The sequence below is a fragment of the Physcomitrium patens genome, chromosome 2 (assembly GCF_059467195.1).
Source record: "Physcomitrium patens ecotype Gransden chromosome 2, ASM5946719v1, whole genome shotgun sequence".
Classification (NCBI taxonomy): Eukaryota; Viridiplantae; Streptophyta; class Bryopsida; order Funariales; family Funariaceae; genus Physcomitrium; species Physcomitrium patens.
The window spans coordinates 3,184,735-3,255,122 of NC_143411.1; the positions used below are offsets into that span (position 1 = coordinate 3,184,735).

At 34.7% G+C, this 70,388-nt stretch overlaps 7 protein-coding genes and 1 long non-coding RNA gene across 13 annotated transcripts; 5 read left to right on the top strand and 3 right to left on the bottom strand.

Moving 5' to 3' along the window:
* Positions 1-1,787: 1,787 nt before the first annotated feature.
* Positions 1,788-4,227, top strand: LOC112295161 (uncharacterized). Its single transcript, XM_024546391.3, has 4 exons — positions 1,788-2,192; positions 2,628-3,298; positions 3,523-3,735; positions 3,856-4,227. Exons 1-4 carry the CDS (start codon positions 1,961-1,963, stop codon positions 3,967-3,969), a joined length of 1,230 nt encoding a protein of 409 aa, XP_024402159.1. The 5' UTR covers positions 1,788-1,960; the 3' UTR covers positions 3,970-4,227.
* Positions 4,228-10,311: 6,084 nt separating this feature from the next.
* LOC112274128 (uncharacterized) lies at positions 10,312-13,806 on the bottom strand. The gene is made up of 9 exons (XM_024503327.3): positions 13,204-13,806; positions 12,810-12,937; positions 12,620-12,693; positions 12,330-12,468; positions 12,053-12,179; positions 11,667-11,727; positions 11,341-11,480; positions 11,097-11,182; positions 10,312-10,985 (listed from the first exon to the last, which is right to left on the bottom strand). Exons 1-9 carry the CDS (start codon positions 13,433-13,435, stop codon positions 10,809-10,811), a joined length of 1,164 nt encoding a protein of 387 aa, XP_024359095.1. The 5' UTR covers positions 13,436-13,806; the 3' UTR covers positions 10,312-10,808.
* A 27,653-nt stretch (positions 13,807-41,459) lies between these two features.
* On the top strand, positions 41,460-45,384 carry LOC112277738 (uncharacterized). 2 transcript variants are annotated; one of them, XM_024510422.3, is made up of 3 exons: positions 41,460-42,284; positions 42,824-43,853; positions 43,971-45,384. In XM_024510422.3, exons 1-3 carry the CDS (start codon positions 42,153-42,155, stop codon positions 45,191-45,193), a joined length of 2,385 nt encoding a protein of 794 aa, XP_024366190.1. In that variant the 5' UTR covers positions 41,460-42,152; the 3' UTR covers positions 45,194-45,384. The 2 variants fall into 2 exon arrangements, with proteins under 2 accessions (XP_024366190.1, XP_024366199.1); XM_024510431.3 differs by having other exon boundaries at positions 41,461-42,284; positions 42,795-43,853.
* A 361-nt stretch (positions 45,385-45,745) lies between these two features.
* LOC112273635 (protein ASYMMETRIC LEAVES 2) lies at positions 45,746-48,545 on the top strand. The gene is made up of 3 exons (XM_024502618.3): positions 45,746-46,427; positions 47,171-47,323; positions 48,027-48,545. Exons 1-3 carry the CDS (start codon positions 46,269-46,271, stop codon positions 48,354-48,356), a joined length of 642 nt encoding a protein of 213 aa, XP_024358386.1. The 5' UTR covers positions 45,746-46,268; the 3' UTR covers positions 48,357-48,545.
* A 561-nt stretch (positions 48,546-49,106) lies between these two features.
* Positions 49,107-53,340, bottom strand: LOC112277767 (putative 26S proteasome non-ATPase regulatory subunit 3). Of its 2 annotated transcripts, none has more exons than XM_024510471.3 (9): positions 53,014-53,340; positions 52,373-52,563; positions 51,641-51,793; positions 51,274-51,410; positions 51,114-51,168; positions 50,741-50,851; positions 50,414-50,653; positions 49,890-50,213; positions 49,107-49,610 (listed from the first exon to the last, which is right to left on the bottom strand). In XM_024510471.3, exons 1-9 carry the CDS (start codon positions 53,069-53,071, stop codon positions 49,419-49,421), a joined length of 1,461 nt encoding a protein of 486 aa, XP_024366239.1. In that variant the 5' UTR covers positions 53,072-53,340; the 3' UTR covers positions 49,107-49,418. The 2 variants fall into 2 exon arrangements, with proteins under 2 accessions (XP_024366239.1, XP_024366248.1); XM_024510480.3 differs by lacking the exon at positions 53,014-53,340 and adding an exon at positions 51,954-51,989 and having other exon boundaries at positions 52,373-52,470.
* Positions 53,195-53,863, top strand: LOC149989693 (uncharacterized). The gene is made up of 2 exons (XR_016497934.1): positions 53,195-53,336; positions 53,736-53,863. It is a non-coding gene; the product is annotated as an uncharacterized LOC149989693 (long non-coding RNA).
* On the top strand, positions 53,849-56,743 carry LOC112277779 (uncharacterized). Of its 2 annotated transcripts, none has more exons than XM_024510493.3 (9): positions 53,849-53,919; positions 54,038-54,137; positions 54,582-54,673; positions 54,909-54,975; positions 55,292-55,322; positions 55,461-55,601; positions 55,732-55,757; positions 55,950-56,044; positions 56,475-56,743. In XM_024510493.3, exons 2-9 carry the CDS (start codon positions 54,096-54,098, stop codon positions 56,656-56,658), a joined length of 678 nt encoding a protein of 225 aa, XP_024366261.1. In that variant the 5' UTR covers positions 53,849-53,919; positions 54,038-54,095; the 3' UTR covers positions 56,659-56,743. The 2 variants fall into 2 exon arrangements, with proteins under 2 accessions (XP_024366261.1, XP_024366270.1); XM_024510502.3 differs by having other exon boundaries at positions 54,582-54,656.
* Positions 56,744-56,942: 199 nt separating this feature from the next.
* Positions 56,943-59,109, bottom strand: LOC112277750 (3-ketoacyl-CoA synthase 4). Of its 3 annotated transcripts, none has more exons than XM_024510451.3 (2): positions 58,967-59,109; positions 56,943-58,761 (listed from the first exon to the last, which is right to left on the bottom strand). In XM_024510451.3, the coding sequence occupies exon 2, from the start codon at positions 58,730-58,732 to the stop codon at positions 57,173-57,175; it is 1,560 nt and encodes a 519-aa protein (XP_024366219.1). In that variant the 5' UTR covers positions 58,733-58,761; positions 58,967-59,109; the 3' UTR covers positions 56,943-57,172. The 3 variants fall into 3 exon arrangements, with proteins under 3 accessions (XP_024366219.1, XP_024366210.1, XP_024366227.1); XM_024510442.3 differs by having other exon boundaries at positions 56,943-58,764; XM_024510459.3 differs by having other exon boundaries at positions 56,943-58,764; positions 58,937-59,075.
* Between the last annotated feature and the right edge of the window lie 11,279 nt (positions 59,110-70,388).

The following is a 70,388-nucleotide window of genomic DNA, read 5'->3' on the forward strand; positions in this document are numbered from 1 at the left end:
TATTATCAAATTTCTATATTTTTACTTATTTCTACCTAACTCCTCTTATCTTAGTAATTACTAGTGTTTAAATGTATGTATATGATATGAATCAATATGATTTGATATAACAATCTTTTATTTTTTAACATATTTTTTTACAATATAACTATAATTCTTGACAATAGTGGTTATTTTATTTTTTTAGAATTAACCATCTTAATTGAATTTTATCAATTTTTATAGATTGTGATTTTGATGAATAAATTTTTAAACTCTTAGAAGTTGTTGTCAATACTTAATTTGTTTCTTTCTAAACAAATCTTAACTATTGACTCTATTTAAGCACTCAATTATTGCATGAAGTTGCTTGAGTGATTGATTGATTCAATGAATCTACTTCTGGCATTGTCAATGATAGATCATTAATATTATCTTTCAAGTTATACTAAAATTAATTGATAAGACTTTTATTGTTCTAATCTACATTCCAAATAAGTTTTTGAGATTTTGTATTGTAGGTAGTAGCTATATTTGAACCATGTTGCAAAAAGTAGAGTTTTATTTTTGATATTTTTCTCAGTTGCTTCGTCTAGATGTAGTCATAAATGCATAAAAATAACTTCAAATCATATAAAAGTCATGAAGCTTTTTATAATCAAGATGCAAACAAAGGCAATGAAGTATTAATTAAAAAAATACTATCAAATCTCATATGAAAAAAAAAAATTAAGATATTTAAAAGAATGCAAGTATAAAAATAATTTTACTTGCTAAAAGGATCTTTAAAATTTTGTTTTTATGTAAGCAATTCTATCCAACATTATAGCCTTTGGATCTTTTATTTTTAATTAGCAACATATGAATATTTATAACTTTTAATTTTTAAACAATTGTTGTAATAATCTTTAATGATTTGTACTCTAATAAGACTAAATCAGACTTTTTATATTTCTTTAATTATTATTGATAAGTTGTCAAACAATCATGGAAATTCATTCAGGTATATTTCTCATACTGAACTAAAGGTGACTTTATATAAAGGAAAATTTTAGTTGAAAATAACAACTCAGACAAGATTAATCTACTTCTTTTAAAATACTAAAATATTTTGAAAGATAGGTGATCTACTAATATTAAAAACTAAATCCTACAATGGTGTTTTTTTCAACAAATAATCTACAATTTTTCAAGACCACATACACACACATATATATATATATATATATATGTGTGTGTGTGTGGTTTTTAATATATATATATATATATATTAAAAAATAGAAAATAATTTATTATTTACTTAAATTGTTTCAAAAATTATATTAGCAAAATTAAGATGTCCCTTGTCTTATTATCTTTATTTATATTATAGAAATTAAGTTCTATTAAATCTTCTAAAAAAAATTTTAAGATATATAAAATATTCTTTTGAAAACCCTAAACCCTAAACCTGGTTGCACTTCACAAACCACAATTTTAAACAAATTTTAATAAATTTTAATATTTTTTTTTATAGACTTTTCAATATCTTTGGAATAATCTAAAAGATTTGTCAATATTCTCTCTCTCTCTCTCTCTCTCTGTATATATATATATATATATATATATATATTTTTTCAAAAACTATCTAGAGTTTTCTGAATGCTCCCATAGTTTTTATTTGGAATCTTTTATATTACATAGTTGTGAATGTGTAAAAAAAAGAGAAAACCAAACAACACCTCAATCTTTCCATCATTTTGCACCGAACTAAATCCTAAACTTAAAATTTCAAACCGCCAAAGACAGCAGGATGCCACAAGTCAACCTCGGCGTCGGTAGACGGGCCCCCCACGACGCAGATTTCGACACACTCACGATGCGACGCTGAACATTCTTCGGAGTCGGCGTCACGAGCTGCTCGGTTTGTGATCCACGCTTCCGGAGTTGAATTCATCGCCGCAAGAGTCGAATCCTTGGGTTCAGGGCGTAGGAAAACACCATGCCCATCTGCTTGCTTCCACCCTTCGCATCCCGCGCCGCGTCGCCCGCGTGCCATGTTAGGCACAGCGCATGGAGGATCGACACCCGAAACGACGTAGCTCCAGTTCCTCTCGAGGTTCGCGGAAGGATTGCGATTGCGAGGAGTCCGAGATATGTCTGGAGACGGTTCGTAGTGCCCGTGGCAGGCGGGGATCGCAGCGACAGGTCGGTGGTAGCGGACAAGCTTCAAAGTACTGTGCCCTTCTCTGATTCTTTCAGTCGGTTTTTGTTCTATCGTGTAGAGGTGTAGTCGCAGTGTGAGTAATTTGCACGGCTTCGTTCTGTCGCGAGGAGAGATTCTCCGTGTTACGAGATTGCGAGGATTTTGCTATTAAGTGGCCACTGGGGATGAATTTAGGGTTCGGACTGGGAATTGATGTTGTAGACGTGTCCTTGAGAATCACGAACTAGGTTTGGAAATTGGTAAGATTGGATAAGAGGATTTGGGGACAAGAATTCGGCTTCGATTCACAATAATGTGGCATTGCTTTGCTTCTTTTCAGGTGAAGGTTGCTTATTTGTGAGAAGCAATTCACCGAGTTGATTATTTTGGGAGCAGTATCTGCGCTGTTGTGTTTCGAACGAGCAACATGGTGTTGACTGGTGGAGGTCTGGGGTTTACGCAGGACCTGCGGATTGGGAGGAATTTGGTGCCCATGTGAGTGGAGAATGGGACGGGTACATGGCAGAGTTCAATTTCATGGGGGAGCCTCTTCAGCTGCCAAGTAACGTGGTACCTGATGCCTTTCACGATTGGGGTAGAGAGGTTCACGATTGGCAAACGCAGTGCTCGACTCTGGCCCATCCTGAGAAAGGCCATTTTGCGTACAAGGACATAAAGCTGGTCCCTACTGTGGGCTGTGAAGAAGATGCTGTCACTGTCTATGGCGTCGAGAAATGTGATGTACAACGAGACGCTTCCATGCTTGCGTACCATGGTAGTGGGTCGTACACAATTACATGGCGTGGCAACCGCGTCGAAAACGAAAGCTCACACGGCCCAGGTAAGGAGGTGATCCGTGAGGGTGACGACCTGGAAGTGGAGCAATGCCTTGTGCACGAGCAGAGCCGGACGCGAATTCGAGTCTGCCAACATCTACGAATGCGTAGGCACATTAGGGTGTTCCGTGAAGCTTGGGAAGGCCCTTTCCGTAATGGTGAATCGCTCGGTGGTTGTGCGGTTGGTACCGCAGGTTTTGCGACTGAAAAGCCTTTGCACGTCTCCTCCTTGTCAGGATTTTGGCATGCAATGCTGTACTCTTCGAACAGTCTACAAAATCAACTAGTCAAGCAACAGGTTAAGAAATATTAGCCGTGGAATGTTGATCGATTTCAAGGTTTTTAGGAGTTTTGTAGGCTTGTAGCTATATATGTACATTGAATCAATGTTGGTTACCGTGTGGGGATTCGTTTTTGATGGTTTCGAAGCCGTGCATAATGACGCTTCTGAGCAATTATTCTGCATTTCTATTTTTGGTTTGATTTGTAGCAAACTAATTATTGAGATGCTGGTCATTGCAGATGTGTAAAACCGGTGGATTAAGTTTTTCAGGCGAAGAAATTTTTGAAAGGACTTTAGCCGATTCCTTCCTTTTCCTTTGTCTTCCCAAAGATATGTGGACCTTGTTGACAAGAACCGATTCTGGGGGTACTCTTGTCGAAACTGGCTGGCTTGTAAATCCTGATCAATGTATAGTTTCTAGATGCGAGTTCGAAGAGTCCGGAATTCTTAAGGTAAGTTACTAAAATGGGATGATTTTCTCTTTTAAGCGAAGCCGAAAATTATTTGATATCTTGTCTCCCAAATATGGCAGCTCATTAGCATTGACGCTTGATTGCTTGTTATGTTCGCAGGGAGTTTGTCTGAGACATGAGAAGCGGCTCTCTGCTGAAGAAGCAACCCGCAGAGGTGGGAGCTTACGTACTAGCGACTGGCAGGACATTGAGGAATGTATTGATGAAGAGTGACACGTTTGTTGACATTTCATTACCGACACGCATAGTCATGTTAATATTAGTAAATTGATCTCTAACCGACTGAGAGGTTTGGCTCAATGTCGATGTGATATAATATGATACGTAGCTTCTAAGGATTTTGAGTTTTGTTCTGAAAATGAACTTTGCAATTCATTTCCAGAACACAACTTACGAGACAATCAAGTTGATGTTAAGCCAGTCTCAAGCTTTTCGAAAATTGTCAGCAAAAACTTCTTTGAGCTTCAGAAATTTGAATGACGTACTGTGTAAAGAGCAGGGTTATTCTTACTAATCTAGCTACTTCTGACACTTTCAGGTACTCATTCCTAATCCTGCAAAATCCGTTGGCATAATTAAATTGAATTACAAGTCGTACCCATAAGTCACGATATTGTTGTGAAGTATGTCACACATGGAGAGCGCAATTCGCAAGAGGTCTGTTCTGCATGATTCGTTTCTTCGTGTGTAGCTTTTCAAGTGATGCAGTATTAATTTCCCACTCGAGTTATCTCTAATCATTTGCTGGAATGTTATCGACCCCTGATGGAGAAACGAGCGACATTCGATACAAGGTTAACATTAAACATGTGTCCCAAATAAGTCAAGCTCAATTGGGCCACGTCACTGTCTACGCGGTGCAAATCGTTTGTGTGCAAATCGTTTGTGTGCAAATGAATCACCGCGTCAGACCAAATTCTTTGACTTTCCAACTGATCATCTAGAATCTGGATTTGTGAGGACAAGCCACTACCTCTAAGTGATCCTTTAGAATTCATGTCCTCAATTTACCCTCAGTTTTAAGGTTCTCAGGAAGCTCTGCGACTGGCATTCCAGTGAGAGCTGCACAACTCACAGATGCTGATCTGGCATTCTGCGCTTTTGTCCTTCGATCACCTAGGCGAATCTGCTGCTGAGAAAATGACACAGCTTATATCAACAAGATCATGGATGAAACAGAACAATCTCATATAAAATTGCTAAGGGGGGACAAATACACGGGATAAACAGCTGAGACAAAACGGCGATCTCATTGACTGCATGCAAAATTCTTTGTTTTCATCAACCGGAGAAATGCTGGAGTTCACAGAACATCAATGTGATGAACAATGTGTTCGCTGCATGCATCTCTCTGTGAAACGTTTAAATATGTGTAGATTTCATACTGATTCCATACTTGCAATTACAAACATTGTTACTTTGTTTGCCTTACCAGCTTGGAGCGTTCACATTCAGCCTGGTACAAAGTCAGCTTCGGAACCTAGCACAATATTTCCCTTGATCACTTGCGATTACTTGCGATTTGTATTTTCCGCTGTGTTTTTGATTGATTGTACCTTGATAAAATTCCATGCTATTCAATTGATAAAATAATAACTTGCGATACAATAACTTGCGGTACTTCAAATGATTTTGTTTTTGACTTTCAAAGATGTTTGCTGATCTGGACTTTTGCGGTGTACTACCAAGGATGTATAACTATTGCGGTTGCGTTGATTTTCAAGCGTGTTGCGTGTTGCGTGTTGCGGATACAGTGGATTTTCAGAGGTCGGCAGGATGTAGTCACCACGATGTTTTCACTTTGTCAATCTGTGAATTTTAGTCGATCTGTGATTTTGTTTTTGACATTCAAAGATGTGTGATGCTATGGACTTTTGCGGTGTTTTATCCGGGTCCTCCGACGCTAAGAAGGGGTAGACGTATGCGAACATAAATTTTGCTCGACTCAACGGTTATCAACCTCCGGTCCACCGAGACATACTTGGATGCATATAAGATACTTGCTCCATTAATCCCTATTGTGAAGTATCTTTTGATTTACCAAACACTCTTCATCACGTCCTGGCAGCTATGTCAATCTCCAGAGTGCTTAGTCCCCTCAAATCAACATGAGTTCACAAATTAACATGAGTGCAACATAATTAATATGGCAATCGGCGTCAAGAGGTGATTAAGTTTTGTTGTTGTACATAATCGATATATGTATAGTCAACCTCCCCAACTTTGATACACCTCTCAGTACATATTTTTCCGCTATTTTTAAACATATGTTAGAAGTTGATTTTTGTGCCTTTGATTTTGTAGTCAATGATGGCTGAAAGAGAGTCTGAATGCATGATTTATAGTAGAATAAGCCTTCACGTTTGTGACCGCTGATCATGTAGGGAACAGCTTCATTATTAGCAGAATAAAAAGTGAAAAATAAAAACTTTTAAAACAGAATAAAAACAAATTGGTAGAGTTATGTTGTTTTTGTGCACCGGAATAGGTCTTGGCAAATACTTCCTTTCCAGCTGATCTCAGTCCTGATTTTGTATGAGTTTTGTTGAACTTTTATTTTACTTGATCAATCCTAGGTACAAGGTGAGGTTCTTACAAGACGTGTGCCTTAGAGTCATTATGCTATTGAGCTATATGAGCTGATTATAAGATCGTTCTTATGCCATGCTTAGAAATTTTAAGCACCTGATGAATATTTCAATGGCAGATTTGTGGCAATACGCCTGAGTTAATTCAGTTTGTTAAAGTGCCTCTAATTCGACTGAAATTGTGATGTTTTGGATTATTATTATTATTATTATATATAAATAATGAATCAAGTATCAAATATATGAAGTATCAAATACCAATTATAAATATCAAATATAATATTATCAAACATCAATTATCAAATATAATATTATTAAGTACCAATTATCAAATATAGATGTAACACAATCAAATATTAATATGAAGTATCAAATATCAAGTATCAAAGTATTGATTATCAAATATCAAGTATCAAATATCAAATGTCAAATATTAAGTATCAAATATTAATCATTATACAATCAAATATATTTATATATAAAATATAAAATATATCAAGTATCAAATTTATCAATTCTTATTTTGGTTGAAAATACTTTTAAAATTCTAAAATAAAAACCTAATTTTAAGAATTTTATTTCTTGCTTTCATGTAAAATTTTCTATGTTCAACTTTATATGCGTAAACATGTTTTTTAGAAAAATATCATATGTGTAAACAAGATTTTTTCTAAAAATTGAGTTTTTTTTGTTGTAGTAAGTCGTTGTGAAAACATGTTTAAACATGATTAATAGGGATATATAGATGTAAGATCATTATTTTTGTTAAAATGTTGTGGCATTGTAATTTGATTAATTAAGCTACATGAACTCATTTTTAATTTTCAGGTACTATATGATGTTGCTGAAATACTTCAGCAATGTAGTTTTATTGGAATTTTATTGAGGTATAAGTTTGTACAAGTTTGCACCATTTATTTGGTTGAATCCATGTCATTATCAATGGTCTGGCTTTAATAATAAATGAAATTAATTGAAGAGCAATTGCTCAACCATAGCATAGAGAACATGAAAGACTACAAAAAGAAACTAAAACAATTACAAACAAGGAAAAAAGTATTTATTATAAAGCACTTGTCCAACAAAGTTTAAGAAATTAGAAGAAAGATCAAAAAAGAAGGTGTATCTATTGTAAATGAAAATGTTACTATTGATTCAAGAGCAATCGGTCAACAACTTTGAAGAGATTGTCAAAGAGATGAAGAAGAATAAGATGATATTGATCATCAAAATTGCCAAAGGATGCAGCTGTAACAAAAGAAAAATTATGAATAACTTGTACAAACAAGGATTGAAGTCATACTTAATCTAGACAAGATGAATGTTTTGTATCTTCATTATAATGCATTGCATTGGTTTGACAAACATTTAGCTTGGTTATCAAGAAAAGATTTTTCTATCATCTCTATCTTCTTCACTTAGAAGCAAATTTGGAGCACTATATTCTATAATTGAATCATGAACAAAAGAAAGTATATGATGATATTATAGCTTTCATATTAGAAGAATATAGGCACATGTTTTTTTCTAAATAGACTTATAAGAATTAATAAGACGTTTGTTTACAATACTTTGGCATCTAAAATTTGATTGTTATAGAAGATTGTTATATGTGTTGCATCATCTGGAATTGCCGCATTGCTATTTGAGAAAGGAAAGACCGTCAATTCTACTTTTAAGATTTGACTAGATTATAATAAAGATTCTTTTTATTTAATTAATAAGAAATCCAACCATATTGAGTTTATTTGCTTATTATTTAGAATGAACTTCTAATGCAACATCATCATTTTTTCAAGGCAATTGATTGTTCTTTTAGAGACATTTGGAATATTGATTGCTCATTTGGAAGAGCTATAGTAGTCTTTGGTAGAGATTTTTGCCAAATATTGCTAGTGATTGTGAAAACAACTTAAGAAAAAATTGTAGTAGCATCTTTTTGACATTCAACTCTTTGGAATCATATGTATTCTTTATGGTTAAATTATGATTGATTAATATTTCTATTTACCACTTGTTAGATTAAAAATGGTCTAAGCTTATTGCCTAATAATGAATTATACTTCATTATCACATGATTGTTGATGAATAAATAATGTCACTAATTGATGTTGTTTATCCAAGGCTTACAAAAGATGGTGTAGCAAATGATGGCTTTTTAAGAAATAAAATCATTTTATTCGCATGAAATAATGATTTAGAGGACATCAATAAAAACATTTTGGCTATCTTTTTTATTTAAGAATATCTATGTGCTAATGAAGTTGTTATTGAAGATGGTATTGATAATAATAATATTCATCTATCCAAATTTATCAAGTAGCTTAATCCCTCTAGAATGGCTAAATCAAGACTTTGTCTCAAGATTGGATTTTTAATATGCTACTAAGAAATATTGTCCTTCACCAAAGACTTTGTAATAGAACCTGATTGATAATTACATAACTAATAGATCAAATTCTTGAAGCAAGAATTCTTTAAGACCAATTTACTAAAAATTTGGTATTCATTTAATAGATTACATTAATTTTTTTAACAAAAGAGCTTCCATTCATTTTGAAGATAAAACAATTTTCAATACATCTTGCATTTGCAATAATAATAAACAAGTTCTAAGGGCAATTGGTGAAGCACATTAGCTTGGATCTACAACAAGTTGTTTTTTTCTATGGTCAACTTTATATAGCACTTTCTTAATGCACTTCTTTCTCTTCTATTAAGATTTCTTTTTCTTCCAAATAAGAATTTAAATTCTACACTAAATATTATTTTTTCAAAAGTTTTGATTAGTTAGTTATTAGTATTTTTTTTATACTTTATTTTTTAATTATTTATCTATAGTTTCAAAATTTGACTTTAGTACATCTTTAAATGTCTTAACACAATTTTATGTTTTTTTTATGGTTATGCCTTAAGAAGTAGTTCCTTGAACAAAAGTAATTGATTTTTTTGCATATTATTTGTGACAATGGCATGGGTTCAACTAGCCCACTTTGTGGCTGAAAGTTCCATTGTATATTTTATTTCTTTGTTTCCTAAAAAAATTGTAAAAAATATTTTTTGGCTTATAAACATATCTTCAAAAAAAATACTTCTTTAAAAACACAATTTTTGAGACAACAACACAAGTTCAACTAGTAGAATTTAAATATTGATCAATTTAAAACAAAATAACTAAACAATCTATTGACATGTAAGCCATTAGTATGTGAAAATAGAATAATCATTTGAAACAAGATATGATCTTGAAAAGTTTCCTAGACTACAATAAGTGCTCTTTACAAGGAAAGCAAACAAAATAAAAATAAAAATGGCTTGTCTTGAAATTTTCTAATATGCTAGAAGAAAATTTTGTCCTTTAAAAGGTCATAACAAATGTGATATTATGTGTTATCATGAACTGTCATAAACTGTGTGACAAATCATTAAGTGATGTACTCAGTGTTACAACTTCACCAATGATTACCTCCACTTAATGGTCAGATGGTGAAATAATGGTCTTCACATAAAAATATTGAACCGATATTTGTTACAACTGTGTCAAATTAAGACGAAATTTAATTATTTGTGTTTATAAAAATTACAATATCAACAACTACATAATTTCATGAAACCTTACTTGCTTGATGGGCAAAGGACTAGATTTGCCATTTCCAAGGGGCAAAGCATAAGTTTAAAGAGATCAAAGGGCACGGCTCACACTTTGGAATTTATTTTAGAAGTAGAGTTATTATAACGCTGATGAAGCCACTGAACAAAGGTTTCCAGATTCAGTATCGTCAAAATGGCTTCTATCGATTCAACCTCCAGGAAATGGGATGATGTGAATTTCCACGTCAAGCCAAAGAACACATCGCTCGGAAGGTCAAGCCAATGGGTATTGTCATCATTCGAGGAACGATTGCGAAGAAAACAGTACAATTACTTGGCATGCGTTCTGAATATTTGAGAGCTGACAAATCTGCCATTATAATGGATCGATGCCTTCCAAACTAGAGTCTATTTCTTCAGAAATTTTATAAGTACATCCTCGGATCTGCTAAGGTGTGAAGTAATAGTCATGAACGATGCCTGCAACTTAATTACGAGTGTGTGCTAAATTTTCAATAACTCCGGGACTGATTACGAAAATACCTTTTCGCATTCACGGTTGTTTATCCTGACTGGTGATGCATCTTTGCAATGCAACTTGTTTTTGCCTTATGTTTCAGTGGATAGCTTTTCAGCTTCTGCCGCATTTAATTCTAGGCTCTTACAACACCTAAGTTGATCCTGTAATGCTACTGACCTCTTCCTCGTCGCCTTTCTATTGCTGCAGTCAGTCTCTGAGGATAACTTCCCTATCATTCCTCGTTTCTTGTCGCTCTTTGTCAATCGACATGGGTGTTTCACCCATATCTAGCCGTGCTTGAACTGGAACGATTTCTTGACTGGTACCCAATGCTTTTGAGATGAGACAATTCCTTAAGTCTCGTGTCTTGCCTGAAGATTCTCCTTCGACTTATTTATCATTACATTTCCTCCCTCGGTGGTGAATACTTCTTTCTTCTTGGTCTCTTCATTCGAGTCAATATTCTTCTGAGAATCATCACTAATCCCCTGTGTTTCTGGAATGTTCTGCTTTGGCTCGTCGATCATCACCTGTCAAAAGAGAGGGAATTTTCATACGGTACTTACATCCATTAACGGAAGAAGAAAACTACGCAAGGAGAATAATGAGCTGGTATTTTAAAGTGTCCTTCGAGTCCTGACCTCGAACCATGAATGCTGTAATGCCTTCTTTGCTGTTAATCTCTTCTCTGGCACGATGATCAGAAGTCTTCGCATCAAGTCTTTGCCTGTCCATTACCAATCCGTTATTAGTTATGCGGGCTTGGATACCAATCCCCTCAATTAAACCACACGGGTTGTACAGTGCAGATGCTTCCCAGATGCAGTACTTGTTGGTCGAGAATTTTAGCAGTTTTGAATAATCTCGTACGGAGAGATAACTCACCCTCCAAGGAAATGGTTTCCCACACAGGTTGTTTCATACTGAATAACCCATTCTTGATTTTCTGAAATAATACAGCCTCGTTTGTATCATCAAATGGAGTGTTCCCCGATAGAAGTATGTACATGATCACACCCAAACTCCTGCATATGATGTATTGGATTGTGTATGAATTTAAAAATCTTCTAGTTCGACTAATCTGCTTTGGACACTTAACCCAAGATGCGAGCTACTTTGTTTTAAAAATGACTTGCGGAGGCCTTCCAGTAACGGAGGAAGAAAAATCGAAGGATAGCTTTGGTTGTATGCATAATCAGAGCACATCGTACCATAGGTCAGCGGCTGGAGTATAACATAATGGCTTCTGACCAACCTCCAACACCTCTGGAGCTGTAAAATGTAATGAAGAGAAGACCGTTACAGGTATCAGTGTATTCAAAACATTTCATTTCTCGAACCTGACACAATCCTCCACCGAGGTTCACAGCAAGCCTGGAATACGAATGCGACAATCTTATTGCTTCATTTCCGCGAGCAGGAATGCTGAATATTTAACGACCGCATAAGCTTACTCGGAGGTTATTTCTCCCTTAAAAGAATATAGAAAAATATCAAGGAATAGAAAATATGATACAATCTGTAGCCAAATAGTTTCAAATGAACTCTTCGCAAAACAGTGAAGAACTTGACATCAGGATGGGCGTGTGGAACCAACCAACATATTGGGGTGAACCGCAGATAGTTGTCAAAGTGGATGCTCCTTCGAATATTTTAGGTAGACCGAAATCCGCAATTATAATCTGTGAGTCTTCGTCAGGCGACTTGAGGAGAATATTTTCGAGCTGCATACGACAAACTTCCATCTCTCAACTCTTGTCACCATTCTGCATATTTCCACATTCATCATTATACTCTGCCGATGCCAAGACAACTCTTACCTCATCAGCATTACTTTGGTCCAGATGTAGAAAGACGAGTAAAGGACGACTCACTTTGAGATCTCGATGGACTATGCCTTGCGAGTGCAGATAGGCTACTGCTTCGAGAAGCTGCTTCATGATTCGGCAAGCTTTCTTTTCAGAAAATTTACCATTATTTAGCACCCGCTCCAGAAGTTCGCCTCCTGTTACACTGTCCTTCTTTCTATTAGTTTCTCTCAGAGGTGCTATTATCCTCAAGATCCGCATAATTCATAAGCACTTTCATTGTGAACAAGATGATGGAAACCCGACTGCACATTTAAGCTTCAGACGCTAAGGGCGAGATGGTCTTGTAAACATACACTTCCGTGATCACATACACGTGCTTTCTCGTGAAGAAGCACTCTTTGAAATCGATGCAATATGGGTGATGCACCTAACCACAGCGTCAAAATTAAAGCTAAGGATCATGGTCGGTCACGCAGTACGTGTTTTTTCCAACGAATTAGGATTCTTATAAAACTCATGCAACCAGGTAGAAATGCAAGTTACCTTATCCAGCACTACAATCTCTCTTTCCAAACTCCCATCGTTCGGAACATACTTAGATCGATCAATAACCTTCACTGCGACGTCTTCTCCTGTAGGTATGTGTTTCCCATTCCGTACTATTGAAAACCCTGGAATCAAGCAGGCCAACAGCAACGTGAACAATATCTACCCCTGTAAATTCGACGACGTAGTTTCTTTACAATGCCACTATTCGCAAACAGTTATTTGATATACCACGTTCGAAATCTTCATTGTGTGCAATTTCTTACTTTTACTATTTTTTTGCTGCCTTGACCTAAAGTGGGGGCAGTTTCATAAACAGAAACGGCGAACACTATACTACGGATCATCAACATCTTGAAATACATTGAAGATTTTTGAGAAGAGGGTTCACCTCCAGAACCTATGGTTTTCCCCACTTTGTACAGCTTCTGGAACTCATCTTCAGAGACTGTCCGAAAACGAGGGTTTCGTTTAAGTTCATCTGAGAGAACTGCACCCGAACTGACAGACTTTGACCGCTTGCACGCCTTCAACAGAGCCCCAAAACAGTTGCCATAGTCCGTTGACCCAGGACCTTCAGACGCAGGCGCGGACGCTGATGACGAAAAGCAAGAGACTGGCATGGCTACGGGTTTCCTCCCTCCCTCACACAACAGCACGTCACTCTTTCACTTCATTCCAGATTCGCCTGAGAGCTTTCAATCGCCCTGTCTGTGCGAGAGACATAACCTGTCACTCTTCCATGGCAGTTACGATCATCAGCAAACTCATCTGCGCAGCACTTTCGACCCTTTCGCAGCATTTAACCATGTACACACTATCCCTGATCTCCAATCGTTCTCAGAGGCTGTAAGAACAGTGGATTCTGCAACACTGAGTGGCCAGAGTGTACCGGATTTCCTCCTCGCATTAAGACTAGGGCTCATGGATTCCTCGGCATCGAAATTGAAATTAGAACCGTTTGAAGACTGCAACAAGCTTCTGTGGACGGTAGAATACTCGGGCGACGGCGGCGGCGGGGGACTTCTGGGATTCTATCATCCATGCTTCATCCCTGTTCCATCCATATTTGATAAAATTCATTCGTCGAGGGAATGGGGTCAGGTGTGAGATATTTACCCTTAACTTTACTTTAAGACAATTTTACGTGTAAGTTAGATTCTAGATTTTATACAGATTAAGGTGGTGAATCTCAAACAATATTAAATTGTGGGGAATGTTAAATAGACCCAAGTTTTTATTAAGTTGATTTACCTTCGATGAACAAATAGTAACCATGATGAATGTGGTTGGTTTTCATTGATTTTGGATTTAGTAGTGAAGAAATAAATTTAGAAGTTATGAATTTTTTTCATGATGGTTGAAATGGGTTGATTAATTTAGTAAAATCCTGGATCTATTTAGCATTCCCCTAAATTATAATGTATGGAGTCTTGTATATTTTTTATAGGATTGAATGTAGTTAAGTATATTTTGCATAGAAAAAACTGATGTCTAGTTAACAATCTAATATATCTGAAATTTCTTTTATTGATTGAAGAGGAATGAAATGATCAATAGAGTAGAGAACTTACTTAAACCACTTTAACAAAGTATGGTTGCATGATATAAAAAATCACTTGAAAGAAGATGGAAAAACAATCCAATAGCTACAAAATTTTCTTTTGTAGACAGAATAGATCAAGGATCATTAGAAGGGTATTAAGAATAGACATGAAAAGTTGTTAGAACTTTAAGATTCTACAAAACTCACCGATGAATTAAACCAAAATCAGTAGGATTATAGTAGGTAGGCCAAAGTATCTCAAAACCTACCTTGGTTGTCGAGTGATAGGATCGTAAATGCTTTCTTGTTACAACTTTTTCTATTAGATACATTAGATATATCTTGCTAGTATTATGTATGTATATATATATATATATATATATATGTATGTATATTTATATTTATTATCTAATTTTTAATTAAATATACTTTGTTGATTTTTGAAAGTTGTTTTTTTTTTTTTTTTTAAACAAGTTTTAATAAAAACAATAAAGAATAAGTAAAAAGAAAATTGTTTGATATATAAAAAAGTCAATTATAAGTTTTGTTATATATAACATTATAGATAGCATGAACCTCAAAAAAACATTAAATTTTAAACTTTATAACTTTAAAAAATATAAGAAATATAAAATATTATACTAAAATACTAATTTTGATGATTATTTTTTGGCTTATTCTTTTTGATTTAGATAAAATATGCATTTATTATTTTAATTAATTTATTTATTTTGTAATTTTATTTAGAAGCACTTAGTTCAAACTACAAGTCTTTCTAATAGAGATTAAAATTGGCATGTAGTTTTTCTTTAATTTGGAAATATACAAAGAAAGTACATAATTTATAAAAAAATCATCTAATTCTAAAAATAAATGGTATTAAGTTTTAATAAAAAATTATAAAAAACATTAAGATTCAAATAAAAAATATTAATTATTCTATAAAATATTTTAAAATCTACTTCAATCTTAGTATTTTTTTCATTAATGAAATAACTAATTTATTTATTTTATCTAATCTAAAAAAACTTAAAAAATTCATGTGTAAGTGATAGGCCATCTTTAATAATATTTTTCATTGAAAAGCCATTTTTTGGTTTCTACATTCTACTTCTAATTGGAAATTAAAGCTAAAATAAAATCCAACCACCACTTTTTATTAATTTTTTTATATAAAATTACTAAATTGACCCATCGTCCAATATTCTATATATTCTTCTCAATTGTGAGGAAACTAATTCTTTTATATTTAGTTTCACTGAAAATGCTCACCATCCAAATTGATAAAGTTGAATTCATGCTATGGCAATAAAGTCCACAAGGATCTTTGCAAAGATATATAATATCTAAAATATTGGAGTTGAATTGATTTAGTAATCCTCTTTTTATATTTCTTAAGCACTTAAGTCTATAATGTAAGTTTTTCTAAAATTTGCAAAAATATTTGATACTATTTTAAATTTATGTATAGCTTTCCTAATGTCTTATAAAAATGCATATATTATAATTTTTTTTTCTAATATTTTTTTCTAAAAAAATTTATATATAAAATTAAAAAAATATAGAATATAGTAAGATATTATTTAAGATAATAGCCCTTCCAACCACATTGATTTTGCAGCATGTCATTGGTCTACTTCATGTTTTGACCTATTTGCTAAAAATTGGCTAATTTTGTAAATTTAGAAGAACAGATCAAAAATAACCTCTTAAAACTATGAATGATTATTATTGTTGGCCAGGGTTTATTCAAATCTATTTTTAAATTTTAGTATTGGAAATACTTTAGGTTCTTATTAAATTAAATATTTGGACTATTTAATTTTTAAGAATAAATTCAAACTAAATTTACATAGTAGCTCAAGCACTTTAATTGAAATCGTCTATTTTTTTAAAATGGTTAAAATAAGATTTTTTGTATATTATTTTATTTATCTTTATTAATAATATTTGGTCTAATTTTTAATTTTTAATCATTTTTTATAAGCCTCTATATTAAAAAAGATTGAAATATAAGAAATATTTATAAATAATAATAAACCTTGTTCTATTTTTTTATTAAGTATAAATCTTTATATATATATATATATATATATATATATACATACATAGATATATACATACATAGATATATTATAATTTTTTTATTGTCTTAATATATAAAGATAATCACTTATATAAATAAAATAAAATAACTATCTAATTTTTTAAAAATTTAAATCTATAAGATTTTTGTGACAACTTTAAAATAAATTATTTTTGACAAAATTGAGATTTATTTAGAATTCATTGCTTAATTAATGCTTCTTGAGTATAAAAAATATTTCCCAACTTAACTTTAGTAGAAGAAAGGAAATTAGGTCCAACTTTTTTATTACTATTCAAAATATTTGCTATATTTGAAAGACACTTAGCATAAAATTTGTATGATGTGTTGAAAAACGTAATTAGCATTAAATTGTTTAAGGCTTTTTAAGTTATACTTTTTAAGAGAAGTAAAGCTTTTTTTTATTAAATAAATTTGATTTTTTCTAATTAAAGCTTTATTGCTATATTAAAGAAATTTCTAGGATTTTTTTTCCAATATTCCTTCTATAGTTTATTGCCTCTAAAATTCTAGGTTCTTCTAATTAGTCCAAATTTTGGCTACTTAGCAGAAGAAGCTCATGATGCTTATATAATTGGCCTTTGTATCTAATAAGATTTTGTAGAAGTTTAAACTATTTTAGATACTTCATATATTATGTGTTGTGTAAATTTTGTAGTTTGATTCAAAATAACTGATTTAATCTTTGCTTCTAATAAGAAATATGTCTTTCTCTAGCTTATATAGTTTTTAAGTTCATTTTTTAAAAATTAAATATCTTATATGGGAGAATAAGTAATTTACTTAGCTTTGTTTTTTCTGATGTCTAGAAGTTTGTTTTATCATAAAATTGGTCTTCAAGCACAAACCACATTGTATTAAAAAGTTGTTGTCAGTAATACTATGTTTCATTTTTTTTCTTTTTGCAACCAACTTATTTATTAGAACCTATAGTTTTCAAACTTCACTAGAATTTAATATTAAAAGTAAATGAAATTAGATAAATCTAACAACTTATAATTTTTGTAACATTCACCTAAAATTTTTCCTGGAAATATCACTACTAGTACAGCCATTCTTATAAAATCACTTAATAATACTTTCATTGTTATTAGAGTTAGTGAATCCATGTCCTCCACATCCCTACTGCATTTTTATAAGATTGTAATTTTTACAAAATCTTGTAAAAATGCATTAGTGCAATTGTAATAGAATTCTCATAATTCTTTCTTCATAATTAAATAGAAATGAAAAAAAAAATGCTTTTTCCTTGTGATTAATTTACTATTCTTTTGAATGAATCTATTGTTGAATGAATCAATATATACAAATAAAATTGGTTGTGTAGAGGGTCCTTTTTGCTTATAAAACAAGTTATTTCAAAATGTCCAACCATCTCTCTTATTGCAAAGAATCCTGACTGAAATTCAGACTGTGTGAATTACCTTCAAACTAAATTCTAATTGCACAATCTAACAAAACATTAAATTTCAAAACTACTTAACTTGCAGTGAAGATGCATAATCAACTCACTATTATGCAGTTCATTAAGCAACGTGCTTGCAACAATTAGAATTCTTAATTAGAATTCTTAAGCTTGTCTTGAGACCACAATATTATTTTTGTTCTTAAAAGAGCATTTTTGTAATATTCAGCCACCATCACCTCAAACTATCTTTGGGATGATATTCAATCCCACTATTGAGACTATGTTCTATTGGAGCCGGTTGTGTCTCTAAGGTACTATTCATGAGCCTTGCTGTTTTGCATGAATATCCTTTGACCATAATTTTCTTAATTAAAAAAAAAACAAAACAAAACAAAACAGTAATAAACAAACAAACAAAAAAAACTCATGTTAGTTCTATTGGAGATATGACAAAATAGGCAGGAGAAGAAAGTTCTGGAATTTCTCAGGGAAAGTGATGCCTTTGAAGCTTTTAACCCCTTCTCAGCCTGTCTGCTCCAGTTAAAGTCATGCTCAAGACTCCAACATGTTTCAGTATAAAGTTATAATGTTTCTTCATAAATATATGTATATATATTCTTCACAAAAAAATATTCATAAAATGTTCTATAAAGTTTAGAAAAACATCTTGCAAATCTTCTTCATTTTTTTTTTTTTTTTAAATTCAAGCTTTAAGATGAAAATACACATTCATCCACTAAACAAGTGCATCAAAAGAAAAAGGGGGAATATAAATGTATATATATACAGTGACTCAAAAACTATTTCAATGTTGATATATTTCGGAAAGTATGGTGTATTACAGATGAATTGTACTGAATAATGATACATGGTTTATATAGTAAATAAAGTATAGTTTTACAATTATCAAATGAGCCAGGGCTGAAAAGAATCCATCAAGTAATTGTAGAGCTATGATCAATCCAATTTGGAATGGTATTGAAACATTTTTTTTGAATATGGTATCTAATTACATATCACTACTTGGTAGAACCTCTTTTGGCCTTGATAACTACTTCCAACCTCCAAGGCATACTTTCTATTAACTTTTGGTACAAAACTTCTTCAATATTATTCTATTCCACAGAAATTATTTTCTATAATTCCTAAAATTCCTTTGATTTTATCTTCCAAGTGTTGAACTAACATTTGAGGTGCTCCCAAAGATGTTCAATGGGATTAAGATGAAGAGACTGAGCAAGCCAACCTATTTATTTAATTCCATGATGATCAAATCACTTCCATGCTAGTTTTGAGTTAGGCTTGAGATCGTTATCTTGCTAAAAAATCACCTCTTCCTTAGAAATATCAGATTCTTCAATGCTAAGAAGCAAGTTTTTTTCAAGAATTTCCACAAATTGCTTAGCATCCATCCTCCCTTCAATCTTTGCCATCCTTTCAACTTCATTCCATACCATATAATCCTATATGATTATATTTCCATCTCCATGCTTAACTATTTCTTGGATTTTCTTATCAAGTGAGAATTGATCCTTTTATTTCTATACCTACTTATTGCCATCTAATCTAAATCTATTGATTTTTACTTCATTAGACCAAATAACCCTCTTCCAATCTTCCACAATTTTATTCCTTGTACTTCAAAGCAAAATCCAAGTGTTATTTTTGATGGTGGGTAGAAAGTAGTGGTTTTTTCTTCTTCACCACGGCTTTTATATTTTATTTCTTCAGAACATTTCAAATGGTTTGGGTTGACATAGGATTACTAATAATATTGTTAAGGTTTTTAGCAACCTCAACAATATTTTCAGCCTTCCCGGTATTGATTTGGCAAATGATTGCCCTTTCATCTACTATAGTGAGCTTGTTTGATTTATCTAATTTAAGATTTTCTTTATTAAAAGTGATCTTTTTTACTAGCTTAGAGATAGTAGCTTTATTGTAGCTAAGTTCAGAAGTAATTTGGCCATAAGTTTTTTAAAAATAAAGAAGAATAAAGGTGAGGTTGTCTTGAAGAGAGCAAGGAATAGGTTTCATAGTTGTTCAAAGAATTGTCAAGGATACAAAAATTTCTCAAAGAAATATGTCAAGCTTAAAGATAAGGAATGAGGTTTATAGCAAAAGTGGTTCTAAAGGCTCCTATTTATACCATAATGAAGGTTACAAAAGTCTATGGTGCTTTCTATGGGAGTTTTTAGAAGTCTAAAGAGGCTTCTAGAACTTTCTAAAAGTTTGTGGAAGATTCTGTAAGTATCTAAAAGGTTCTAAAAATTTACAAAATATTCTAGAAGGTCCTAGAATGTAGTAATTTGAAATATATCCATGGTAGGAATTGTGATTAAGAATGGTACTTTTATAGCTCCTAATAAGTATTAATGATGTCATTAAATTAATAATAATATTATCATGGTAAATTTGATGACAATAGAATGTTGTAATGCCAAGTAATTGATAGAATCCAAAAATTAAACACTACACTTAAAAAACTATTTCAATACTATTCCAAATTAGATTGATCATAGCTCTGGAATTATCTAATGAATTCTTTTCAACCTAGGTTCATTTGGTAGCTGTAAAGGAATATTTTATTTGATATACAAACCACATATCATTATTCACTATAATTCATCTATAATATATCATTCTTTCTAAACTATATCAACATTGAAATATTTTTTTAAGTCACTACACATATATATAGAAAAAAAAAGAAATATAATGTGATATGACTCCTTGACATCAATTTTGGAGAGCAAAAAAATAAATAAAATAGTTGAATTTTTAATTATATTCATGATTTTAGAATAATGCCAATAATTGAGGTTGTTCTCTTGAATAATCTTTAATATGATTGTAGCTTCAAAGATTATTTTTATCATAGATGTCCTACAAAACATAAGATTAAAATCATACATTTAGACATCTCTTCAATGAAGATGAAGCTCAGATAAGCTCCTTTTTAATATGCAAGAATCACTATGAGCAAGTGTAGCTTTCAAACATTAAGCCTTTGATTTTATCGTAGATCCAATTTATATTCACCTTGCATATTTTGCAATCCATTAGAAACCTCTCCTTATGCATAAAGGCACATAAAGATTTCCAACATATGGTGGGATAGATTAGGATTTTAGAAGTATTAAAGACTTAGTACAAAATATGATTATAAGTAGTGTACATTAATCATAAGTGACTACACAAGGAGAATAAGAATCTCTTATGTAGGAGTATGCAAAGATGATGTCAAACGCAACTTATGCCACAATTCTAAAGACAAAGTTGGAGCATTCACCAATATTATCCATAGCATCAAAAAAAAAGAGACATGTGGCCAACGAAGATAGAATAGAACCAAAAATTATTGGTGCAACTGCATATATGGAAAAACATACAGATATTTATTCTACATAAGCAATCTTAGTGAGATCCTTCTTTACAATTTATTTTGAAGTAATAAAGGTTTTTTTTTTCTAACTAAGAGAATTATATGTGTAACCTTAAATGAAACCTAGATGTAGTAAGAAATGGATTACTTTCAAAAAAAAAGGTTGTAAAAGCATATTTTGAAAGGAGCAAATGATTATCTATGTCTTAAGAAGAGTGGATGGCTAGCATGATAAAGAAAATTAGAAAAGAATTTAAATTATGTTGAAAGCTTGAGATTAGTTTCTTGCAAGTAGTTAAGAATGAAGAAGCTACCATTCAAAAGCAACTAATATATATGTCTCACATTTCTTGACATTTATATATTTCAATCTTAGATTTTCAAATTCAATCTAATTAAATTTTTTGGGATAAAGATGCCAATATAGATAAGTTTAACACTAATACTAAATAAGTTTTAGAATAATATAAAAGATTTGCCATAAAATTTGGAATTTATTTTGGATAAGCATAGAAGAAACTTACATAATTTAGATCAATTTTTTTGCATAGTCTTTGAAATAGAAGTATTATTTGATCTTATATTAGGTATTGTAAATCTTCTTATTAAAGATATGATTCTAATCAATATTAATTACAATAATTTATCAATCAAATGCTGCTATCATCTATTAATAATACATCTTATGAAAGAATATTTAGCTTTATAAGAATCAAGAGTCAAAAAATCACCTACTATGGTTCCTACAGAATTTCAAAAAAAACAAAAATAATCCATGCTTCTTATTATTACAATATCCAAAAGAGTAAAAAATCAAATTCTACCTCACTAATATTTCTATAAGTCTATTCCAATTAAAGATATTCTTTATTTAATATAGTTCATCCAATAGACTTATTCATAATTTCTTCTAATTCAATCAATTTTGGATGCGACTAACATAATGTGGATTGAGAAACTTATTTAAATATTGTTCTATTCTTTGACAAACCAAAAAAATTAAATAAAGCATAATGGAGAAATCAAGAGATGTTGCAAAGAAGTAAATTCTTGTCCAACATAAGTGAATTTTTAATCATCAATGAATTCTTAAGAGTTTACAATGAATGGCACAAAAAGAGAATATTGTGCATTTCAATGCATGGCACATGCTCTACTTAGGGATAATATGTACTTAAACTAAGAAAAGAGAATAAAATTGGAAAATAGACATGTCACATAATTTATATGAGATACAACAAAATTAATCAAAATAAGAGATCTTCTTTGAAAAAAAAACCTTATTATATTTATCAAAAAATATTTAGTTCCATACCAATTTAATAGCATTAAGAGATCTTCTACCTAAAAGACATGGAAATACTCTTGAGGAAATGATGGATGGAGGTTTATAGATGGACTGATCTACAAACATACAAAAAAACAAAGAGACTACTTATATTAAAATAACAAATAAAAGTTATATAATAAGAATTCATAAGAGCAAAATTATTATTGGATAAGAAGTCACCATTCTTTCATATAAGGAAGTATTATCAACAAAAAATTGTCCATATATAAATCTCAATAAAGACTTTTATATCAGCATATACAATATAATGGTAATTACAAATGTAATTTGCATGGTACAACTTGCAATAGAAATATACTTAAAGGTGATTCTTCACTCATTCGTTTTCCTACCTTGGACTTTCACAAGGACAAATCAAGATAGGTTCTCTCAACTTATTCCTCTATTTCATAAGTGATTACACAATCATGGATTAGAGAATAAATTTTTAGGCTAATTTAAACCACATTGTTTAAATAATCAAATCATTGCACGACTTAATAAATAAATGACATCTTTGAAATATAACTAAATATTTTGTCTTTGTCATCACCAAATTATTGGTCATTATATAATATTATAAATTATTTAAGTACAAATTGAATCTTTTTTTCTTCCATCTACATTAATATAAAAATAAGTCTCTTTTATTAAAATATTTAAGTATTTAATGTATCTTATAAGATTTTCTAAGTTCATAATTAATTACAGAATCCTACTTTTATACTTGATATATTATACATATAATAATACAAGCTTGAAAGAGCTAAACTTCTTGCATTAAAGTATACCTCATAACTTGGTACAAGCTTCTATGAATAAGACGTCGTATTACATGTTGTTTTGCTCAAGAATGCACAATGCACTTAGCTAAAGAAGGTGAGATTACATTTCATAAGTAGCCAAAAAATCCTAATAGGTTTCTCCCATGCGAGAAGAATATAATAGATTGTGAAAAAACCTCCAAAAATTGCACCAATGTTACTCGGCTGCCAACTTGAAAAGTGAAGCAAAAATCCCAGCAATGATTTCTCCTCCTCCAACTATTAACTTTGTTTCAAAATTTGGTATGTAGCTTAATCTTTAAGTCTTCCAATACCATACCAATTTTCACCTTAATCCGACTGATAGGTCTTCAGATATCATAGAAACCCTACCCAACCTCAAACTGCCACCTTCTGAAATCCTCTTGTGCTAAAAACTAGATATCTCTAAACCACACTGTTAGATTCTCACAAATTTTTTTATACACTTAGCACACCCAATAATCCAAATAATATCATATTTTCAACTATAGATGACATGCAAATTACACGAACTAGTCAAAATTGCTAGTCCTAATTATATTATATAAAATCCAAATCACTGATATAAATCCTAACTTTGAAGAACAATTGCCTAATCCTCCAAAATCTTTCAAAATAATTCTTATATCTTTGGAATGAACTTCAAACTAGCTCTCAAATCCTAACCTCCGATCTTCCAATGAATCTTTATTTTGCCCTAGGCCATCATTTTAGTAGCTAGAGGTCTGATTTCGACCTTGTCTTACAAATGGTCGACCCCCGGGTATCAATTTATCCTATCCCAAGGATTTTTTAGCCCAACCCTACTTTCAACTTAACCTTAGTATCAACTATACTAACTATTTATCTTTTCTAATATGATTTCATGAATTTATGGTCTTTCTAAGGTAATAGAAGAGTCTCTACAACTTAGATGGTAAATTTACTAATCAACCTTCAACCTATTAACTATTAAGATAAAAAAATAACCTAAGAGGCTTTTATAAAAGCTATGTTTAGATACCTCAAATTATAATTAAACTAAGATAATTAGATATTAATTAGAAATTCAATTTTGATTATAATTTTAGTATATAGTCGTATTACATCATAATATCCATCCCATCTTAATGTGCGCATCCTCCATCATGCACCAAATGAATCATATGTCATAATTGATATCACACCATCTCTTCATTTTCTTCATCAAATCCTTCATTTTTATTTTCACCATCCTCTCCAAAATAATTATTTTCTTTAAAAATGCCAATATCTTCAGCATGATCCTCCATATTGATTTCTCTATCTTGTCTTTTAAAAATCTTCAATCGCTTTTCAACAATAGGTATTTTCAACCTCGTACCATCTAACTCCCTTAATGAATATGTGGCATTATCATGAACCATTACTACCACATATGGTCTAAATCAACGTTTCAAAAACTTCCGCAAAGTACTATGTTGGTTATCCAGACTACTATCATAAACAAGTATCCAATCACCTTCTTCAATTGCTTTAGGTCTCAATCGATGTTGCTTATCAAATTGAGTCTTATTTACTAACCTTGCCTTTTGTAACCTTTTTCATGCTAATTCCATATCTTCCGATCTTTGTTCAAGTTGCCGGATTCTAATGGCTAACAATTCCTCTCTTGTCAACCCATCTTCCTATGGTAGCATACTCGAAGTTGGCACATTTTTTTCAATTGGCATAATTGGTTTTTGACCTGTCATAAGTTCCATTGGTATATATCCTGTCAACAAACTATGTATTGTTTGATCAGCCCATAATGCATAAGGTAGAAGTCGAGGCCATTCTCTCACTCTTCCATTGTAAGCTTTAACTAAGGCTTTTACAATTGGTGGATGCCCACGTTACTCTTTGCATTTCCCTCTGGATTATAAGTAGTAGTCAATGATAATTTGATCCCATATCTCTTAAAAAAATCACAAACTTCATGTGCATCCAATTCTCCTCGATCTGAAATGATCTTTCCCACACATCCATAGCGACAAATAACTTCCTCAAGTAAAAAACTACAAATTTCCTCTATAGACTTTGTTCTTTGTGCCTTGCCTTCAACTTGGTTTGATAAATCTTCACGAGCCAAAATTAAATATTTTATTTGTCATAGTCCCATCAACATAATAACTAAATCTATAACTCATTTAAAATGAATAGCCAAAGGATATGTTGGATGCAACCCATCTCGATGTCGTGTATTTGAATACATATGACAAGTTACATAAGACTCTACAAACAAAGTTACATCTTGATACATATTCTTTGACCAATAATATTCCTTCATTTTAGCAAAAGTAGCCCAAATTCCTTTATGTCCTGCCCATAAACTCCCATGAAACTCTTTGAATAGTTTTTATTGATTTTCTTTAGTACCTACTACTCGTCTTGGCATTCCAATTCCTTTATTTGGTTTCTTCTATAAAAACCCTTCTTGAAGAAAAATCCATAAGCTTTCTTTCTTATTTGATTAAATTTTCTATTGACCAATTTTCTTGTTTAGTCAAGGTATTCAAATAAAGACCAATTTCTAATAATTCTCCTTCATGAAGCTCTTCAAAAAACATCTTGTCTTCTTTATTAAGATTTGATACTGAATAGAATTTTGTTCCAACATCATCAATATCTTCAACCATCTCGTCTTTTCTTTTATATACTGCTCGAGATAACATATCTGCTATTGGATTGCCTTTTCCCACAACTTGATTAAATTTTGGATTGAGTGATTTGATATAAGCAATCCATTTCAACATCGCAATATCTAGTATTGTACAATTGGTAATTATTCCAAGTAAAGGCAAACAATCTGTTTCAATTACCACCATAGCTCCAATCAAATAATCCTTTTCAGCTTTCATAACTGAAACAATTCTCCATAGTTCCCTTTTCACCTGTGAATTTGCACGTTGGCAAGTACTTAAAGTCTTAGCTCAAAATTATAATGCAAATCTGTGTCCATTTGAGTCATTCTGACCTACAGTCCATCCAATGGCAATCGAACTAATATCCATAGTAAGAATCATTGATCTATTGCTCTTATAATCAATTTTTCTCAACATTGGAGGCAATATCAATAATTTCTTCAATCTTTATACTACTTTTCTTTCTATTTAAATTGATAGCTCTTGTGTAATAGTTCATATAATAGATCCGCTATGTGTCAAAAATGACGAATCCAAATACAATAAAATACACATACACCTAAAAACCTACGAACCTCTATTAAAGAACTACAATCTTCTTTCATTCTTCCAATCGCATCAACTTTAATTGGATCTAGTTTTCTTTGAAAAAATCCACACAAATGTCTAACAATCACAACCTCTTGTAGTCCAAATGTAGATTTTGTACTCGATAATGTAAGATGAACTTTTTCAAGCCGAATCAATATTTTTTTACAATCTTGTATATGATCTACAACATACTTGCGACACCCCCTCTTATTTAAAGTTTCATCTTTTTCTTCTTTTTTGCACCCCTTAATAGGAACATCATCTAGAAAAGGCATAGTCTTCTCTAGAATAAAATCTCTCAATACTTTATTTATCTTATTCATCATATGTGCAACTGAGTTGGTTGCGCCTTAAAGCAGAGTACACATTCTAATTGATCCAAGTAGTGGTCTCATTATTGTCATATCTCTACTTTCTTTTGTAAGTTGAAATTGGTCATAGCCTAAATACAAATCACTCATTGAATAGATTGTCCTTCCTGCAAATGCCTCAGCAAATTCATCTACTACAGGCCCGATTTCTACATTCCTGATAGTTATTGCATTCACTGGTTGCATATCTTGAATAAAATATAATGATCCATTTTTCTTATGCACTATAAACCATCGACTAGAATATGGTGTAAAAGAGGGCTCCACAATCTTCATCTTTATCTTTTCTTTTAATAATTCCACCAAGCTTGGTAAATGTGCCCTTAATATTAGAATTGGCCTTAGATTCCAAAGTACATGTGGTACAGTGAAAATAACCATAGATGTTATAATATTTAGATTCACACACCCAATTTCATAAGATTCAAAGGCAAATGATCTACCTTATTTTGTCAACATTTCTTTAAAGCAGGTAATTTTCTCTGGTAATAAAGAACCATCATAACCAATCTTTAATTCTTCAAAAGTCTCTTTAATGAACTTGTGACCAATATTCATTGGATCTCTCAAGCTCCTTTCTCTTGATGCTTCTCTCATTTGTTTTTTAGAATCTTCTGGCAAAGGTTCGACAACCGGTTTAACTTTCTTATCTACTATCTTATATTTTGTCTCAACTATAACCTCCGGTGCTTGAAAAGATTCAATTATATCATAAACTTCTCTTGAATGAATTGGTATAATTTTATCATCATTACTTAATCAAATAGACGCAATCAATTCCAAAGGATCATCCAATCTATTTTTTTCATAAATACCACTAAACTTTTCATTATCTTCTAATATTCCTAACTTATATAATTCTCTTTCAATAGTATTTAATTCATTTCTTTCTTTTCTTTTTAAGTCATCAATCTTCTTATACATAATACTTCTATTTTCAAAAGTGCTAATAAATCCTCTATTAAAGGTACCTATAACTTACGAAAGTATCTCTCTTTTTGTACTTCTATAATCTCGCTTTATAGTAGTACCCCCAAAAAATCCTTAAATTCTTCAACAACACTTGGCAATGGATTTTCTCTCAATTTGTCTCAATTCCACTCATAATTTGGAGGCACAGTCAAAAACTATAGTGCCGTCTTTCCATCCTCACTATGAATTCATGCATAAGCTGAACCATCATCAAGTAACTTTGTTTCCATTGCAGTTGCAATAATATATGGTTGTCCCAAAATAAGAAGATAAGATGTTGCATCTTGAACAAAAAAATTTTGCTCTATTGCAACATCACCAATCCAAATTTTTACATTTGGCAAGCACCACATAACTCCCTATGTATATTTTTAGCTGTCCGTATTATCCACCCATGCTCCATGTCAATTGGCCACCTTTACTTCATATAAAGATCTTTAGACATAAGATTTATCTCTGAGCCATGGTCAATTAAAGCAACAACGGATTCATCTCTATCTCCAATCTTCACTAATGCCTTTGTAGTTACTTTAGGCCAATGCTTTGAAGCCTAATGACTTAAAATTTCTCTTTTTTTATTACCTTGATCATCAAAACGTACCCTTTGATTATGACTCCTCCCTTCACTTGTTGATTGTTTGTAACAATTATGAAATACATCTTCTTCACCTTCATATATGTGTGTATCAATAGCATGATTTAATCTAGTTTTTCCCATTAATTACCTCTTTTCTTTAATACAATCAATAATGACATCATGGAATTCTTTCTTGGCAATTCCTAAAATTTCTTTCAATGTAAACTCAACCTTAGCATTGAGTACATGTTGTTGTACAATAAATGCTTATAATATGTAAAAATTAGTTAGAACATATTATATGTTAATAAATCTAGATGTGTGTTAGAGTTGCTAGTAGATTAAATTAAAAGGAGTTGGTATAAGAAACTTTACTTTGTTTCTTTACTTGTTTTGATTTTGACATTAAAAAAATATATATAAGACATAAATGTTTAGTATGAAGCCTTGGGAGAAGGTGGAAGCCTAAGGATGAAAATCTAAACTAGTAGGAGGCTAATTGGGAGGGATGAAAGCAAGGCATGGTTGGATGAAGGCAAGGAATGGAGAACTTCATCCCTATTGGTCGAATACCATGCCCAATGGGCTTCAAGGAGGCTGCCCGAGGCCTTATTAGGGATTAGGGTTCCTCTTTCGAAGGCATTTGGAGATTACAAGCTAAGGTTGTAAATTTTAGGGTTTGGGGTACAATTTGTGTGCAAAAATTAGAGGATTTGGAGTTAGGATGAAAAAGTTATAGCCGTTTGAAGTTAAGGTGTTTATTTAAGATATACTATTACTCTTTTGAGAGTACGAGGAGTTTTACAGCAGCTTTTGAAGATCGGAAGATGCGACTAGATCAGCGATTTCAAGGCCTACATCTTTCATGAAAGAATTATTACTTTCAGAGTTCATATGAAGGAGTTGTAAGGAGTTGAAGGCGGCGCTTCCAAATCAAAGGCAGTAAGTAAGCGGTTTTGTTTGTAGTAATGGTTGGAGCCATAACTTGAGTACTCGGATGAATTTTTGGCTCAAACTTTTGGAGAATGTAAATTTTTGTGTTAAGAAGCTATATATACAAATTTTGTGGCATTTGAGCTTATATTTTGTGAGATATAAAGAAATTTGTACGCGGATGTATAAAGACAAGGATTTGAAGCGATTATTAGGGTTTTCAAGATATCTCAAGATCTGTAACGAATTTGCAGTTGAAATTTGTTGTAGAAGTTAATAAGAATACATCAGTACCTCACGTAAAATTTGAGTTTTTTTGGACGGTCGGATTAGGAAATATGAGGTATTGAAGTTTGGAAAAATCTCCATATAAGAATAAACAAAGTTTTAGAAGATTTTGTCATATTTTGGAAGTTGTGGGTTACTTGAGGATTGTGTATTTGGTGTAATTACTCAAAAGAAGAAAATTATATATAAACTTAGGGCTTCCTTTATTTTCAAGCTTGATTGAATAATTTGTGACAACCAAAAGCCCAGCATTTTCTTGAGGTAAACTCTCTCTACCTCGACAACGTTCTTCAAGCATTCCCTTTAAATCTATTGCCGCTTCAATATTAGAGAGTAGTTTATAAGTTTTCAATTTATCTTTATCTTTCATCTCCTTTTCTTTTTCTTCCAATATTGTTGAAGTATCCTTTATGGGCAATTCTTGTGAAGCCGATGTACGAGCCTTATCTCCTGGAGTTTGCCTTTTAGAAGAATTTTCTTCTCTTGAATGATCAAAATTTCCTCTCCTCTTTTCTTCCATTAAAGCTTCAGGTTGGCTTTTAGCAATATATGCATGTACTGACAAAGCTTCTATAAGATCCTTTCAATCCGTAGCACCATGAATTATTGCAGCAATTCTCAATAAAGCTTCCCGTGGCATCTTCTCTTTTTGCATTGTAGAAATAGCAAAAGACCAAAGTCCACTTGGTTGAACATTTCCAACAAAATTTTGTCTGCCATCATTATCCATCCTAATTCTATAATTTGCAGCTTCTATTGCTGCAATTCCATGTGTTGTTAAATAATCTTTAACCAATGCTTTTATGTCTCCTTTACCAAAGTTGGTTTGGAGAAGATCACCAATGTCTTTCAATGCAACCTTCTCATTTTTTCAATAAACAATGCCTTCTTGAACCATCTTATCAAATTCACCACAATCTTTTCGAGAATGAGAATCATCATCACACGAAATATATCTTTGCACATATCCTTGTTTAAAAGTAGCATTTGAACTTATTGTAGAAGTCTTTTCTTCAAGCCTTGCAAGTTTGATTTGAAGATCTCGCATCCCTTGTACAATGTCTCCAACTCCCATATCTTCTTTCTTTGATGTAACTATTGGAGGTTAGACAATAGGCATAGTTAATCTTGCAGTAGGGATTGGGATCTTTGGTACTTATACCACTCTTTGAGTACTAAACCTATCTTTTCTTCTTTCTTTTTTTGCAAGTAATCCAATAGCGTCTTCAACAACTCTCCACTTAGTTGTCAATCCTTCTTCTTCTTTTTTATCTTCAAGAAGAACCTCTAACTTCTCTTGTAATTCTTCATTAGCATCTTGAAGAAACAATTCAACCTTGTTTGGTGCCTATGTTAACTTTTCTATTTTTGATAATCGACAAAATTTCCTTTCAAATTCTCTTAATAATTCTTTTGCTTGTAAGTTTTTGTTAGGTCGCTCAATCTATTCCAAGAATTATTTCTTAGTAACTCGATGAGTATCCTCCAAAAAATAGTCATCCTTCAATGCATTTGAAAATACCTCCCATGAACTTCTAAATTGCCCTATAATAAACCTTATATGCTCTCTTATCTTTGGTACCGTAGCATGCTGAAATAATTGAATCATCTCCTTCTCAGAAACATGATTCAATTCCATTTCTTATACATAATATCTTAAATATTTAGAAATATCCCTCCCATCAAATTGGTCAATCTTGTTAACCATTGCTTGCAATGCTTTGGTTGCCAAAGCCTCTTTGCAACCATTGCCCTGTTGCTGTTGCATAAATAATGTAAATGCTTGAAACATTTTTGCAGTGTTTGAGTCAAGGTACATACCTTGTTTACTAGTAGAGATTCCACTTGAAGTTGTACTTGAAGATCTACTTGAAGCTCCATCCAAAGCTCCATCAAAAAGTCCAAATTCAACCTTCTTGCCTTCTTCTACCATCAATTCTAAATAACCACAAATATAATCTAATATCATCCACCCCAAGCTTTCACATCGAGTTCACTACTTATGTCATATTATGTATTATTTTGCTCAGGAATGGACTAGGCACTTAACAAAGGAAAGTGAGACTATGTTTCACAAGTAGCCAAAAAATCCTAATAGATTTCTCCCATGCAAGAAGAATATAATAGATTGTGAAAAAACCTCCAAAAATTGCACCAATGTTACTCGGCTGCCAACTTGAAAAGTGAAGCAAAAATCCCAGCAATGATTTCTCCTTCTCCAACCATTAACTTTGTTTCAAAATTGGTATGTAGCTTAATCTTTAAGTCTTCCAATACTATGCCAATTTTCACCTTAATCCGACTGATAGGTCTTCAGATATCATAGAAACCCTACCCAACCTCAAACTGCCACCTTCTGAAATCCTCTTGTGCTAAAAACTAGATATCTCTAAACCACACTGTTAGATTCTCACAAATTTTTTTATACACTTAGCACACCCAATAATCCAAATAATATCATATTTTCAACTATAGATGACATGCAAATTACACGAACTAGTCAAAATTGCTAGTCCTAATTATATTATATAAAATCCAAATCACTGATATAAATCCTAACTTTGAAGAACAATTGCCTAATCCTCCAAAATCTTTCAAAATAATTCTTATATCTTTGGAATGAACTTCAAACTAGCTCTCAAATCCTAACCTCCGATCTTCCAATGAATCTTTATTTTGCCCTAGGCCATCATTTTAGTAGCTAGAGGTCTGATTTCGACCTTGTCTTACAAATGGTCGACCCCCGGGTATCAATTTATCCTATCCCAAGGATTTTTTAGCCCAACCCTACTTTCAACTTAACCTTAGTATCAACTATACTAACTATTTATCTTTTCTAATATGATTTCATGAATTTATGGTCTTTCTAAGGTAATAGAAGAGTCTCTACAACTTAGATGGTAAATTTACTAATCAACCTTCAACCTATTAACTATTAAGATAAAAAAATAACCTAAGAGGCTTTTATAAAAGCTATGTTTAGATACCTCAAATTATAATTAAACTAAGATAATTAGATATTAATTAGAAATTCAATTTTGATTATAATTTCATCATATAGTTGTATTACATGATGACAACGTGTCCGTTGTATACCAAAATATAAGACAATGAAATCAAGCTACCAATGGAGGTATTTGTCTATGAATAGTGTCTTACATTCTCTGCTTAGTTAGTAATTTTATACATTCTTAAATAAAAACACATTCAATGGATGTATTTACATAATACATGGACCATGGCTTATTTATATAAGGTCTATAATTTTTATCAATTTAGAATTCAACGAATAAGCATAGAATATCACATGTGTAGAGACACCATGTATTCCAATCATCTATTAGTATAGAAGTAAGTACAACTACTCTCAAATCCTAAGCAATATTTGTAATATATTATAAATTCCTATTTTTTTAAGGACTTGACAACAGAAAAATAGATTTGATATATCTACTCAAATCGCATCAATTTATTGTTTTTGAAAAAACTTAGGCACTCTTTAAAGATTTATAGAGACTTTTATATTTAAAAAGTAAGAAAATGATACAAAAAAAAAGCCACACTTTGCTAAGAAATTTTGGAGGTCGTAGCTAAGTTATAGGATAATCTCAATCAGCCAAAGTTATAAGAAGTGATGGCAACTTGTATTAACAATCTAAAGGTATTAGAAAATAGGAAAATTTAGGAAAAAATGCTATAGAGCATACTTAAGTAGAAGCAATTTGAAGATAGATATTCATAGAAGTTTTTTAAAGCTAACTATGAATAATCTATAATTTCAAATATAATAGAATTAGAAAATTAATTTAGACAATTGCATTCAAATCAAGATGCCACATCAAATATTTATATAGATTACTTCTATCATTTATATCTTACCTCAATATAAGTACAATAATAAAAATAGATTATCAAATAGTCAGTTCTTTGATCAAGAGATTGGACAAGCATATTCAAAATATATTGAAAATATTGTTAATATTAACAAAATTAACTTGTCTTCTTAATAACATGTCTTTAGGCAAGTCACCGAGCTCCAATGGTATAATACTAGAATTTTATACCACCTTTTGAAATATATTAGGAAAAAAAATATTTAGATATAATTCATTATAATATTAAGACCAAACATATCTTTTTAAGAATTATTATAGATACTATAACCCTTCTACATAAATATAGATTATGATTTATATTAATAAGTTGGTGCCAATTTTATTGTTGAATCTAGGCTACAAAATTTATTCCAAAGCATTGCAACATAAGCTACAACAAATATTCATAACTCTTATTAATATTGATTAATTGGCATTCTTATTAATGAGGTTTATCTTAGATAACATTTTTTACACTTAAGAAACTATGGCATAGATAGAATAATTGTGCTAATTATTGCTATTTTTTAAATTAGATTTTTCAAAAGCATATGATATAGTAGAATGAAATTTTTTATTTGGAGCTATAGCAACACTAGGCTTCTCAAAGAAATTTATAAATATGATATAATTCTAGCTGAAAGATCCATCGGCTAGTATCAAGACTAATAGAACACTTTTATATCCATTTTCATTTAAATAAAAATAAGATAAGGGTGTCCACTTAATCCTTATCTCTTCTTGATTGTAGCTAAAGTAATAAATACCATGATTGTAAGTGACATAACAATTAGAAATATTCAAGCCATCCAACTATCAAGTTTGGATTGCAAGCAAGTTTTAGATTAGTATATAGATAATACATCTCTTACTTTGTTATATAAAAAAAGACTTACTTAAATATTTAATTTATATATTTAAAATATTTTACCTAGTATCTAACCTAATATTAAAGTCGCTGAGATTGAATAGCTATTAAAAATATAACCATGCATCTATTATGCTCCCATAGACAAACCAACTTAGAATCACATATGGAGATCCAAATAAGGTGAACAAGTTTTTAGGAGCACTATTTGATCTATCTCTAACAACCTTCAATGTGGACACATTTTTATATACTCACATTCAAAAAAAACTTATTTATTAGTACAAAACCAAAATAAATATAATAAAGCAAGGTATAATAGTCAATAGTGTATTACTATCAATAATATTTTATTTCATGTCTATATGAAGTGGCAGCCAAAGAGATATATCAAGAGTCAAAGAAATTCTAAGAAACTACCTTATAGTTGGCATGTTCTAACAAGCTTGTACAAAGATAAAATAGATACATAGCTATTAATTTAAAAAAAGCCAAAGATATCAATATCATACATCCAAGAGATGAAATAGTTACATTATTATTTAAGTGGATATTGAAGGCTATGAAACCACTCCAATCCAATCTACATTTAATGCACAAATTCTATCTTAACTACTTCCAATCATTACAAAGTAGTTGGCAGCAATCCTGTAAAGATTATTTTATTTTTTCTTAATATCAAAGTAAGTAAAGCTTTTACATATTGAATAGGATCTTATAATCATTAAAAGACTTTTTAATAGAAATTAAATATGTTCTTATAATTCACATCAAGAAATTATATAATACTAGCTTTTGGCATTGCCATTTGATATAAACTATTAGCTCAAGTTTTTTCAAACTATTATTGAGAGCTTTGCATAAAGGTAGGTTCAAAAAGTATAATGATGTATTTATATAAGGTTACTTTATATCATTTGATGCCATGCACATTAGATTTTAGTCTCGAGTTTCAAGATGCAAGAGCCTAATAAGTACTTACAAGAGTATTAAAGTAGCATTGGCATGACCTATTAAATATCGATCAACCATAGCCTTAATCAAAAGAATAGGTAGGAGTATATAATAATGAAGAATAAATAAATTACTTAAAATTCATATAACAAATTTTTCTAAATCATCCCATGGAATTAACTCAAGTAAATGTATGGTTGCCGAATAGGTATAAAACATATACTATCAATATTTGCATGGCTCACCTTCTACCAAAAATAAATACAAATGAATATATAACTAGCATAGAAGCAAATGAACAAATATGAAGCTATATTTGGATCATTAGATAATTCTATTGTATACAAGTAGTACAAGTCCAATATAGTGTCCTCATGTAATACAACTATATAGTAAAATTATAATCAAAATTGAATTTCTAATTAACATATAATTATCTTAATTAAATTATAATTTGAGGTATCTAAACATGCCTTTTATAAAAGCCTCTTAGGTTATTTTCTTATCTTAATAGTTAGTAGGTTGAAGGTTAGTTAGTAATTTTACCTTCTAGATTGTAGAGACTCTTCTACTACCTTAGAAAGACCATAAATTAATAAAATTAGATTAGAAGAGGTAAATAATTAGTATATTTGGTACAAGGATTAAATTGAGAGTAGGTTTAGGCTAAAAACTCCTTAGGATAGGTTAGATTGATATCTGAGGATTGATCGTTTGTGAGACATGGTCGGAATCAGACCTCTTGCCACTAAAATGACGGCCTAAGGCAAAATAAGGATTCATTTGAAGATCGGAAGATAGGATTTGAGAGTTAGCTTAAAGCTCTTTGTAGAGGCATAAGGATTGTTTTTGCAAATTTTTTGAAGACTTAGCAATTGTTGTTCAAAGTCATGGTTTGTATTGGTGATTTGGATTTTATATAAAATAATTAGGGCTAGCAATTTTGGCTAGTTCGTGCAATTGGTATTGCTTCTATAGTTCAAAATTTGGTAATATTTGGATTATTGAGTGTGCTAAGTGTATACAAACTTTTGTGATAATCTAATAATGTGGTTTAGAGATATCTGATTTTTAGCATGAGAGGAATTTGGAAGTTGGTAGTTTGGAGTTTGATAGGATTTTCGTGATATCTAAAGATCTACTTATTGGATCAAGATGAAATTTGGCAAGGTATTGAAGGACTTAAAGATCAAGCTGCAAACCAATTTTGAATTAAAGTTAATGATTGGAGAAGGAGAAATCACTACTGGGATTTTTGCTTTACTTTTCAAGTTGGTGGCTGAGTGACATCATTGCAATTTTTGGAGGTTTTCTCACAATTTGTAAGTTGGATTGGACTGAAAATTCTTAAACATATAGAAGACTTATAATGACAATTATATGAAAAATTTTATATTAAGTTGATTGGTCAAATTAGAAGTTACAGCTTATTAAAACTCACTGATTAAGATTGGAACTTACAAGAAAAATTTAAATTGCTTAAATATGAAAGTAATAAGGTAATTGATGTTTATGTGTGATTGAGGCTACTAAGAAGAGTATTTTTTTAGCTCTTTTGAATTAAAATTTAGATTATATTCTTCTTGTATGGGTGAAACCTATTAGGATTTCTTTGATACTTGTGAAATTCAACCTCATCTTCCATAGCTAGGTGTCCGGTGCATTCCTAAACAAGTCAACACATAACATGACGGTGGCATCAAAAAAGAGTTGATCTTTTAATTCTATGGGCAAGTTAATTAATTGAAATAGAAACTAGGATAATACAATTGGAGCAATTAAGGCCCTTTTATATGCTACATGGTTGCCTTCAATCAAACAATCCTTAAAAAATAATATAAAGTACATTCATTAATAGAATCGAAGTGGATAAAGATCCTTTTAAAAAAATTTAAATTAAGATAGCTAAATATATGGGATTTAGAATGTATTTGAAAAGAAATTAGATTAATATGACTTATATAGTATTGAATTGTATTGATTAATGTATGGCATGGAAGAATAGATTGAAATCTAGATTAATATTGCCTAGTATGTATAAATGGCATGTAAGTGTCACAGACATATATATATATATATTATGCCAATAGTTATCTAAATAATATGAATATATAAAAGTAGATAAAATAAATTAATTTAATAATATCTTTTAGAAAAGCTTTTTAAAATCTTCATAGATTCAAAATTACCTTTATATGTGTCTATAGGTGATTGATAGATTAAAAACTTGGCCAACAAATTAGCCACATGTTGCATATATTGATAGCTTGTGGTAGAAGCTAACAATATAGTACACATATAAGAAACTTGCCTTGTAAGTGAAGACATATGTTGGAGGTCCTATAGATTGTCACCACATAGCTCTTAGATAGAGAATATATATAAAAGCATAAATGAGGCCTTCTTCACTCTTATCAACTCATTTCTTGCTTCTATTCTAGTTTCAAGAGTTTCTACATTTTTAGTCTTTGGCGATATCCATATGAAGTCACATGGACAATGGATAAACCCAAATGGAAACTAGGAAGAATCAGTGATAAATGGTAAGTTATTTTACTTCAATAGTATTGAGAGAGCTCCACTCTTGGACCAATTGGGATCATTGTAATCTTTTTTCTTCTTACAATAGAGAAATCACTATTTGTGTCAAATAAATAAATAAATCATACATTTGTATATCCAAATTTCTCATAATATGCACGTAACAGGTTGTAGCATATTATTATCACATCCAGTCAATTCTAATGATTCATGAACTTTTTTGAAAAGAAATAATGAGTACAGGCAAGCTCACTTATTGTTGTAAGAAGTACCCTGTCATAAATCAATGCACTGAGAATCTACATTAGATCCCTCACTTTGTTGCCCTTGTGAACTTCTGTAAAGTATCAATGACATATTACACTTGTATGGAGAGAGAGAGATTGTAATGCATCATCCACAAACGGCCTTTTTTTTTAATCTGGTATAAAAAATAACAAAACCAATCACCTTTGTAATGTCAATATGCTTCTACTACGAAGGTACAGTCTCTCATTTATTTATTTTTTTCACAATTAAAAACACTATATGATAAAGGATAAAACATGTGTTATCAGAATTGGTACAATCTTTTAAAAATTCTTCAGTAACCTCATAATTTGTTCCATGTCAACATTGAAGATTCTATCATTGTTATTATTATTGTGGACATTCTTTGTTGATTCATTTCGAAGTGCCAAACTGATTTCACAGCTCTACCCACAACAATAATAATAAAATAAAAAGGGATCATCATTCATCCATCATAGAATGAATGAGAAGTCGCACATGCACGGAAGCATCACCATTCATCCCTTTTGCGACTAGATCATTCAACACGGACAAGTGTGGCTGCAACTGAAGGGCAATGTGCGCCAGACAACTCCCTTTCTTTTGTAGCCACAAATTGCCACGAACGGATGAATGTATTTTTTTCATCCTCCATCCCCAGGACGAGTAAATTAAGTAGGTGGTGGCCATCAATGAAGGCAGGTGATGAGATGAACCCCCCCTTTGGAATTCCATAGGGGTGGGTCATAGGGTGGCACAGTCCAGTGGGTCAAGTGGTGAAGGGATTCTGAAGGGCTGAATATGAAATAGAAACTGGGTGCATGGACAACAGAGCCCTGCAAAGAAAGAAGAAAAGAAAAAGAAAGAGGTGGGCCATTTTTATACAGAAAATTGTACTTCAGAGCTCCTTGAAGAGTTATGTTGAGTTTCCAAAGGTTTAGCACTAATACATGGTGTGTGTTTTTGTACCGTTTTCTTTGTTGTATTTGTGGGCGTGTTGAAACACGTGTGTTCGAAAAAGAACTTTTAAAGTGTCAAATTTGTCAGTTAGGAAATCAGCCTGAAAAATGATTTGTTTGCAGATGTGACAAAATCCGGGGAAAGGAAGAGGGAGACAAAATATGAAAAAGTAAAGGAGAACTGGAGACTTGTTCTGTTTTTCTTTTTTCTTCGCTCTCCGGAAAGGAGAGGCCGAAATGGCTACACTCTCAGCTTCAGTGAGTTCATCCTTTGAGTGAAATCACTTTTTTGAGAGATTTTTGGATGAGTGTGGGACTCATGTTTCACACTCGAGCCAATTTTGGAAGTTGGACAATGGAAGCCAACTTCTCATTTTTGTGAGATGCCGAAAAAGTAGTGTAGGTGACAAAAAAAGTTTCCTTGTTTCGGTGGGAGGAGTCTACAATCATTCCTAAAAGACTTGAAACTCACAAAGCTTTTGTAGATCAGATAAATGTCTACCTTTTATAACGTGGCAACAAAAATGCATATTCTGGGTGAACACAAAGAAAGAAAAAGGGTGACATCCATCTTCTGTCAGGAGCAGCAATCCTTAACTATTTCATTTTTTGTTGTTGTTGTTGTCAAAGCAATGCATATCGTAGAAATATATACTCCTGTAACAACTGTTCTGTATGATGCCGAGGATGAGCGGAAATATAAGCCCATTCTTTCCATCAACACTTCGGTTGGAGGAGCAACAAAAGCTTTAATACCCAGCCCATTTTTGTGCTATACAGTTAATGCTATGGGAAGCCAAGTATTGGATGACAGCAGTCAGTTTGTGTCAGAAAGCCAGATTCCTTCACTCAACACTCGCCCTTCACTAATGCACCTAGAATTACCCACAGGCTGTTTTGAATACTCAACTGGATCAATTTTAATACCACAATATCCACCCAGCTTTGCAGGTTCGGGCGAACAACTGAGACATTTAGTTATGAGAGAACGTTATTTTGAGTAAAAAGTAGAGCTCGTAAGTTGGTGCGGTGAAATGAGCAATGAGACGATTATAGAAAATGTTAATGATTGTTGTGTCCTCTTCAGAGACCTCGTGGTTCCTTTGAGGAAACCTAGAATCAATGCTGGAGGACGACTGCAAGAGGAACCAATGCTGGAGGACCAATGCATGGGAACCAATACTGATGGACCAAAAGACTGGTTGAGAGGAACTGTTTGCCTTTGAGGCCAGTGAAGTGGATTGGCACCTTATCCTGCCAGCCTCACAATTCCCTTGCAGCCCTTGAGCTTCAATTCTCAGCTCAGGCAAGACATGGCCCCAAGCTCAAGCATTGGTGCATTCCTCACACACAAATCATTGAGTGATGTGGAGATTACTTGATAACTTATGAGGGCAACCCACCTGGAGATAATGAGAAAAAAGAGATTTATTTACGAAAATTTTGGCATTAGACAGGAACACAAGTATGGACAACAGTGTCTATTGAAAGCTTGAGATGGTTGATATGATTGACTTCTTCGTCGGTTCTTCATCCTCATTCATCCCATTCACAATCCCACGGCTCAAAGAATGCTATTCATACCGAACCTCATGTTTTGGAATCTAGATGGCTTCGGAACTTTCCTGCTAAGGATGCAGCTCAAAGTTGTATACGTATGGTCCAAAACTTGTCAGAATTCTTATTTATAAATTATATTTGCACATACATGAATGTGAAGATCCTTATTTGTGAGTGGGAGCAGCTCATCCAGCTTTGTAGATTCCACGCCCATGTAGGGTTGCCTATCAATTTTGAAGCTTCGCCATTGCAGGGGCCTAGCTTCTGCAGGCATTTGTCACAGATTTTGAATCTGCAGAAACAAACAAACAAGTATACAGCTCTCGAGGTGTCTGTAGACGGACTGCCGCTTTCAAAACCCAATTGATGCATTGCATGAAGTCGATACCAACAAATAGAAAACTTGGCCGCAGCTTGTGGCCGCACCCGTTTCTTCAAAGCCCTCTTGCATTCATTCATCTGCTTCTTCTTCGACCTGGAACCAGTCCTACAAGAGTCCAAATAGGTAAGAAGAACTAATAGTCGGGATAATAATAGGAGAAGTTCACCATGAAAGCCTAAGCTACGTGTCGAAAGGCGATTGGCAGTACGTAGCTCTGGTCTACCCCAGTCAATTGGGATTTTCGCCAAGCCTATGTACTACAATTAATGCATCCTAGGTTGGATAGCTGTGTGGAGGGAGAATGGTAGTAACCGACGCAGCTGGCCATTTCCTTCTTTGCCGCGCCGTCACTCGTATTCCTCTACTCGTCCCTTCATATCCCACCCGAAGGCGTTTTCTACTGGAGATTTTTGGGACCAGAGTTCGAGTTGATAGTCTTCAAGGCAAGGATACCGCGCAATTACCAGCATGAAACCTACAGATTAGCATCTCGTTTGAGCACGGTGACGTTTGCAGCGCGTTGGCTTCCATGTGTACGCTGGGTATCATGAGCTGCCTCTGGACAGTGTGTTCTAGGTTGTGAGTACTAGGAGGTGGCCTGTTACGGTATATTTTCAAAGTTTATTAGCGTTGTGGGCACGGGGAGAGTGGATTCAAAAACAGAATTGGTAATCATGTGTTGGCGACGGAGACGGAACCAGTCGGCTAGAGTATCGAAGGTTGAGTGAAATGAGATTGCTGCGAGAGTTTGTAGAAGCGTTTGCGCTCTGTGAACTTAGTGCATTGGGTAAGGTGCGGACAAGTTGAGGCAAGTGAAACACGTTGTATCGATTTGCAAACAGAGCAGAGCATTTTGATAAGCGCTGCGACTCCAGAAAGAGGGTGGAGGGCGACGGTGGCGATTTGGGAAATATTCATGCGCACGACAGCGTATTGGACAGTGCTGGTGTGTGTTTATGAGTTGTTACTGGGGCGATGGGGATTCAAAAAGCTGGAAGTCTGCTAGGAGTTAATGGCGACAATATGATAGACGATGCCAGCTTGGAATCTCGAGCTCATGCACGACGGATTATGGCTCCTCAACGCGAGTACCCAATATTTACTCCTGTAAGTTTGCTCTTCCGTTCTTGAACTCTCTCTTTGAGCAGTGGTACTGCGTGGAGCCAGTTTTTGGGTTGCGTGAATAGTGTGTGGTATGGTAGATGTAATGCCCGCCCCATAACGAAATGGTTACCCTGAAGGCCGAATTACGTCATGCTTGTATACCCCGCTGTATTGAGCAGCGGTAACAATATATTCTTTGTGTTGTCAAAGATATTGTGCGGCAGATTATGGGAATACCATGTTTGGTGGCGTGTTTGGTATCCTGCCGATGTGATCGCTGTCAAGATGTTTTTCAAGTCATTGTTCAGTAGTTCAGTGTCCCTCATTCTTTTATTTTATTTTATTTTATTCTATATTGATGTAGAGATTTGCTGACTGTCGTTAATTAGGTCTCGTCAGTTTATGATAATGGGTCATTCACACATTGTGAGCCTGCGTGAAGTTCCTCCCAACGCAGTGTAAGCATTTGATTTCAAGATTAGAGATATAATATTCCACGGGTTGTGTCCTCAGCGCTGAGGCAATCAAACGTTTCAACGCAGGGCTTTAGGGAACCAGCCGCGCGTACGGGTAGCTCAGAACAAGGCCGTACAAGTTTCCAAGACTCGGATGGGCAAAGTGTCTGGAAAGAGATCCACACCGACACGATCGGACACAGCAGCCGCTCGCTCTCTTTCGAAACAGGCCACATCCTCAGCCCTTCCATGAGCGCGGCCAGCCTGGAACACACTAGCTACCCCAAACCAATCAGTCGAAACAACAGTCCTCATCTCTGTGGAGGGACTCAGTACATGGAACCCCCCGCGGCTGTCATGAGCCCCGGCATGGGAGGAATGCAGCGGCCCTCTGGGGGCGTTGCGATGAACTCTGGAAGTGCCACTTATTATCCCTCAGTTCCGAACACGCCAGGGCAGCGCAATTACAATATACCCGGCCCGAGACGTGCGAGTCCTGCTATGCCCGCAATGACGGCTATTCCACATTCTCCTCAAAACATCAACATTGTTAGTCCACATCTTAGACCGTTGGAGAAGAGTCCTAAGTTAACCCAAATCCACATCGCAAGTCCTCGGGTTACAGAGAATGGTGGATTGACACCAGTGGTAAATCAGTTGACCTCCCTTAGCCCGGAACATCCACGATCAACGTTTGATGTCGATCCAAACGACTCGCAGCTGTCATCGAGCAACATGCTTCCGCCGGCATCCGTGACTCGATCCCCACACCAGCACACCCTCAGCAACTCTGCGCAGGTGCCACTCACATCAACAGCGAAGCTAAAGAAGATGCTGAAGTCTCGTAACTTGTCGGATCAATCTCCCCGGCCTTCCGTTTCAAAAGATAGGTCTCCGGGACGGACGTGGCGGAAGTCCTTCCGGGCAGTTTCACCAGCTTTGAGGAGCGTTAGGGCCGATGAGAGGGGTATCACCAGAGACGTGAACAATTCCCTCCACGGTAGCAAAGGGAGGGCCAACGCTGCAGCAAATGCTGGCCCAGTTCCGAGTTGGCGCGGTTGCGGCGATGGCGGTCAGGCCATGGTGGCTCCCGTTCATGAGATAGAAATTTCTGAAGGTTGGTTTTTTTGTTTGTGCTTATATTTTCTTCGTCATGACAGATCTATTTTGGATTGGTTAATTTATCCTGCAATTGTGCTCAGGTATTCCTTTTGTTTTCGGAATCATGTTGCAGAACTTTCTGGCGAGCTTGAGATGCGATCAGACATGGCTCCGAGACTTGGGGGGAAGAAGGCTGGACAGAAAGTGGGCTCCTACAATATATTCAACTTCCTGAGCTGGGGCAAGAAGAAGACGAGTTGTACAGCACCAGCTATGAGATTGACAGATTCTTTTGACAAATCTGACGAGGGAAGCGTGATTGCGGACACGGATTCCATTAAAGTGTTGGATTACACTATAAAGACGCTACGTTACAAGCTGGATCAATCGAATCAGAAGTGTGTGACGGCGGTGGAGGAAGTGAGGGCGCTGCAGTCGGCGGTAGAGGTTTACGATGAGAAGTGCAGATTGTTAACCCAACGGTGTCAGGAACTGGAGCTGCAGCTGAGCGCACGCAGAAGCGGACTCTGGGATTCGGAGCCAGACTCCGACAATCCAACTTACATCGTTGGCTGGCGCGACAGTTCCAGCAATGTCCCTGAAGCTGGTCCGCAGCGCCGATTTTCTTCGATGGAGCTCACACCCGAGCAGTTTCTCAAGATTTTCGAAGACTCCAAAAACTCAATACGAAAGTTGGCTTCATCGATATGCCATCACATTCGAGAATCTGGCGAGTCCGCTACACAAGTGATCACATCACTCTTAGAGCAGCACAAGGTAGGACGACTGATAAGCCGTATGCCACGCAATGTCATCATCTTGTACTTCGAGAGCTTCCTCAACCAGGTCATGTTCGAGAGCTTCGAAAACGTCAGCTTCGAGCCCAACGGCGCCTCTTCCGTCTTCGATCCGGACGTTCTTAAGCAGACCTGCTACCAGTCGTACCAGAACCTAAAGAACCAGGAATGGGCCACCATCGAGAAATCCCTGGGCAGACCTGGCGCCCTGGTGGTGAACACCAATTTCCACCGCTTCTTTGTGGTGCGCATGGAGCTCATCTTGTCCCAGCTCGGCAAACTGGCAGAGAACGAGATCTCTCTCAACCTGATGGCTGCCTTCTTCAACGCGGTCAAGGCTGTCTGGCTGGTGCACCACCTTGCCTTCGCGTTCGACCAGCCCGTATCCATCTTCCGCGTCTCGCCGTCGTCTGAATTCGACGCTCGGTTTATGGAGCAAGTGACAACACTCGACGAGGATTCCGTTCGGTCTAAAGTTAGCATCATGGTGAACCCCGGGTTCATTGTAAATCGCCAAGTTATCAAGTGTCAGGTGTATTGTAGCAGTAAATACCAATAGTACCATGATTTTTTTTTTCCCCTCGGTCTCTGTGCATGCTTACACTGGGCTAGCCACCCATCTCAACACTGTAGAGTTGGTTCTAATGAGTTATGTCTGATGCCGTGACGCGGACTGGAGCATATTTTGCTGCGTATGTAACATAGTTTTCGGTTATGGCACCATCAAATCAGCGCTCTCGTAACCGTGTACCTCTTCTTTGTCCGAATTGCACTGCTGCAATTGATTCCCATGGCAGACACTTTCACCGAATTCATTACAATCCGATTCTTGGTTGTATCCATCTGCATAATAAATTACTCAAATTGCAACCGATATGACTATTGATAGAAGTTTGTCACTGTGATCAACGACCACCGAACTGTCAAGATGTTAAATTATAACCACTGTCATTATCAAAATAGGTTACGCTGGTAGAAGCTGGATGAATCAGCTTAGATAACATCCACAACCGACATAACTTTTTCAGACCTTCACAGTCAAAACCATGTCCTAATCCAAATACACATATTTAATGTTACGAGTAAGGTGTGTCAACAGGCATGTGGGTGACCCTGCCTTGTTGCCCAAAGTTGTGCCTATTTGAGTTCATGTATGTTGGCTGGCAACTCGGCAAATTTTTTCTACAGCACAAACGAACATCCGAATCTGGTGAGCTAACCTAAGCTCAGGTAACCGAAACCGGTTGGGCATTAACACACAGTTTTGGGAATTCAGATGAAGAGGTAACAAAAATGATCATTGGATAGTGATGGGTATTGTTACTAACATGGAAGGGATAAAAGGCGAACCAACTATTGGGATCCAGAGAGGGAAAGAGCAGCCGTTGAACCAACCGTCCAGCGCATAAGCTCAGCAGAAGTTACCCACCAAGTGGGGTTACAAAAGCTCGTCGCTGCCGCATGAAGATGAGGAGCCAGGCAACCGGAGTGAGAATCATGCTCAAGTGGGAGCGAAAGAATGGACATAGCAAAAAGAGAATAATCTGATAGGTGAGATGGAGAAATGGTCAGAATGTTGGTGAGTGTCAGAGTAGTTGAGAAGCGACTTGTATAGTGGGATAAAAGAGGAGTAGATGCATCCATACCGCCGCTTGAGGATGGTGATGGCATCGGCGCCAGGCACATCGGCGTGTGCAGCTTGCCGAGTACTGCGTCGGAAGTGCACTGCCCAATGCCTATTTGCTCCTTACTTTCCCCCAGACCAACCACAGAAGTTTTCTCATGTTCACAAGGTGTGCTCTCTGCTCCATCTCAGTATCTGGTCTAAGTATTGTTCCGGAGCTTTAGCACTCCCAAAAGACTAAAGACATGCCCAATATAGGTCAGCTTCCTAGAGTTTCTCCAACTGTGAATTCTGTGTCAGATACATGTCCAGATTAACTTCTGGGATCATCAGGCATTGTGTGGTCGGCCTTGATGACAAAGGTAGCATCAATCATCATCTGATCAATTTGTAATGAAAAATGAAGATATTTTACAGAGTCTGGTAAGCACTCAATAGAAAACATGAAACAACTTGCTCTAAACCTCAAATACATTTGAAAACGTAGTTAGATTTCCGTTGTAAATAGTGGGATTCACTTCGTAAAGCCTCTTGTTTCTTATCAGAGGGCAACTCTATAGCTAATAGAACGATGTTTGGTCACATGCTTCTTGGGGATGCAAAGATAACAACAGATATGGATACGAAAGAAGTCAAATGAATGCATTCTCGATTCAATAGAAACACTTGACTTTGATAATTGACTTCCAGGGGTGCTCTTAATGCTGCCAACAACTACAATACTAATGCTTTAAAAATATTCCACCAGATAAAGAACTTAGAAGTCAATGTACTAAGGGCAAGGTAACATTTAGGACTGCAAAGTTACTGCACCTGTAGGACACTACAGCACATATGTAAAAAAAAAGTATTTAGGTGGAGATGTTTACAAAAGTAAGAAGTCTTGAAGAGGAAAGATTGAAAGGCTGGTAGGTGTTTGGCGTCGCGAACGTCACCAAGATGCTGCATGATTTGCCACCACCTCACCGCGAAGATTGTGTGAATTCCCTGGCGTATGAGGCGGATGCGCGCGTTCAAGATCCCGTGTATGGTTGTGTAGGTGCCATATCGATCCTTCAGCAGCAGGTCTTTCCTCATCCTTCCTCCACATATTTGACAACCCACTTCTTCCTGATTCATAAACTTCAAACTTTCAAAATACCCTCATCAGAATGCACAGTTCTCACGTATGACCTCATTTTCATCGTGAGATTATTAGCTTTTGCACGAATTTATAGTTCGCCTGGTTCTATATGTAAAACACCTGAGGAAAGTGTCGCTTCATCAGTACCTTTCGTTTGGAAGGATCCGGTGAAATTAGCTGATGGCTGAAAGAGGCTTTACTTCACTTGATTCGTGCAACTTGTTTCACATGCTTCGGCTGCAAGAATTTACCGTTCGTGAAAAAACTGGGAGCCCAAGCGTCACCAAGAATTCTCTAGGGCTGCCTTCTCAGCAGCCCTAGTAACTTGACAAAGCTTGTTTGAACGCATTCTGTTCAAACGACTTCATAAAGGATTGCCCTTAAAAATCTTGTTATGCAAAAACTAGCAATGTCAAACCTCCATCACCTAACCCTCACTTTTACATTTAATTCATGGGCAAGACATAAAAAAAAATTGAAAACAATCACAAGGCTTGCAGAAACGCACAAACTAGGTTGGGTTCAAGTGATTCTGGTAGTAGCTGGTATTACACGAGACATTTGAGTGAATGGGATGGTATGTCCTTGTAGACTTGAGTCCTATATAAGGGAAAAATGAAAAGAATGTTGAACGCAGGAGTACAGGTGGCGCAACTACAAGCCCACCTAGCACTGGCAACCTCGGAGATATCAAGGCTTCGCGAGACCTTAGCCGTTGCTGCCGCAGCCTCCACCACCTCCACCACCTTCAGTCCTCCTGCAAGCAACACTGCTCTTGTAACGTGTGGACAAGCTCTGCTTGTAGGACTTCACCAACCTCCTCAATCCCCTCCTCTGGCCGCCGACGACTCTCAATCTGCCTACCTTGATCGCCCTGCTTCACCAATTGATCCGCAACATCAAGAAACACCAACCCATCAACAACCACAACCCCTTGCTCCATCATGTGAGGACTCAGGGCCTGCATGTTCATAGCACTGTCTATTCTTCTCCTCTCTCAATTTTATCCAATTGCTCAGAGACAACTCCATCTCTTTACTGGCAATTGCGACGTTATTTTTCTCCGTTCAGAAACTAATCTTAGAAAAAAATTGATTGACGCTATGCATTAGACTGATGATTGATAATATATTCGAAAATTCCTTATTATCCGTGACACCAAAAGATCTTAAGCCGCACATTCCCAAAATAAAAGCTACTAAAAGGTTTGATGGTGTCTTCGTGAACAGAAATATTTGATTATAAACTCTATAGCCCCGCTACAGGATCAATAGCCTCTCCAAAACCTTCAAAACCCATCATTTGTATGATTCGCAGTTGCTTGTGCACAGACATGAACGTTTCAGCCTGCAATGGTATTGCTATGCAGTTCAGTGACGACTTGGATGGTGGGACATACTCAAAGCAAAAATTAAAAAACTGCATGAAATGCAAGAGGAGCCCTGTGTCCAGCTTGACATACTCAGTCACCAAGATGCGGATAGCCATATACATCAAAGGGCCGGGAACTCCTGAAGGCATTAATAATCCTACACCGTGCAAACTTGTATCAATATGCAAGTTAGACCCTACCGACGAGACTGCACAACTTGCTCTTCCAATATCCCTGCGCGCGACAAGAAACCGCCAAGAACGATCCACAGGTTTCAGTTCAACATTTCAGTCTTACGGATTTCAATAAATCCTCCAGCTGACATCATGATCTGAAAGTGGGATTACTCAGTCTCAGATAACAATCAGGACATATTACTAACACTGACAGTCAGTTCCACAACTTCAAAATGTGAGGAAAATTTCCTACTTTCTACATAGGCGTATCAACATCTGTGAACGACCTTTTGAATTCCTGTACATAGCTCATGTTAAGAGTGGGGACATGATATCCCTACATCTGGGAGCCATTGCAAGAGCTCGTTATCCAATCTCGATTGGAGGCTTTACAAGAAGAATTTCCACGAAAAGACAAAAAAATAGATTTCGAGGAGCTTGAAGAAGCTGGAGAACATATGATCTATCATGAAAAACCTAGTATGCTATCTAAAACTCATCATCGTCCTCCTCTGCAATGTGCTTCGCAAGCTCCTGCTCTTGCTGCTGACGCTCACGGCGCTTTTCAGCACTTTCCAGTTCCTTCTTGTGAGCATCAGGTGGGAATCGCAAAGCTTGCACTGCTTCATTGTGTATGTTAAGACAGAACGCAATTCGAGAGTGAAATGCTTGCTGAGGTTCCTGCAATCATGAAATACTCATAACTTCAATTCCAGGTTAAATTGTTTGTGAAAACCAACTAAGCGAAATGAATGTCGAGTAGTTGAGCCCTAATTAGTATAATCCAATCAAATAGGGTAAGGTTCACTTGAGATAATCTACTACTTTTGAAATTACAAAACGACTACTATTCAGAAATGAGTAGTTAACTTCTAGACCCGCGGGAGCACCTCAACCAAGAGGATTTACAGTATGCATTCCATCAAATCTCCCCTTCGCGAATCTCTCTCCTCGACGTACCTGAGTTGAATAGACGTCACCAGTTTCTTTGGATTGCATCCAGCCATTAGAATGGTCCACAGACGCATCAATTCCTCCATCTCGAATAGCCTTTGTGACAATGCTCTCGGCATCATCCACAGGTGTAGCAGAATCTAAGTGCAATTTTTTAGCTACGTCAGTTAACGAGATTCGCGAGTAAGCAATACTGATATTTCGAAGACCTGTTCGAATGACGTTGTGTCGCAGGCGCACAATCAGATTGTGGCACTTGTCAGCAGTAAAAACACTTGAAGACTTCTCTGCAACATGGCGGAACAGCTCCAAATCTCCAATACGCACCGCCTGCCAAGCAAAAGGTCCATTAGATTTGTGCACCAGCAGTTAAAGAAATTGAAGATAAAATCACTGGTATTGTTGATTCATCAAGGCTAGAAACTATGCAAAAGTACAGCTGCGATATATAAGAGCAAAGAAATCCTAATAATTCACGAGTTAACTCGTAACAAACACATACTACATGTTGAGTTAGTGAAGATACAGACATTGGTAAGCTCGAAGTAAGGTCGGAGAGCCTTGCGCATCCCAGGTTGCATGAACGTGGTGCGTTCAGGGATCTCACCCAAGAGCAGGCGCACAATAACCGCCCACTTTGTACACTGAATCCTGAAACCTCTAGCACTAGCTGGGGCCTTTCGTCCTGCTTGCAGCAAGCACTCCTTGGCATCAGTATATTCTAATTGAATTGTTCGAATCTTTCCCAAATAGAACAGGTACCGACAAAGCTGCACGGCCAAATAAACCATGTCAGAAAAGTTCAGCCACTTCACAGAAGAATAGAATCCATGTCAAAAGTATAAAACACCACCTACCTGTTGGTTCGAGTGAGAATCGGATCGTTGAGTTTTTGACCGAAGCTTCTCTGCATGGTCATAAAGGTTATAGTGCAAGTAATTACGTAGCAGCAAGTTCAATAATGTTTCCTGCACACTCGATCAAGATTATCCACCACCATCAATCAGTAAAAAAAGCCCATGAGTTTCCTGTAGACCCTTGATAAATAAGAACTAACATATTCAATAAATAGTTCTGCATTTGATTTAACCAAGTAAAATAATGTACTTTCCACTCACGAACAACCAGGGGATGCACACCGAATTATGGAATATCTAACCAACACAAATCCAAGGGGAGCTTGGAAAGCAGCCTAGTACACATGAAAGACCATTTGTAAAGATCGCAAACCTGCCCCAGCTCATCATGTCGAAGTGTGGCCGTCTGGTGCAAAGCAAGTAAAGTCCTAATAGCAAAATAATCAAGGTCGAAAGTTAGGAGATCAAATTCCAGACGAAAAGCTTGAAACTTTAGACGAGAGCTGAGGCATCATCTAACGTGAGTATCTCACCCACGGATGTCAGCAAGAGAGTCTGTAATCTCGTGGCTGTAAGAGTAATAGTAAAAAACTCGTGCAGCCAAAAAATCTAGAGTTCGACGATTTAATTGTTGAAGTCTTTTGACAGCTGCTGTTGAGCAAGCCTTTGCCTGAAACCAACCAAGCACCAAATGTAAATAAGTATCCCCTGGTAGGCTAGTTGCAAAACCACGCATCTGATTCTGCGGTACGACTTATGGCCAATTGCAACCCCTACATAGTTCCTTTCACCCTAAGCGTTACGTTTTCTAGCAATGGCACAAATTCAACCTTGTAGGCTTGTGAAAGATACGGCTAGGCTACAGACAATGAAGGAATGTAGATCCCAAATAGTGCGCACCTCTTTCAGCTTCTTCTGATCAATTAAGAAGATAGTAACCAATAAGTAGCAAAATATTTCTACTTCAGGCAACACCGATTGCTTCTGGGAACCATGGGACTGTCCAGTGATTGCAGGGCTATCCACGTCCATGTCCTTCTCACTCTTTTCAAGCTGAAAAGTGAACATACAGAATCATACTTTTAGCTAAAGATCTACCTTACTCGTGGTTGTGAATTGGAAATACACAAAATCTCAGAACAGATTACAGGAGAGCATAAATACTTTGATTTGACCACACAAAAAAAGAAAAAAGAAAAAAGAAAAGGCTTACAAAGTAAAATCTTCTATTTATCTTGCACTGTCACATCTTCAATTATGAAGGAACATGCGCAAACAAAAAGAGACCCAAGGGAAACAGTTCTATTATAAATAACCAAGACTTCTTAGTATGTTGGAGAACTAGGACTACATCCAATCATGCTAGAATGTCGTTGAATTTGTCTTAGCAAAACATATAGTCTTCTGGCAGGTCCTACAAATATAACGCAATGGACGCTAGAAAAAACTCAAAAAGGAAATTGAGGATTCGACAGCCATCCGTCACAAACAGCAACGCTAATGGCATATCTCCGCAGAGCTAAGTCTATATCTCACTCTAATTGCAGATGTTGCAGCGTGTTACAGCCAATGCACCCATTCATGTTCAAGCCCTAAGCTTTCTATTAAACACCTTGGGTCCAGAGTATATACCGCAGCAACGAAAGGCGACAGGCGAGCCAAGGCGTCGGAACCAGCAGGAAGAGCGTGCTTCATGATTGCGCTCACAGTGGATGTTTTCAACTGTCGACGGACAGCAAACATCTGGCGATTGGCTCGAGCCATCAACCGCATCTCCTTATTCAAAACTCCCTTCTCTATAGAAGCGATTACTCCCTTCAACTCTGTAATTCACGCACACAAGAAAGATGGCATCAAGATACCACCGACCCCCATGCCATAATCGAACGCCAACTCCTCAATCCCAACTTTCACAATCGCGACTCCCCCCCCCCCCCCCTCCAAACCCTAATGAAATCAAATGCCAATTTCTCATCACTCAAAACCCCATCACGCAGATAGCTCCTCTGCTACCACCATCCCAATAAATGCACCCTAAACTATCCCTCCTTCGACAAACGCATCCCAGTCAAAGCATGCGCGTATCTCATTTTGCATCAAGTCCTAGTCCATACCAAACCGCCTTCTGCTAATCAAACCCCGACCATTCACAGAAACCTAGCCCAACAACAAAATTGAACAAAACAACAACAGAGAAAAGAAAAAAAAGAAAAAAGAAAAAAGAAAAAAGAAAACTTTCCCCAAAAAACAAATGAGTGGTTGATTGTGCTCACGTGACAGAACCGAAGGCGGCACAACTTCCACGGGCCTCTTCTCGACATCCTGGCCCATGGTTGCAACTCCCCAACTCACTCAACACAGTGCCAAATTGTTGCCGATTTCAAACGCTCTCAACACAGTACTGGTGCTGCTGGAAGTAGCCTTGATAGCTCAAATGAAGAGGAATTGAATAACATGGAGCAATATGAAAGTGTGAAGGAAGAATACAGACCCACGCCTTGCCAAGAACCGGTTCGTCATTTCCCACGTAGACCCAGTAGTTACTCCGACCACTGTGATAATAGCCTCAGCTCTAAAGGAGAGAATGTGAAACCAGGTAACATGTGAAATTTTACTGGTTTCATTGTCCTCTTTTCCTGCGTCCGTTGTCTGAGTGTGTCAGAACTATTTTCGTTGGTGCTAAGATCTATGCCTGCGGCAACCAAGGGTTTCTGTGTTTTTAATGGTAGAATTGTCCAACACACATATTTCGCAGTAAATTAATTACATGATTCGATTTGAAACTGTTTGAAGGAGAGACGTGATTTAATAAGCATGATTGATCCCTGCCTTTGAGGAATTTCGGTATTTTTTACTTGAAGTTCGAGGGTTCTGTACTTCTTAATTGAAACACCTCACCCACCGTATAATTGAGGGTCGTAGAGGGGTTTTCGAAAACAAAAAGGTGTCGTTGCTGGGGAATAAAATCTGGTATATTGTGGACAAGGATGAACAGGATTACAGATGTACACTAAGTGAAGTGGGTTTTCCCAATCTGAGCTGTAATCCTCGCCTTCCTCCCTGCTCAAAGGGTTTGGGTTCAACCAGGAACGAGGAATTTTGTTTCCTCTTCAGCGTTGTGAACCTTCTCTCACCTGCCACGAAGTTTTTAATTGCTGCAGTGCGAGACTGGGAAGACAGTAAGCTCCACTTATCACAGTTTACTGGCTCACATTTGTCAATCCAATAAAGGTGTAGTGTTTGCATTCAAACGTTGCTGGGGGTCTATCGATTGAACATCGTGTGTCCTGGTTGCAGGTGCTTTAAGTTCAAATTCTGTGGTTGGGTTTCAATTTTCAAGGCTCACAAAGAGGCTATGAGGGCTGTGGTGCAGCGAGTCACGTCTGCACGCATTGAGGTGCTTCTCTTGACTTATTCTCAAACGCTGCTCGTTGGTGACTTCCTTGATTCCTGGTTTACGTAGTATTCATACTTTTCATTAGGGATTTCGATCGTTGAGAATGTGAACTTGGAGGAGTATAGATAGGTGAATGAAGTTGATGGCAGTGAATGTACAGCTTGCGATGCTATTTAACTCTCTCGCTTTGCATTTAATCAACGAAAGGCCCCAGAATTTGCAGAGATTCTACATTCACGTGGAGTCGCCGGTTCCCTTGCACCGCATTTTCTTCGTTTTACTCAATCATGGGAGTTTTCAGAGTGCATTTGATTGGAAGCGACAGCATCATACTTTTGTAGTTCTTTTTTTGGGTATTGCTGTTTCTCATCTTCAGTTGATTAGGTCCAAAATTTGAATGCCTTTGTTGAAATGGGTTATGGGATTCTGGGTATTTATTGACAGGTGGATGGCAAGATAGTATCCGAAATTGGCGATGGCCTGCTGGTGCTTGTGGGACTCCTCGACTCCGACACTGACGTAGACTCCGAATTCATGTTTGTATTTATCTTCCAGTTCTAATCATTACATAAATTTTATTTGAACATTTTAGATTTGCTACTGCTTACAAATTCAGATTTGCTCATTTAGACCTTCCTTGGACTGTTCTGTACTCTCTCGGAACAACGAATCAAGAATTAGAATGTCACCTTCGCTTACCTATTCGAAGACTGCATCATACTTCGTGCTAAGTTTTTTTTTCTTTTAATTTGATTTTCTGGAAATTTTCAGCTGCCGAAAGATCCTCAACATGCGCCTATTCCAGAACGAGAAGACTGGCAAATCGTGGGACCAGAACGTGAGCTCTCGAACTTTCGGACTTGTTTCTTCTGACTTAGGGTTTTTATTATGTAATTATTAAGAGCATTCTTCTCACACAAAAGAGGCCCAACTATTTCAACTGGTTTTATTCTTTGCAATTCTCGACCAGCTGTGTAGTTGACCTGTTGTGTTCGTGTTGTCAATGAACGTGTCTTACCTTCGTCAAGGTGCTTGTTTTCGCCAGGAAAAATGATAACAACAATTTCAGAAAAATGATGTGCCATGCAAAACCATCTTCATAGAAGAAGTGTGCAAACGAGAAACTAATTATTTGATCCTACACTTTGCTGCAGGTGATGCAAAAGAATTATGAAGTCTTGCTTGGTAAATCTCTTTAATACAGATTCGTAACTTTCATAAACTTGTTCATTAAGATGTTTCTGTTGTAGAAATGACTGATTCTTAAAACCATTGCTTGCACATGTATTCCAACCGGAGGTCGATGGGTGGTATGTTTTGCAGTCAGCCAGTTCACTTTGTACGGAGTGTTGAAAGGCAACAAACCGGACTTCCATGTAGCCATGCCCCCGCAGCTTGCCAAATCATTTTATGAATCCCTTGTCCAAAGAGTTCGGAAAGCTTACAAACCTGACGCTGTGAAAGGTGATAATTCTTAGCTTTCAAGCTGCACCGAAACAGGTTGAGTGTGTTTGAATTTGGAATTGGAGTCTCTTTGTGTTGATGTGATTGGGTACCAACCCAGGGTCTCATTGCGTTGCTTGTTCTCTTGCAGACGGGGTTTTTGGAGCAATGATGCAGGTTCGTACAGTCCTCTATATTTTATGTCAGATTGTGCTTCTTACATATTATTTTTTTCGATCCAGTAAAGCAAAGTGGATCAGATTTCTAGATAAGTGTGCTGTGGCTGATTAGAAGAAAACAAAGTCCTTGTTGTAATGGGACAGTTTTTGAGGTATATTTTTGTTCTAAGAAAGCCTCGGTAATGTGCAGGTCTCTCTGGTAAATGACGGCCCCGTCACCATGAATCTTGATTCCCGCAAAGAATCTAGCGCTGAATCTGGCATTTCAAATGACTTTTTGAAAAAGTGAGTGCCAAGCAGGACATGATGATCAGTTTCGCTTCCGCTCTTGTGTAGGAAACTGAGAGATTATTCACGTCTTTGCTGAATAGAATGATGTCAACAATACTTCAATTCTCTCATATTTTAATTAAACACCAATTTATGGTTCAACTGATTATTTTTAAGTTGATCATTACACTGTACATATTATATCTTGCAATTCAATGTGTGAAAAAGTGAGTATTGATATATGGCGATATTTCAAGGTGAACCTATATCCATCAATTTTAGAGTGGGTCACTGTTGCTTTTCATATCTTGCTAACGTATTGGGGCTGACCTGAGTTGCTCTTAAATCTGGCATGGATAGTTGGAGCTTGCTAATAATTCTTTACCTCAAGATGTAGATCAGGACAGTACTTGACAGCAAACCCTGTCGTGCTTGCTTGAAACAGATCCTCTGCAAAGAATGCTGTTCAAAGCCCTAAGTGTAACACCCCGCAGAAGGTAGCGCAGGCTAAGTTATCCCTTAAAGTTCATCATTTTGGTGCTAGGATCAGGCAAATCAACTCTTCTGTCATTCCTTGGATTCTCCCCAGGGGTGCATATCATTCTGCCTGTAGGATGTTGAAATACTAAGCACGATCCACATCCATGTACTCTGGGGATTGCAAATACCTATTGCTATTAGACACATTTCTTTAGATTTGTGTCGATTGGTGAAGCTTTGGAGCATGGGTCAAAGTTTGAATGTTTGAAATTGAGTAAGAAAAGCCGAAAATTTGTACCCAGTTCGTTGTTGAGGGATTTGCAAATCAAATTAACAATTTGTGTTAAAACCTGCACTTCGGATTGCAGTTCCTTGTGTGTAAGTACTTGCAAAGTTGATCACTAATACAAGTAGAGATTAGTTTCCGCATGAATTTGCAATCAATCTACATATTATTGATTACGAACACATGTCAACTGCTTCGATTTGCTGTACAATCGCCAGAACAAACCATAATGCGGTGTTCAAACATGCCTACTTTGGGCTTATTCAGCGAGCTTTTCAACGATGAGCTGCGGTTCGATGTAGCGAGGAGGCTCTTTCTGGCCACCCGAGACAATCCAGAAGGCTAATGAAACAACACCAATTTCGCGAAAGCAAGACCTAGTTGAATTTTTGAATCTCATCCAGATGTTGAGGATACTCATGAATGCAATGCGCCCACGGAGACTTTTCGGGGGGTTTGATGTTGCGTAACGCCTGCCAGACGGCGCTGTTGCACTTGAACCCGCTCCCGAAGGCAATTTGCCACACTCGGTTGCCTCGCCGTATGCGACCCTTAGCTTCCATGTACGCAAGCTCGTACCATATCGAGGAGGAAGAAGAGTTCCCGAATCTGTGGAGGGTCATGCGTGATGGCTCGCAGTGCTCGGCAGTGAGCTGCAGGTTCTTCTCCAGCTCGTCGATTACGGCCCTTCCACCTGCATGAATGCAGAAATGGTCGAAGGCCAGCTTAAAATCGGGGATATAAGGCTTCACTTTCAAGTTGAAGACTTTTCGGGCGACGAGTGTGCTGAAGAAGAGAAGCTGCTCGGAGATAGGAAGCACAAGCGGGCCTAATGTTGTGATATTGACTTTCAGAGTCTCTCCGGCAATAGCCATGAGGTCCTTGGAGAGGGAAACACCCAAGATGCCCTGCTCGTCCTGCTCTTGATAGACGCAATTGTAGCACTTGTCATCAGCACCCTTGTGAGTCCTCACCACGTGGTTGAGCTTGTATTTGGACCGGGAGCCATCTTTGAGCTTGTTGGAGAGCAAGACCGCGGATCCGCCGACACGGAATAAGCAATTGGGAATGAGCATAGACCTCCGATTGCCGAAGTACCAGTTCTGTGTGATGTTTTCGGTGCTCACAACGATAGCATATGAATTGCCGTGCACTTGAAGCAAATCTTTCGCCAGATCGATAGAGATCACGCCCGCGCTGCATCCCATTCCGCCCAAATTGTACGTGCGGATGTTGCCACGCATTCGATACTTGTTCACAATCATGGCGGAAAGGGAAGGCGTGGGGTTGAAGAGGGAGCAGTTCACGACAAGGATACCGACATCTTTTGGTTTGATCTTCGTCTTTTCGAAAAGTTCGTCCAGACATCCGAACATGACCTGTTCTGCTTCCTCTCGAGCTGCTTTCATGCTCGGGCACGGCGGCTGGGCGTGCATCGCCGCGGGGAGGTAAGTCTTGGGGCCTAGACCCGCCCTCTCCAAGATCTTCTCCTGAAACTCCATGCTCCTCTCGTCGAAGAATCCCGCCAAGCGTGTGCGCTCCATGAACAATGGGATCGGGACTTGAAGCTTCTCCTCGGGGAGATAGCATGCGAAATCCACAAGGAAGATGGCCCTGGGGAGCGACATGAAGAAGATGGTTCCGATGAACACCAAGAGGGCGGAGCACGTGATCACGCTCACCAGGTTGAATCGCAGATTATCCCAGAGCTGTCGCAAGTCTTCAGGCCCCATGCGGCCGACTTCCAAGAGTATGGTCAGCAAAAGCGGGACGAAGAGGAGTGTGAGGAGATGGGTGATCAAGTAGTGGTATCCGAGCTTTACATACTTGAGGTTTACTGATTGCAGAAAATCAGGTAGCCGATTCCTGGGATTTATCTGCACGGAGACGCGCTCCCCCGCGCTCATGCTTGCCTCCTGGATCGTAGACGGCGCCATAGAGGCCCTCTCTGCTTAGAACTTGCCTGCTGCTGCTCACATCAGCCAAGGCAAGAATTAAAATCTCTCTCTCTCTCTCTCTCTCTCTCTCTCCAAAACACACATCATTGTTCAGCCTTCACCAGGGAGAGCAATATCATTTAGCATAACTACCATTCTGCAATTCTGAAAGAGACCAGCAAAGGGGGGTAACTCATATCACACTTGGCTATGCCCTGACGAATGTGGCTTCACCTCGGAGATAGAAGCTTGTCACCCGAGGCTCAATGTCGCAATCTTTCCGCACCATTAATTCTCCCCTTGCTTGCAGTAGTCGCAACCTGTCCACGGCCGCATTCATTCCTCATGATTCTCAAGACTTAAATCTCTCAAATTCTCCCTCAGCGTCTCTGAAAAATCCCACCTCTGCAGAAAGCCTTCGCAACAAGTCGCCTCACCATAAAACCCCATTTACCCAAAAACCACCCCTGCGAATACTCGCATCCAGAATTCATCAGTTCTCAAAACCCGCGCACTGCTCACACTACCCCCCAAGTTTTGCAGAATTAATCCCACGTCTCGAGTCACACTGCGGATCTACCAAGCGCCAACCTGCCACTTCGGCGATTCATCGAGAAGTAAAATCTGGACCCCGCAACCTCTAATCGCATGTCTAGTGCGAGGTATGCCACGAGGGGACACTTCCGTGCTTCAACGGCGTTTAGATGAGACAATCCACTGAAGTTTGGCTCGATGGATATACATAGCAACTGTAGCTGGTGAGCTGCTGCTGCGAGGATGGTGGGGGAGGGAGGGGGGGGGGGGATGTCAGCATCGAGGGAAAGGAAGATTGCGAGCAGGCCGGGTGCGACAGATGGCGCGGGAGGAATGGGAGAATCGACTCCGAGGAAGAAGGTGGAAAGCGTCGCGCTGAAGGGGACGACGAGACTCGTGGCCACCCAGCAGCAGAAGATTTCGAATGTTGTCAGGTCTGTGCACCCAACATTCCTCTTCCGTCACCGAGGAGTGGTTGAAGTTCGCTTCGTCTCGGATCTGGATTCACCTCTCACACCTCAAATCCGGACAGTAGTTTTTCTTCCTCCCTCTCCAACTGCACATTAAAGCCAGTTGCGGCAGCTGTGGGCGCCATCCCCTAGTTAATAACAACCGAACAGTTTGATTACTCCATTGTTGAGGAATTCTTAGAGCAATGCTGCTGTTGAATCACTTGAATCAAAGCTATGGCTCTAAAACGACTACGCAAAGTCAGGATTGGTAAAACACGTGCACCAGTCACTCTACAGTCACCCAGTTTTATATCTTGTCTTGATGAATTTATTTCAGTCCATTTGCGGAGGCCTGTCCAATCACGCTTGGCTCTTTTGACCCTCTTGCAATTTTGGTCAAAATTTCTTAATCCTTTGTCGTTGGAGTTTCTTCCATTCGAATCGACCCGGACAAGTTGCGTTCTAAACACACACTGTCACGATATTTCACCGAATGATAGGGTCATGGATCAAGGAGATGGCTACGACGGAAAACACAATCGAGAAAAATAAAAAATTGAAAATAAAAATCACGATAATGTTTATACAGTCGGACTTTAGAGGCACATTTCTTGTTTTTGTTTTTTGTCTCAATATGCTTTTCATGGCGCAAGGAACTGAAACGTTGACGACGAAAGGCCCGAAAAGTTCAAGAGGGAAGTTTCAGTGGGAATGTCAAAATTGGTGCAAATGAGAGGAATCCGATGATGAAGTTGAGATACACGTGAAAGTTGTGAATGTAATTATACTGGAGGTGGTAGGAATAATATTTACATGATGCATTGTCCAAACATGCTGGAGAATAACCAGAATGTGAAACAAAAGATATTGAAATTTCCACTTTTGAAAAAGCCACCACCATCAAAACGTGGTCCAGGTTGATGCTGGTGACCTAAACATGAAAGATGGGTGTTGACTGAGAAGCTAGAGAATGGTCCACACTCCAATTCCTCAACACTCCTTCAAGTTCAAGAGAGAATACAAACCAACATTGCCAAACATTGCCAAAAATCATTCATAACCATGCATTTTTATTTATTTTATTGTATCATTACATCCAACACATGGTACAAAATCCATGTTTCTGATGTTTCTTCTTTTGAATTATGCATGATTCTTGTATGTGGCTCTTCTTTATATTTTAATTATGTCTAGTTATTGAAAGTTAGTAGTTAAGGTTCACTATAACTTCATGTAGCCATGATTTTCTTGGGATTAAGTAATGCTTTGCAAATATATCATGTTTTTTTCCAAGCTGCATCCAATTATATTACATAGAGCACAAAATTGAGATTATAATTTTTTTGTGATAAAGTATTGTATATCATGATGCAGACATATTCTTATGGATTCTTACAAAATAATTTTTCTACCATTGATAGAACAAAATAAAAATAAATTGTATGATGCACTTTTTTATAATAGTCTTATAAGTCATAAAATACATTTTAGTAATGGTTATTTCTATAGTAAGCAAACTTACATTTGTATATATATATACACACACACATATATATATATATATATATATATATATACACATATTAATTTAGAAAGAATATAAGATATTACTATAAAAATATTTATATATTACATTATCTTAACAAAAAAATTGGATTTTTAAACTTGCTTTACTATACATGGTTGTTGATGCATATATTTTCAGGTTCTTCAATAAAGATTTTTTGGTATTATGTCAGTTGTTGAATGATGTGCAACAAGACTATATAATATTAGCGAAGGTGGTTATGTATATATGCCATTGAAGTTTTAGCATTAATCTACACCAATCTATGTCATTTAAATAAAATATCATATTTTGACAATATTTTTGTTTATTTTTTTATATCAACCAATAAATCTTTTTTAATATACATGCTTATATTATATTTTAACAATTTTATAACAAAATCCAAGAAGACTTGCTTCTATGAGTATGATTGGGACAAGAATTAGTGTGCCTAAGAAGTTTAATGGAACAAGTTCTAAATTTCAAGGATTACAAATCAAGTTATATTTAAAGTTGCATCCTTTCCAATACTTTGATGAAATTATTCAAGTTGAGTTTATAAGCACATTTGTATTTAAAAGTGTTCTCTCATAACTTGTACCTTTAATAGAAAAATATTCATAACTTTTTTATGATTTAAATTCATTCCTAATTAATAAGAATTGATATAGTACATTTTAAATCCCTCGCGGAGCAAGAAAAGATTTAATGTCATTAGAAGGGTTTGTGTTTATATTATAGAAAAGTTAAGTTTATTGCTCAATATTATTCAAAGAAGCAATATAATCACAACATGATGAGTACAATTGCCAAAGAAGACAATGTGTCAAAAAACAAGTTTTTTTAGCTATTATAAGAACTATGTAGTTGGAATCATGTATTGCACCTAACAAAGGTCCTATTCTTTCTTTAGATCCTTTATCTAGTTTTATAATAGATATATATTTAGGACCTTAAAATCAAAAAACCTTTTTATTATTAGATTCAAGAGCCTCAGCTTGTTTTTATAGATAAAAACTTTGTCAAAAAGCAAGAAATATTTTTAGTCAAGAAAACTAAATCTGTACATGTTGAAGTCATAGATGGTCATTTGTTATCTTTTGGAGGTGTTACCTATGAGATTATTCCTTTAGATACAGCACTTAAAGATCATAATAGTATAGTAATATTTAATGTGATAAGATCTTTTTTTAATTCATTTATTTTATAATTATCACGGTTATAAAAATACAATCTTCAAATAAATTAGATTTCTTGTAACTTTAGTTTTTTTAGAAGTTTAATTCAAAATCCTATTAGTCAAGTAAAAATATATAAGTCTAGTACATCCAAAATCTTACTGATAGGTGCAAGAGCTTTCATGCATTTGACAAAAAAGGTCATTTTTTATTATATATATTATGTCTATTTTTAATGGTAGAAAGACTTCAAGTAGTATTCCTATAAATATTAAGATTTTAAAGATGTTTTTGAAAAGAAGAATATCAAGGACTTAATAAGATCACCATGAAAAATAGATATCATTAATTTTTTATTTCAAAATTTCTTAATCAACTCAAATAAATAAAGATCTATATAAAAATAGATCTACAAAGAGTATACAATTTGATTCACATGAAAGAAAGAGATGAATGGAAGAATGCTTTTTGAATTAGATATAGACATTTCAAATATAATGTCATACCTTTTGGACTTACAAACATACCAATCATTTTTCAACATCTTTTAAATGATAATTTTTGTGAGTTTCTTGATGATTTTGTTATTTGATATTTAGATGATATTCTAATCTATTCTAAGAACAAAAAAGAATATAATCTTTATATTTGTTATCTATTTTTAAAACTTAGAGATGCAAGATTATATGCCAAGTTAGAAAAATATATATTCCATACTACTCAAGTTGATTTCCTAAGATACATCATTTCCAACAAAGGTCTAATGATGGATCCAAAGAAGGTCCAAACTATCATAAATTGGAAGCTTTCAAGAACAATTAGAAAAGTGCAATGCTTTTTGAGCTTTGCTAATAACTATCGGATCTTCCTTAAGATTTTTTTTCAAGCTACGATTCTACTTACATATTTGACTTGTAAAGACAAACTTAAGTGGAATAAAGAGACTAAAGTATTGTTTAATGTTTTGAAGAAAGAATTTATTTTTGCATCAATCTTATATCACATTGACTTTTTTTAAGTATTCTTTATAAAAACAAATGCATCAAACTTTGCTTTGGATGCCATATTATTACAAATGATAATAGATGATAAAGTTCACTTAGTAGCTTTTTATTTGAAGAAATTTTGAGCAACATAAATCAATCATAAAATCTATAATAAAGAACTTTTTATAATTATGGATTCTTTCTAAAAATGGTGTCACTATTTTGAAGACACTTTTAATCTAATCACTATATATACAAATCATAAGAATCTTAAGTATTTTATATTAATCCAGATATTGATTTGTTGCCTAGCTTGTTGGAACATGTAATTATCAAGATTTGATTTTAAGATCACATATCAATTTAAAAATCAACAAGATTTTTTAAATACACTTTCTTGACATTTTTATTTTATACCAAAAAAAATAGATGTAATTTTTGATTAACAAAGAATGATAGTTTAGAAGATTGAAAAATTTCATTTTTGGGAGATAAAATATAATGGAGCATGGACAAGATAATTATATTAATGATGCATAGAGATAGATAATTGGAGCCGTTTTTAGAAAGTTCTAAAAGTTTTTAGAATTAGAGCCCACTATAGAACATCTTAGAAAAACTAAGAGAAGTTATTTAAGTAGGATCCATTTATAGAATCTTCTAAAAGAGCAACATCGTATTACATGTCATCTTATTTGGAAATGCACTAGGTATCTAATTATGGAAGGTGAGGTTGTGTTTTATAAGTATTTAAAAATCATAATATATTTTTCTATTATAAGAAGAATGTAATTTGAATTTTAATTCAAAAGTACTTAAATCCAATATAAATTTCTCAAAAACACTCTTCTTAGTAATTTCAATCATACATAAACTCCAATTGCCTTATTACTTTTATAATTAAGCAATTTTGATTTTTCTTTGCAAGTCGTAATCCTAATCAATAAGCTTTAGCAAGTTATAGCTTTTAATCTAATTATCTACTTAGAGCATAATTTTACATACAAATGCAACTATAAGTCTTCTATATGCTCTAATAGAATTCATTCCAATCTAACTTACAAATTGTGAGAAAATGTCCAAAAATCACATTGATGTTATTTAGCTGCTAACTTAAAAGTTGATACAAATGTTCGAGCAATGATTTCTCCTTCTCCAATTATTAACTTCAACTCAAAATTGGTATGTAGCTTGACTTTTAAGTCTTCTAATACTATGCCAAATTTTACTTTTGATACCTTCTTGTACCAAAATCCAAATCTCTCAATTGTATTTTTAAATTATCAAAAAAATTTACATAAATTTAGCACATTTATTTAACTAAGCACTATTAAATTTTGAACCATAGATGTGATACTAATTTCAAGAACTAAGAGTGCTAGCTCTAATTGTATGGCATAAATTTAAAGTTGTCAATACAAATCATAATTTTGAACAATGATTTTCAAGTCAATTAAAATCCTACAAAAATGAGTCTTATGTCTTTGGAATAAGCTTTAAGTTGGCTCTTCAATCCTAATTTTTGAACTTTAAATGCCTGCCTATTTTATCCTAGGTTGTCATTTCAGTGGCTAGAGGTCTGATTTGACCTAGTCTCACAAATGGTCGACCCCCAGATATCAATCTTATCTATTATAGGGATTTTTTAGTCCAATAATATCTTTAATTTAATCTTATTATCAACCATGCTAATTATTTACCTCTTTTTATTTGATTTTATCAATTTATGATCTTTCCAAGGTAGTAAAAGAGTTTCTACATTGTAGAAGGTAAAATTACTAACCAACCTTTAACCTACTAACTATTAAGATAAGAAAATAAACTAAGAATCTTTTATAAAAGCCATGTTTAGATATTTGAATTTTTTTTGAACCATAATAATTAGATATTATTTAGAAATTTATTTTTGATTATATTTTTATTATATAGTCATGTTATAATACAATAGCAATTATCTTGGTGGAATCCACCATTAAGAATATTCTAAAAAGTTCCAAGTTGGTTGGACTAAGTACAAATAGAACTAATTGAGGCCAATTAGAACATATGGTCAAGTATAGCTTTGGTTCTTTTTTCTTAGTAAAGTTTAGTTTGCATTTTCTATTTTGTTCAGTTCTATTTCTTTTTACTTTATTTTTTCTTTTATATTCTATTCTTTTTAGTTTTATTAAATTTTTTTTTGGTCTATTTTGTCCTATTTTGTGATGGAATTTATATTGCTATAGATTAGAGGAATTTTTAGATATTTAATAGAATTTAGTCTTGTTTTATAAAATCAATATTAATTATTGAATTAACTTTTAATAAGCAAATTCAATCAAGTATACCCTCTAATTTTCTTATTTATAATATCAAGAATAGTTCTCCTAAGTCTTTTGATACTTCTAGGTTTGAATTCAAGAACAATCTACTTTATTTCAAGGATCATTGTCATGATATAATATGACTTTATAGTGAAACTATAATCAAAATTAAATTTCTAATTAATATCTAATTATCTTAGTTTAATAATAATTTAAGATATCTAAAAATAGATTTTATAAAAGCCTCTTAGATTATTTTTTTATCTTAATAGTTAATAGGTTGAAGGTTAATTAGTAATTTTACCTTCTAGATGTAGAGACTCTTTTACTACCTTAGAAAGACCATAAATTGATAAAATCAGGTTAAAAGAAGTAAATTATTAGTATAGTTGATACTAGGATTAAGTTGAAGATAGGATTGGACTAAAAAATCCTTAGGATAGGATAGATTGATACTAGGGGATCAACTGTATGTGAGATAGGGTCGAAATCAGAGCTCTAGCTACTAAAATGACTACCTAGGGCAAAATAGGGATTCATTTGAAGATTGGAGATTAGGTTTTGACAACTAGGTTAAAGCTTATTCCAAAGATATAAGGTTGGTTTTGGGAGGATTAGGAAAGACTTAGCAATTATTGTTGGAAGTCAAGGTTTGTATTAGCAATTTGGGATTTATGCAATGAAATTAGGACTAAGACTTTGAACTAGTTCATAAAATTGGTTTCACATCTATAGTTCAAATTTTGATAATGCTTGGTTAATTAGGTGTTCTAAGTGTATGTAAATTTTTTAGTAATCCAATAGTGCAATTGAGAGATATCTGGATTTTGATACAAGAACATAGCGAAAGTTGTTGGTTTGGGATTGAGTAGGGTTTCTATGATATCTGAAGATCTACTAATTGGATCAAGGTGAAATATGACAAGATATTGAAGGACTTAAAGATCAAGTTGCATACCAATTTTGAGTCAAAGTTAACAGTTGGAGAAGGAGAAATCACTACAAGAATTTTTGCTTCACCTTTCAAATTGGCGGTTGAGTGATATTACTACAGTTTTTGGAGGTTTTCTCACAATCTGGTTTTTTAGATATTTGTGAAATACAACCTCACCTTCCATAGCTAGATGCCTGATGTATTTCCAAGCAAGACAATACATAATACAATATTACTTATATATTCCAAAAAAAGAAGCATGTTTACATATTCTTCAAGTATATCATGACTTTTCAATAGTATGACATTTTAAATACAATAAGACTTTGAAGCTTATATCTAAAGATTTTTGGTGGCTGAAAATGTGAAAGGCTATGAAAGGCTTTGTACAATCAATTGACATATGTTTAAGATCAAAAACTCCTTGTCATTGATCCTAAGGATTTTTTCAACCATTATCTATATCAAAAACAACCATAGTCTTCTATTTCTATAGATTTTATTATATGTCTTTCAAATTCAAGTTCATATAATTCTATATTTATGATTGTAGATTGCTTCACCAAAAAAATATATTTTGTATCATGTATAAAATCTATTTTAGGTAAAAAAATAGTTAAAATTTCTTTTGATAATATCTATTGCTATGATGGATTGTTAAAGGATATTATATTAAATAGAGGGATATAATTTGTATCAAGATTTTGAATAAATTTTTTAAGATATTGAAGGTGGATATAAAAATAAATTTGGCTTTTTATCCTCAAATTAATAGATAAACAAAATAGTTGAATCAAGTTTTGGAGCAGTATTTGAGAAATACCATTAATTATCACCAAGATGATTGGACAACTCTCTTTCTATTGGCACATTTTGCATATAATAATTTGATACATTTTTTTAGTCGATAAATACTTTTTTTTAATAATTATAGTCATTATTCATTACTTGATACTTTTGACTTTTTAAAATTTGATAATTTTGTGGCAAAAGTTTTGAAATATAGTTTGTTTGAACTATATGCAATAATAAAAGATATACTTAAATGAAGCTCAAGAATGACAAAAAATCAATGCAAATGCCTATTGTAAGTAACAACCACAATTCAATGTGGATGATAAGGTATAGTTACTTTATCTTAATATCAAGACTACTCATCTTTGTAAGAAGTTAAACTATCATAGGCTTGGATTTTTTTTATTTATGAATAAATCAATCTTTTTATTTATCAATTATATCTATTTGAGTCTATGAAGATCCATCCCATATTCCACATTATCATATAATAATATGACTATATGGTGAAAAATAAAAATACAAATATTATTATAGAAGAGCATAGTAGAAAGATGTGGTAGAAAAATAAAGATAAATGATAGGAAAAAAATAAAAGGTTTAGTCTTAATATTACCTTTTAAAGAAGAAGCTTCTATTTGCTTTACAGAAGCATAAATACATCAAATCAAAATAAATAAGATAAATAATTGATATAAATATATTTAGAAAGAAGTTATTAATAGATTTAAATAAAAATTATCTCAAATTACAAAATATTGATATTCAAAGAAGACCAATTATCAACTTAGGTTGAAATTAGACCTTGAAACACAAAACTATGTACCTACAGCAACTTTGGAGGTTTTTTTTATAAATCAAAGAATAGAATTTGAGAGCAGACTTAATAAAATTTCTTTAAGCATTGATTTTGAATGATTTGAGTATATAATGACTTTGTAAGAGCTTTGTAAAGTCATAATTATTTTGGGTGATTTTGAAATTTGTGAAATAAAAAGATTATTACATTTTGGAGAATTTTGTGAATTTAATAGTAGATGTTTAATTCAAATTTTGAGGACTTCTGTGAATAATTGTTTGAAGTATATGCTATAAGTTTGAGCTTGATCAAATATTTGAATTGAAGGTTATTGAATTTCAAGTAGGTTGAGGTCTCAAAAATTAGACTTTGAAAGGTAATTAGTTTTTCTAAAATCTTTAGCAATCTAATAATTAAATTAGAGTGAAATTTGTGTATGAGAATAATAGACTTGATTTATTACATATATGTAAAATTTTTTAAAAAATAAATGGTTTAAAAAGGATATATTGGTGCTAAAAATTCAGCATTTAGATTAGAGTAGGAGGCGAGCCAATATCCAAGCGGATTTTAGGATTTTTCTTCCATTTGGTAAGTATAATTATTTTCAATTTTATTTTATTGTTGCTAACTTAGTTATTGAGAAGTTTATAAAATTTTAATTAAAATCAATAGTTTAATCAATAGATATTGAAGTTCTAAATTTTACTAGGATTGGGTTGAATTGGTTAGTTTTTGGTTAGAGTTGGGTTAAGATTCAGAGTTTGATTAAGATTTGTTTAGGATTTAGGTTTGAATTAGGATTTGGGATTTGGTTTACAATTTTCTTAGGATTTTTTTAGGATTTAGAGTTTACAATTTTCTTAGGATTTAAAATTGCTTAGGATTTAGGATTTGATTAGGATTTAGGATTTGATCTAAGATTTGATTGAAGTCCATTAGGATTTCAATTAGAATTAAATTAGGAATTTATAAAAATTTATTTAAGATATATTTTTTATTATTCTAATATTTCTTTAGGACTCCTTAGGAATTCTTTTGAGGTTTATTGTGGATTTTTTTTAATTCTTTTAAGATTTCTTATTATTTCTTTTATAATTTTTTTAAGGTTTTTTTTAAGGTTTTTTTTTTTTTTTTTTTTTTAAATTTGATTAAAGCTTATTTAGTACTGTTTAAGGTTTAAATAGAGTTATTTAATATTATATTAGAATTAAAATTTTATTATTAAAATTTCTATTCTATCTTCAAGAACCAGGTACCCGGTGCATTATCAAGCAAGACTTCATTTAATACAACATATTTGGTAAATATGATGTGAAGGCTTGAGGTAGAAGGTATTGGAGTTTAATTATTTTTATTCTTATTTAATAGAGAATGAGAGCAAGAATTTTGAAGGAGCTATGGGAGGAGCTTCAAGTGGAGCTTCTAGTAGAATTCTTCTAAAAGACAAGGTATATACATGGATCCAATTATTACAAGTATGTTTCAATCTTTTTATTATGTATGCAACAATAGCAAAGAAAAAATCACAAGGAAGCTTTGGAAACCAAAGAATTACAAGCAATAGTCAATAAAATTGACCAATTTGATAGAAGAAATATTTCAAAGTATTTAAGATGTTATGTACAAGAAATGGGATTAAATTGAGTTTTTGAGAAGAAGATGATTGAACTATTTGGACTTGCCATGATACCAGAGATAAGAAAATATGTTATATGAATTATGGAGCATTATGGAAATTCATAGGAAAACTTTTTATATACATTGAAAAAAAAAAAAAAAAAAAACTTAGAGGATACTGATTGTGTTACTAAGAAATTATTTCTAAAATAGATTGAATGGCCTAAGAATAATTTATAAGCAATAAAGCTATTGAAGGAGTTTAAAGATAATATTCTCAATTATCAAAAGTAAAAAATTTAACATTGGAGCCAAAAAAGGTTGAGTTATTTCTTTAAGCTACCAATAGAGAATTACAAGAAAAATTGGAATTACTACTTAAAGACAAAGAAGAAGATGAAGGATTGACAATGAAGTAGAAAAATATTAAAGTTGCTATGGATTTACTTGTAAAAAGAGAGAAAAAGAAGGACATGGTTAATATTCCAAAAGTAGTATAAGCACCT

Bases quoted from the DNA above. Each gene is read 5' to 3' on its own strand.
- LOC112277750 (XM_024510451.3), bottom strand. From the start codon at position 58,732: ATGGCGCCGTCTACGATCCAGGAGGCAAGCATGAGCGCGGGGGAGCGC.
- LOC112277767 (XM_024510471.3), bottom strand. From the start codon at position 53,071: ATGGGCCAGGATGTCGAGAAGAGGCCCGTGGAAGTTGTGCCGCCTTCG. The intron at 51,411-51,640 runs GTGCGCACTATT...GGTTGGTTTCAG, and splicing joins ATCAGAAGAAGCTGAAAGAG to GCAAAGGCTTGCTCAACAGC. The intron at 50,214-50,413 runs GTCTGTATCTTC...TTTGCTTGGCAG, and splicing joins CTTACTTCGAGCTTACCAAT to GCGGTGCGTATTGGAGATTT.
- LOC112274128 (XM_024503327.3), bottom strand. From the start codon at position 13,435: ATGCCAGTCTCTTGCTTTTCGTCATCAGCGTCCGCGCCTGCGTCTGAA. The intron at 12,694-12,809 runs GTAACTTGCATT...CGCTGTGGTTAG, and splicing joins AGATTGTAGTGCTGGATAAG to GTGCATCACCCATATTGCAT. The intron at 11,481-11,666 runs GTACGATGTGCT...CATCATATGCAG, and splicing joins ACTCCAGCCGCTGACCTATG to GAGTTTGGGTGTGATCATGT.
- LOC112277779 (XM_024510493.3), top strand. From the start codon at position 54,096: ATGAGGGCTGTGGTGCAGCGAGTCACGTCTGCACGCATTGAG. The intron at 54,976-55,291 runs GTGAGCTCTCGA...ACTTTGCTGCAG, and splicing joins GCAAATCGTGGGACCAGAAC to GTGATGCAAAAGAATTATGA. The intron at 55,758-55,949 runs GTTCGTACAGTC...GGTAATGTGCAG, and splicing joins TTTTTGGAGCAATGATGCAG to GTCTCTCTGGTAAATGACGG.
- LOC112273635 (XM_024502618.3), top strand. From the start codon at position 46,269: ATGCATCCATACCGCCGCTTGAGGATGGTGATGGCATCGGCGCCAGGC. The intron at 46,428-47,170 runs GTGTGCTCTCTG...AAAGGCTGGTAG, and splicing joins AGTTTTCTCATGTTCACAAG to GTGTTTGGCGTCGCGAACGT. The intron at 47,324-48,026 runs GTCTTTCCTCAT...GCAGGAGTACAG, and splicing joins TATCGATCCTTCAGCAGCAG to GTGGCGCAACTACAAGCCCA.
- LOC112277738 (XM_024510422.3), top strand. From the start codon at position 42,153: ATGGGGATTCAAAAAGCTGGAAGTCTGCTAGGAGTTAATGGCGACAAT. The intron at 42,285-42,823 runs GTAAGTTTGCTC...GTTTCAACGCAG, and splicing joins AGTACCCAATATTTACTCCT to GGCTTTAGGGAACCAGCCGC. The intron at 43,854-43,970 runs GTTGGTTTTTTT...ATCATGTTGCAG, and splicing joins TGAGATAGAAATTTCTGAAG to AACTTTCTGGCGAGCTTGAG.
- LOC112295161 (XM_024546391.3), top strand. From the start codon at position 1,961: ATGCCCATCTGCTTGCTTCCACCCTTCGCATCCCGCGCCGCGTCGCCC. The intron at 2,193-2,627 runs GTACTGTGCCCT...GGGTTTACGCAG, and splicing joins GGTAGCGGACAAGCTTCAAA to GACCTGCGGATTGGGAGGAA. The intron at 3,299-3,522 runs GTTAAGAAATAT...TGGTCATTGCAG, and splicing joins ATCAACTAGTCAAGCAACAG to ATGTGTAAAACCGGTGGATT.